Source organism: Hyperolius riggenbachi, chromosome 8 (genome assembly GCF_040937935.1).
Source record: "Hyperolius riggenbachi isolate aHypRig1 chromosome 8, aHypRig1.pri, whole genome shotgun sequence".
Lineage (NCBI taxonomy): Eukaryota > Metazoa > Chordata > Amphibia > Anura > Hyperoliidae > Hyperolius > Hyperolius riggenbachi.
In genome coordinates this window covers 217,541,471-217,613,559 of record NC_090653.1, presented here as the reverse complement: position 1 = coordinate 217,613,559, position 72,089 = coordinate 217,541,471, and the positions used below count along the sequence as shown (strand labels likewise).

The 72,089-nt window shown below is 43.9% G+C and overlaps 1 long non-coding RNA gene across 1 annotated transcript; it reads left to right on the top strand.

Moving 5' to 3' along the window:
• Positions 1 to 13,530: 13,530 nt before the first annotated feature.
• Positions 13,531 to 66,521, top strand: LOC137528455 (uncharacterized). The gene is made up of 4 exons (XR_011023400.1): positions 13,531 to 13,553; positions 44,744 to 44,991; positions 49,211 to 49,409; positions 65,056 to 66,521. It is a non-coding gene; the product is annotated as an uncharacterized lncRNA (long non-coding RNA).
• The last annotated feature ends 5,568 nt before the right edge of the window (positions 66,522 to 72,089 follow it).

Genomic DNA, 72,089 nt, shown 5'->3' with positions numbered 1-72,089 from the left:
GCAATTTAATAGCAGTATTCATACAGCATACAACCAAACGTTCAGGCCAAAATCCAGCATGAAATCAGACAAGTGCACTGTGTGAATTGCCACTTATCTGTGTGTACAAGATGCTGCTGTGCTGGGATCGTGGAGGGTGCTGTGGGCGCCTGTGGTGCACGGCCTAACCACCATTTCCCAGAGGGATTCCTAGCTTCTTCTGAGGCTGGTGCACAAGGGAGCCTTGTTGAATTGTGGGAAATAACAGCTGTTTCCAACTGCAAAAAAAGCAAGCAGCATCTCCTTCCACTGACATCACCTGCCAGCAGTAAAAATGTTGCCATATGATACATTTCAGAATGTAAATCAGAGAGAGCAACGTTTTTACAATGGGCAAACATTGACTAAATCATTTATACATAATTATTGTAAAAATTAAGCACTTTTTTTTCATAACGTTATTTTCACTGGAGTTCCTCTTTAATTTGCTAAATTTCTAGACTAGCTAGAATTACATGTGGGCCAGATTTATCAAGAGTGTCTGAGACAAAATATTAGTAGGTTTTTAGAAATCCGTGCAGAACGGTCTCAGGCATCTTAAGAAATCATTAGATAGTGCAGATTCCTTCTAAAACTGTTGTAAAATAGGAGGAGCTAGGAAGGTCTTTCAGACAGTGCAGTGTGTGAGGGGAATTTCTGTTGCTGAGGTAACCAACATGCCTGCTGTATTGATAGCAGCAGGTTCTGAGGAGGAATTCAGCAGGGGGAGGAGCACCACACAAATCATGTCTAGCCTGCAATCTGCAATCATGTCTAGCCTGCAGTTCTACATCTGTAGAACTGCTATCAAGCACTTCTTAATCTGTGTCAGTTTAGGGATGGATTTGCACTTCTCTTAACTGTAGTGCAGCTCTGGAAATCCATGCTAAACTGTTACTATTACCTAGGATTTGAGAAGGTTCTCATTATCATGCAGAACTGTGCTCCCTGCTGGTTAGAACAGATTAAGAAGAAAAAACTGTCGGTATTGCGTTGATAAATCTCCCCTACAGTATATTCTGTGGAGTTTTGCCCACTGGTTACACTATGGATCCATCCATTCTTACATTCCATCATTTGTACATCTGTGTAATAATTCCATAAAAAAAGGTGTATGATTCTTTGGCACCCACTCCATCAGGTGGCACCCTAAGCAACTGCTTTGCTGTCTTGCCTATGTTTAAAAGCTGCTCTGTAGCCACCATAACAGGTCTTCTGTGCATTGTACGTTGCCATTATAAATGATATGTTATTTGGCATCTATACATTTTTCCCTTCCTGCTATAATGTCACACCGTACACATAAAGAGCGCCTGCAATGGGTTGTGCGGTGAAAGCTAAACGCCCTCTGGCTACTGTCACATAGCCATATGTCTGCCTGCATGCTTGGTAATAGGGACTGACTGTGATCCCATTTGCTTGCAGTGCACATGTACAGCAAGGGTCCAGAGTTGTTTTTTCCAATCAATATCCTGAGTCTGTACACACTAAAAAACAAACTGGCAGCTTGCTTATTGCCTCATTAAGAGGCCACCAAGATGGCCTGACCTTTGTCTACCTTGTATTGAATGTAGGACAGCTGGGAGTGATGTATTGAAGTCATCGAACGGCACGGGCTGTGCTTAGATGTAACCTTTCAGAAGGTTAGTTACGCACTAAATTTCTGGACCTATTGCTGTACTTTTACTTTATCTGTACCGGGTGGATATTAAGATCCTATTGATTGCTGGCACAACACAGGCTAAGATTAATGGCATATATTAGACAGAAGCAGCCACTGTTAGGATACAGCTAGATAGTATCTGTAAGTAAACTTACAACTCTCAGTCTAGGCAAAAACATTATGGAATCTTTTATGGTTTCTGTTTTAACTATATTTTCAATTTTATAAGAACGTTAGAGAGTGTTCTGCAAATACACATTTTCCAGTATTATTTTAAATGTTATCTAAAAGTGATATTTTAAATAACTGATCTTCCCCCCCCCCCCCCCCCCCACCCCCTGCTAGCAGTTATATAACTAAAAAAAAAAGGCATTTGTCGCAATCAGAAGTTTTACCTCCCTGGAACATGTATGTATGTATGTATTGTCATTCCGTTACATTGAATTGCCACACTGAGCATGTTAGTCCTGTGTAATGGTAGAACGACCCTCACAGCAGATATTCCTTCTACTGCCTGACATATTCAGGGATGCTTTCTTCCTTTGCTGATAACTGTTTCATAAAACGTTTTTACTTCTCCTGTGTTCCTGACCAAGTCGTTCGAAAAAACTATTAAAAAACTGTCTGAAATAAAAAAAAAAATCAATCAAAATTCAGAACGGACATGTTGGAAAAGATCACTCTGGCAGGTAAATCTAACAGAAAATTGTATAGTGTATACCTAGCATCATATGTTGCATTTTTATAACTGCTTGCTATCATTAATTAGGCATAAGGCTCCCTCAGCATGACACATTCAATGTGATCAGACCATCCTTTGTATTCCTCTTTAATTGTTCTTTTGCAGTGCACCTGACTGATGTAACCCACATTATCATACATGCCAAGATGGCTCAGTGGCAGTGCAGTCATATTCATCTTTACTATTTGCTTCCGGTGGCAAAAGTGGCCATAATGATGGGCCAGGGGGCTAAGGGGCCTGCTTCTGTGCTGACTTGTTGCAGAGCAGTGGCCGTGGAGCAGCAGGTCACATGACATGCAGAGATGGGAGCCACAAGAAGATAGGCAGCACGGTGTGGCTGCACTGAAGAAAGAAGTAAAGAGAACCTGTCCCGCCCCTGGAAATAGGCAACGTATCACACCCCGCTGCTCTGCTATATCAGGGGTGGAAGTGCACATACGCTGGAGTGCGTAAGGGAACGCTAAGACGTGGAGACCTCACCGTAAGAAGGCTGGGACGCCAGCCAGCAGTAGGTCCACATAGTCCCCCCGCATCCCCGAGGACATCAAACTGCGCAGTAACAAGTTATGGCTCTAGTTATGCAAACTGGACAATCCGGAGCAGGGCATGCACAGACCGATAGAAGATGGTGGTGAGACCTAATCCTGTAATTGCTTATTTTCCGTGCTCTCGCTTTTGCAATTGCTTGCTTTTGGAAGTAACAGCATGAAGGCTTTAACCGCTTACTACTAACTTTGATGTGCAATGTAACTATATGCAAGAAATTGATCGTGCAATATTACTACAGCGGAACATTTATTGCGGAAATGTATGCAATGGACAGAACATCCATCCACTAGTAAAGGAATGTATTTCCATGTAGCAACATAGGAGGTGGTACCACCATTTCATTTGCCCAGTGAGTGCATGTAGTGCGTGTGAAGCAAATGGGATGTGTGCATGTGAATATTAATTTCGCAAAGGTATGCAAATTTCGGGCCCCGCAACTTGCCCTTGCTTTAAACTTTGTTTGTCTTTTATCAATTTTCTGCAACTAATAAAATTTACTACATTTACAAATTGATATGCACGTCATACCGACTTAATTATATTTAGTACTAGCAGTTTGAAAAACTGGTTGTGTATGCAGCTACAATATTATAAGATATCCCTTGTGTGACGATTATACTATTCGCTCACTATGGGTAAACAATTGTAGCCTAACGGATTTTTAAAGGGGTAATACTCTATTCTTTCATAACTAGTGGAAGTGCACATAGCCTACCTTTTGTGTGTGTGTGTGGGGGGGGGGGGGGGCAGCAGTGCATATACGCTTCCTGATCAATTCTGTCGAGGGGGCAACCTGCACGGTCTTGCTGGGGGCCAAGCATACTTAAGTTACACCCCTGTTATCTTCCATGGAGGTCACCTACCATAGAAATTAATCATTGGTAGGAATGGTCATTGAGATGCAAATAATTCTGAGTTGAAGAAGGATTAAGGAAATGTTTGAATCCAAATGTGTGTAGCTTAAAAATGGACTAATTAAATGAAGCCAAAGTGGTATTTAAATGGAAATGACATCACAGCTCCGAAACTGCAGTTAACCGTGTGTGCACTGAGCTGCTGTTAGTAAGAGCACCATCATGATTCTACAAGACACATATATAGCCTTCTTGTTCATGCCTGCACCACTAAAGTATGATATGTCTCAGGGCTCAATTCAGTCCTCTTCATTAATTACAAATATAAGTTCTACTACTTTGCAAACACATCTGAAAACACATTCAGATGCATCATTGCTAAACTAATGGCACCCAGGTTTACCTGCTACCAAATTCATTATTGGAGGTCAGCACCAGGCAGCAAAACAATCATCATCTCTGGACTTGGGTGAAACAAATCTACAAAGCTCAGGCAACGGGCACAGCTCAGGTATATTAGCTGATGGGGAATTAGACTCCAGAAATTACCATAAATCTCAGCAATTTTGAAATCACTCTCCTACCTTTGCCTAAGGAACATTGCAAAAATCAAACATATTCATTACATAATGCCTGGACTATTTCAATGCCCTCTACACAATCATTCCACAAAAAACTGCATCACCTACAGATACAAGGCAAGCTAAAATCTGCCATTACCACATAACACCTATTCTTCACTAATTCCACAGGTCATGAATAAAATGAACCACTTACTGACGAGCCGCCACATTAAAATGTCCTGTTGGAGCCTCTTAATGGCTCCAGGATGTTTTAATGTGTAGCTTGCCCCCGCCGCTCATACCGTCAGGACACAGAGATCTGTGATTAGGGAAGGGGAACAAATATTCCCCTAACCAATTGCAGTGCCTAAAATTAATAGACATGACCCCAATCTGTGGCCATGTCCATTCATGGCAATAGGAAGTAGTAAAATCATGTACAAAAAAAGGAACACTTCCTGTTAAATCAGGAAAGTGTTTGCAGCATCATCAAGTGGCGACAAGCAAAATTACACACACACACACACACACACACACACACACCACACATTATAATTAAAAAAATGCTATCATTAACTGTCACAGGAGCCCTAGTGGTCGGAACGCAAATTGCCTTCAAATCGGTTTCATCACACGGATCATGCAAGCTGTGGTCGCACTCGGTGCACAGAAATCGACAGAACTTGGGCAGCAGCCCGACCAGAATGGAGCCTGTGAGGTACGGTAATTACAAAATACACACTAATTCAGGGTATAACTGCCACCACCTCTGTTTCCTGAGACAGAGGAACTCACTAACTGGCTATTCCTCGACCTGCAAATAAAAACGGTTAAACACACTCTATTCTGTCTGGCTAGTAACAACAGTAGCGTCTCTTCAGAAGTCTGGTTCAGTTTGTGCGGCTGAGAAGCAGGGTAGCGGAACAGTGAATGACTTTGGTAAAGTCTTTTATTCACGGGCAATATAAATAATTAATATATACAGACAATCATTAAAGTCAACAATTACTGAAACACTAATAGCCAGTATGAAATTAAAAAAAAGGGAGAAAATACTTAGGGTTTGTGGAAATATGTCCGTTCTGGGAAAATCAGAAAGTTCTTGGTTCAGTAGCAAAGTCCAAATAAACCGGATGCTAGCATGTCCTCAGGCTGGCAAGGATGCAATTCAGTAAGACGTTCAAAGTGGAGGACACTGAGTTTGGCTCCTCTGCCATTCTTATGCCCCTGATCCAGTAGGAGGGAGTGAGGGCGGGAGCCACACACCCCCTTAGAATAAGAGACGAGTCCTCCCCTTGTCCTGGGGACCAGAAATCATATCTAACCATATATGGGCTCTATCTCACAGAACCGTACAGGTCAGGGCAGATTTACTAACATTTTCAGATCTGTCTCGATTTACATTAGGGGTGGGACCCCTGTGGTATCATCAGGGCACTTTCGAACGGCCTAACTGGCAGTCTTTACCTCAGAATGTTCTGAAACTTCCTCAGAACCAGCGCCAGACAGGGCCCATCATGCTCTGTTAGTTTGGAGGGTCTGCCAGCCTGGCAACACAGAAAATATGACACATATAGCAGTTTATGGAAAATGATATACATCTGGGATTTACAGCAGGTCATTCCCAGGCAAAGGCTCTTTTGAAGTTTGGGGGCAGCAAGCTACGTGTCAGCTCCCCTGCTGGGATTGTAGCCAGAATGTCTAACTTTTTCCAACTAGATTGGTTCTGCCATCCTGCTTATCAGCTTCATCTGATGGATGGGCCATCAGCACAGCTTGATGCCAGGGACAGCTGCAGCAGGCTCCTGCCTTTGTGGGGGGAAGGAGGGAAAGGACTATCTTTATTAAAAAAAAGAAAAACCAGGGATGTCTGTTTCTGATTACTGCAATGGCTGCACAAATTTAGCCAGAGAGCGATCAGAAATTGGACTGTGCGGGTCCTACCAATTCGCCCGCGTTTCTCACGGCTTTTCCGTGACAATTAATCCCTTCCTGTTATGATCATGTCTGCAGCGTTTACTGATGGCTGCAGTGGTATTGTAACCCAAGCAGTTCTGATGTCATTACATGCATTTTCTTGCATAGTTTGGTTTGCACTTAAACTAGTTGCTGATTCCATCTGCAGTCACTCTGAAATTAATGACAGTTTAACATGCTCTTGTGTAAACAAACATTGTCTGCTGCAGTGGAGGGGCAGTCCCTTTCCTGCAGGCTGCATATTATTGTCTGCCTTTTCCTGCTATCAGCCTGTGATTAATTACCATTCACTTGTGTGGGAATCTGCAGGTCTGCTCCCATTGGATGACCTCAGTATAAAGAACTGCTTCCTGCAATGTCTCATGGGCTACCATAGTCTCAGATTCTATCTGTTACTCTGCTCGTGCCCCACCTCGTTCCTGGTCCGTGTGGACTGCGCTGACTCCTGCGAAGGGGTCAGCGAGTCCTCCTAGTTCTGCTCTTGTTCTAGAAGTTGCTACTTGCTTGTCTTGTGTCATATATTGGTTCATCGCCAATATATACGCATACTTGCGCATTTTGTTATTTTCCTTGTATTCGTGTTACGTTGATATATCAGTGTCGCTGATATATACGTACACGAACTGTTTATTTCCTGTGTTCAGTTAGTCAGTTTTCCAGCACGTTTTGGTAGTTTGCGCGTACCGTGAACACCCGTGCTGAGCTAGTTATCCTGTTCCTGGTCCTGTTTGTGGATTGCGTTCATCTCTGCAAAGAGATAACGAATCCTTCTGAATCCTGTTCTGTTACTGTTTGTGGATTGCGTTCATCTCTGCGAAGAGATAGCGAATCCTTCTGAGTCCTGTTCCCTGTATTACTCCAGTCCTAGTCAGCGTTCCTGCTTATGTCATACATCGGTTCATTGCCGATATATACATATGTTAGTCAGACCTTACAAAGAGTTTCATTGATAGCTGTAATTGTAATACGCTAGGAAAACATACTTATTGTATATTTATCTGTGTTACGTTCATCTATCTCGATCCTGCTATTTTCTGACTATCCTGTCCTGTCTTTGTGAGGCACGCCATCGCCGCAACGCATTGGCTGCCTCATTCCAGTCTGTCTGGTTTTGGACGCTTGCTGTCGCTAAGTAGCCGCTAGCTAGCAAGCGTTCATTCTGTCTACTTGTTCTGATCTCCTCAGTCCTGGTTTATGCGCTCAGCGCTACTTTGCGCTGAGACGTTATTACGAAAGTGTTGTTTGTGGCTGTTCGGATCTGCACCGGCTCTGTGCACCACAATCTCCTATTGGAGTCAGTCCTCTCCTCCACTAAACTGGGGATATCCTGATCCCTTGTGCTGGTGTGTGTACCTCCTTCACGTCAGCTTATGTGTTGTATGCTGACTGTGGAGATTACACCTCCAAGCTTAACACTTCCACTACCAAAATTTTAGTTCCTGGATGCGAGATCGTTCGCATCCAGGACTTTTTTCACTGTGGCCATCTTGTGGTCAAATAGTAAACTGCACCCACATACATTTTTAATAGAAAAAAATATTATTTTACATTTAAAATTAGCAGTTCCCTCCCACACCAAAAATTACCCACATATACAACATAAATAGTTACCCAAGGGTCTGAACTTTTTAAATATGCATGTCAAGAGAATATGTTATTATATTATTTAAAATTATAAGCTTATAAATAGTGATGGATGCAAATTGAAAAAATGCACCTTTATTTCTAAATGAAATATTGGCACCATAAATTGTGATAGGGACATGGTTTAAACGGTGTAATAACCGGGACAGATGGGCAAATAAAATACATGAGTTTTAATTAAGGTAGCATATATAAATTTCAAACTATAATGGCCAAAAACTGAGAAATAATGAATTTTTTTTTCATTTCTTTCTTAATCTTCCTGTTAAAATAGATTTAGAAAAAAATAATTCTTAGCAAAATGTACTACCCAAAGAAAGCCTAATTAGTGGCGGAAAAAACAAGATATAGATCAATTAATTGTGATAAGTAGCAATAAAGTTATAGGCGAATGAATGGGAGGTGAACGTTGCTCAGATGCATGATATTTTTGGACTGCGGTGCTGAACCGGTTATCTTTGTAAGGACTTGTACTTATGGACCAGACAAAAAAAAAAACAGAAAAATTACACCTATATTTCCAAATAAAATATTGTCGCCATAGATTGTGATAGGAACATAATTTAAACAGTGTAATCCCCTGGACGAATGGGCAAATAAAATATGTGGGTTTTAACTATGGTAGCATGTTTTATTTGAAAACTACATTGGCCGAAAACTGAGAAAGAATTATTTTTTTTCAATTTTGGGGTATTACTCCAATTAAAATGTGTTTAGAATAAAATAATTCTTAGCAGAACATACTACCCAAAGAAAGCCTAATTGGTAGAGAAAAAAAGCAAGGTATAGATCATTTTGCTGTGACAAGTAGTGATAATGTAATTGGCAAATAAAAGGGAGGAGTGCTGACAGGTGAAAATTGTTCTGGTTCCTTAGGGTAAAAACCCCTTGGGGAGGATGTGGTCAAGAATTTTTTCAAGATTGTCAAAATTTAGGCACTGTTTTTTTTGAAGGACTAATTGCAGCCGTTATTGCACCACCCACACCTTTAAATCATCAGGATCTAATAATCTAGATATCCCAAGAGTCTGCCTCAGAATCTTTGGAACCATAGTCATGCAGCTCCTACCCTATGGAACTCCTTCCCACATTCAATCCAAACAGCTCCATCCCTGGAGATGTTTCAATCCAGATTGAAAACCTATCTGTTCGTTCTGGCATTTACTGACATGCAGCTCTACTCTCTTTGAAGAAATCCATCCATCCGGTTCAGCTGACACATGCTAAGCACCACAAGTCCTATGGGAATAGAAGCTTTACAAATATCATTGTTTGCTATGACCTAGGGAAGGGGTGAAATCTTTTGCTGTTGTCAGACAGCTTTTAATAAATCCAAGCCAGGAATGCTAAATTACTTTGCTACAGCCCTGAAGATTATCAGTAAATCAGGCTCAGAGTACACTAGTACTGTACTGTACATTGGGCTCACCCCCTTTCCCTCTTATGCAGGGGCGCTCCTACCATGAGGCAAACCAGGCAGGGGCTTGGAGCGGCAAGATGGGGGGGAAGCACCGCCGCGGGGGGGGGGGGGGGGAGGGGAAGATTCGCCGCTACACACTCTGTACTGTCTGTGAGAACTTGGACGGAGCCCGTGGTTTGTTTACATCCACGAGCTCCGCCGCTGCTGCCGCCTCTATGCACTCCCCCAGGCCCCAGCAGCCAATGGGCATAACGCTAGGCAGCTCTGGTCCCACCCTTTATTTCCTCCTCCTCTAGTGGCCAGCCCCCTGCTCATAGCAGCAGCCGCACGGGTTCTTGGACTCCCTTGTGCGCGGCGCCGCCTCTAACTCTGCCCCCCGCAACGTGACTTGCCGCCGGACACTATTGCCCTGCTCATCTGCGCAGCATGGTCCTTGGTTCCCCCTGGCCGGCCCCTCGAACACCTGCTGTGACCCAGCCAGGAGTCAGTCAGGAAAGCAAGCAGCCTGGATTCTAGTGAGAGGAGGTAAGCCTACTCACTGATGGCTGTCTTGCGAGTTGCAACGAAGTTGCAGCTCATATATCATCCTCTGTCTGCTGTCACTCACTGTGCTGTCTGCTCTGCTCTAAAATACACAAGCATCATCATCACAGGCTCACAGCATAAACGTCTAGTTGCAGGGCAGCAGCCAGAGCAGCAGCAGCTGATAAAAGTCCTAAATATGCAGTTTCTACTCCCTGAAAGCAGACTGCAAACATATACTGTTACACAGTCAGCCTGTGTGCTTTTCAAATGAGCTTATCTGCTATGTCAGGTGACCCAGTCCCAGGGGACCAAATTGCAACTTGCTAAACTCAGATACATACAGGGTGCATTGATTTCTTTTCCGGTTTTGTCTTCTTTCTGTCCTGTGCGTTCAGGTCCACTTTAACCTCTTGACAACTGGCTATAAAACCCCCTTAAGGAGTTATCAGGCTTCTAGATGTAAAATAAGTGCTACTTACCCGGGGCTTCGTCCAGCCCCAAGCTCCCAGCATGTTCCTCACTGCTGCTCTGCACGCAGCCGTTTACCGCCTCTCCCTCTTGATCCGCGGTGAGTCAGGCCGACCTGGAGGTCGGCCTGTACTGCGCCTGTGTGAGCGGCACTGTCAATCACCGCCATGTGGACCGGAGTGTACTGCACAGACGCAGTAGTTCTGCGTCTGCGCAGTACGATTCGGTCCACGTGGCGGTGATTGACAGCGCAACTCACGCATGCGCAGTACAGGCCGACCTCCAGGTCGGCCTGACGTCATCACCATGGACCGGGAAACAGAGGAGGCGAACGGCTGCTGCACGAGCTGCGGCGAGGGACATGCTGGGAGATCGAGGCTGGACGAAGCCCCGGGTAAGTAGCACTTATTTTACATCTAGAAGCCTGATAACTCCTTTCAAAGGGAAGGTCAGAGCAGGGAAATAAAAACAAATTCTACTTGCCTGGGGCTTCCTCCAGCCCCCAGCAGCCTCCCTGTGCCCTAGCCACAGCTCCCCTTCCAGACGGTGGCCCGTGGTGTGTGCTTGTGTGTGAGTGTATGTGGTGGGGGGCAGGGATGAAGGTGGGGGGGGGGGCACCGGGGAGGGAGGCGCCACAGGTTTTCTCGCCTGGAGTGACAAAATGGCTAGAGGCGCCCCTGCTCTTATGTCTTTCCATTATCTCCATAGACCAGTAGAGTGCCCATTGTGTAGATCGCGATCTACTGGTCAACTGCAAAGGACTTCTGCATAGATTACACACGCCACATGCCTGAGTCTCACATACATTGCATGTTATCTCTTCTGACTCTGACAAGCTTAGTGCAGTATGTTATACTGGTGAAGCAGTGTAGAGGATTATGATGTTGCAAGGTGGTGAGCCATACATGTACAAGCATTATGTGCTACTGCTAATTATAACTTTGCTGAAAACTGAGTATGATGTTGTCAGCATAATATTTGGTGAAGTATTATTCTATTTGGCTTGATTAAGGGAATGCTAAATGTATCTAATTGACTGTTGGCTTCTGGTAATCAATGTTCTGTTGGACCACCCCTGTGCATGTGCTTTAAAGTGTACCTGAGATGGTACACTGTGCCTAATTTATACTTACATGGGGCTTCCTCCAGACCCACAAGGTTCATGGGCTCCCTCGCCATCCTCTCTGGCCTCTGTGTTGTCCCAGGATTGCTTCTGGTATCTTCTACAGTCGGGCCAGTCATGGTGTTTTGCGCCTGTGGGGCCCTGCCACGCTCAAGCCCCTGTCAGGCTCCCAGAGCCGGGAACGATACCAGCCGTGGGAGTGCAACGGGGGTGCGCAGCCAGGCCGTACATGCACAGAACACCACAATGAAGGTGATACCGGAGGCAATCCTGGGACAATGAAGCGGCCGGAGAGGATGGCGAGGGAGCCCACAATTCCCATGGTGCTGGTGGAAGCCTCAGGTAAGTATAAATACAGCAATATTTGATATTTCAGGTTTCCTATAATTGTGGTTAGCATTTGTAGGTAGAAACTACCTGGTAGATCTGGTAGTTTTCGAAGGAGCCAAAAACAGGTAGCTAGCAAAATGCTTTGAACTTTTACAAAATTCTACTTTGCAAAATCACAGGCAAATGTTGGCCTTTTGAGCAAACTTAGATTTTGCTTTCAAAAAATTAAACTTGTAAAAAAATTACCTTTGAATTAACGTATAGAAGTGACCATCTTTGTCATCTTTATGAGTTAATTGTAAAGTCCTCACATATTCTATTGTCTCTAACCTTTCTATGGAGGTGTGGAATACTTATAGGAACATTATGTAAAGGCAGCAGGCCTACATCAAAGACAAAAGACAAAGACAAACACTTATATCGCGCTTTTCTCCTGGCGGACTTAAAGTGCCAGAGCTGCAGCCACTAGGACGTGCTCTATAGGCAGTAGGAGTGTTAGGTAGACTTGCCTAAGGTCTCCTGCTGAATATGTGCTGGCTTACTGAACAGGAAGAGCCAAGATTTGAACCCTGGTCTCCCGTGTCAGAGGCAGAGCCCTTAACCATTACACTATCACATACATTTACATCACAGGAGCCTATAGGCACAGACAAACCCCCTGTCGAACCGCACTGCAAGTGTGCTGCCTGGCCCCGCTGTCACCTCTTTGCTACTTCCCCTGCCACAGGTAGCCACAGGTGTCCCGTGGTATTGGAAGCCATAGTAACCTACCATTTACACTCCACTTGGGACTCTGCATATGGAAGGAGGGAGGGAGGCGCTCAGGGACAGGATTGAGACACCTCTCCATCATCAGGCGTCTGTAGGCACGCCCCTATAGTGCCTTATGGAAAATCCGGCCCTGAAAGGCAGGTAATGTTTAAAAATTAAACTGCAGTAGCATTTTCAAGAAAGCAAGGTGGAGGTAGCTGTACACACTTGTGGAGGTGGATCCTGGTTGTGAAAAGAAAGACTTTTTTAATTCTAAGATTTTGCATATCAGGACACAATAAAGGTCATCTGATCCTTAGCAGGTCTTAAAATTAGATAAATAAAGCCTCAGGTGCATGGGCAAAACAATAGCCCTCCTGTGGGGGCACCCAGGGGCCATGAAGGGTCAGCTTTTTTGTCCCAGTTTCCAAAATACAGTGTTGGAAGCAGTATACATTACCTGCACTGGGTCAAATCTGCTCCTCTCAGCAAAGCCCGGTGAGCAGTTGCATAGCTGCGTATAGTTCCCTGTGGTGTTCTGTCATGTGACATGCAGGACCAATCAGGACAGAAGCCATACTGTGATATGCTGCTGCATTCTGACTGAGCTATGCTGGGAAGAAAGACGGGTGGATCTAAAGGTGCGTACACACACACTACTGCCGCCAACGACAGGTCCGTCAGACCCTCCCGCTGGGCGGACTTTCAGGCGACTGTAGCGCGTGTGTGCGCGCTGTCGGCAGACTGATAAGGCTGTTACTGAACGATCCGCTGAGCGGATCGCTCAGAAACAGCCTTATCAGTCCGCCGACAGCACGTGCACATGCGCTACTGTCGCCTGAAAGTCCGCCCTGTGGGTCTGACGGACCCGTCGTTGGCGGCCGTAGTGCGTGTGTACGCACCTTAACTCAGTGTTGGAAGAAGCAGGTAACCCATACCCCTCCCTGCATTAACCTGCTATCTGATGGGCTCAAAAGCTACCTCATTTGGGTGGGGGACAGGGCTGGGAGTAGGAGGATAGAAACACAAGGGTAACATAATACTAGAGCCTGTCTGGGTAAGAGGGAAATGTGGCCCATCCACAACTTTGCTGGGAATTGAGAGGGGGGGAGGAATGGTTTCTGTAGGTATCTGGTTCTGCCCGTACTCAGGTATGAAGTCAAAATGCAACAGCAGGGTGTGAGAAAAAAGATGATTTTTTTATGTACAGAAAACCTTAGACCTGAAAGACGGTGTATTTTCTTTTTTTCAAACTGTGTTCCACTGTACTTTTTATTTATCCTGGACCTTCCTTTAAGAACACAATTTGCATAATAATGTGAATTCCACATTATTATGCAAATTGTGTTCTTAAAGGAAGGTCCAGGATAAATAAAAAGTACAAATCTACTTACCTGGGGCTTCCTCCAGCCCTTGGCAGCCATCCTGTGCCCTTGCTGCTGCTCTGGTGGCTCCTGGTCCCCTCCAGTGCAGATGCCGACCTCGCCAGGTCGGCATCTGCTTGCGCTTCCCCATGCGGCTCACTGAGTCGCACTGACATCTTCCAGACTGTACTGCGCAGGAGCAGAACTACTTCAGTAACTATAACCTCCTAAAGCTGCAAATTCAACAAATGACCATTTTCAGTTATTATTAGGAGGTATGTTTAATTACATTCTATACTCTATATACATTCTATATTCTAATGGTTTATGACTCAAATTTATGCTGGCTGCCACTTCCACTTGAATTAACTATTTAGGGAGATCAGAGAAAAATATAAAATATTGACATAATTTGGAACGTGGTATGTAATGTGTATGTATATATATGTATATATATATATATATATATATATATATATATATATATATATATATATATATATATGTGTGTGTGTGTGTGTGTGTGGTATAACGGTATCTGTACGCTAAATTTGTTTGTAAGTCAAGTCAGATGTTATACATAGGAAAACGGGGATACATGATTAACTTTCAGACAACTCTGGATTTGGACATGTAGAAAAAACTATATATTTCCGTTGTTTTCAACGTGCTTTTAATTTGTTTTAATCTACTCTATAGTTTATACAATTCTGTCATTTGCAACAACTACAAAATAAAAAAAAAATCAGTAATACAAAAATAGCAATGAAAATTTTGTACATGGAGAAAATTTTGTATTATCTATAAAAAAAAAATTGTACTCGAGTTGTTTGTAAGTAGGGGGACTGCCTGTTTATAGATATTGCCATTTAAAATTAAAAAAGTTCTATAGAGAAGTCTTGGACAGTGATGAATGAAGAGCAGACTCGGTATCAGAGCTTTGGTGAACACAATAGTTTGGTCCATCACTCATTCTGTAGACGTACTGTGTTTTCCTCCACATGCTGATATGATCACGTCTGCCGATAAACACCGTCTTAACATCTCAAGCTTACATCCCCCAGGAAAATTACATTCAGTCCACGACCAGCAGAATATTATTGCATTTTTTTTCTGTGGCTGGATGAAAGTGCCTGGCAGAAGCTGTATCTGATGAAAGATAAAGGAGACCACAAGCCAGGAATCTGGCATTAGTTTATTTTCACAGCTCGCTACAACTGCTTGTTACTATCCTACAATCTGATTTTAACCCATGTGCGTCAATGAACACTGTTATCGGGCGCTTGGAAAATGTCATTCTCTCTGTGAATGTAATGGATTTCTAAAGGGTGGATGAGAATGGCTCAGTGATGAGAATGCAAATAATGGACAAGATGTTATGAGAGGCCTGTCTGATTCTAGAAGCATAACAAACATCAGGGTCATGGGGTGGAGGGCAGTCTCATAGTAGATGATAGGTCGTAAGTTATTTACAGACTAAATAATGAGGGAGCCCATACATAATTCGATTTTCAGCATTGATATCCAGCTGATTCGATCATAATGACCAAACCTGGTAGAGACTAGTGCCGCAACTTGACCACAGATTGATCATTTCAATCGATCTCCAGCCCAATTGATCGAAATGATTGATCTGGCATGCTGGTAAAAAAAAAAATTGGTGGAAAGGACTTGATTGGGTGAACGGTGGTAACAGTGTTTGATTTCGAACCACGGACACAATGGACCCCGGTCCAGTCTCCCCCAAGTGTATGTGTCCCGGCTGTGCCTTCTGTGTCTGGCATCATTCTGAATTGCCACCGCATGACACCACCGCATGTAGCGATGTCACGATCGATCACGATCCTGATGGTGGGGCTGCCACCTAAAGCTTCCAGGAACACTGTTTTTTCCATTGGATTTCCTTCCCCTTCGGATTTAACTTCCACCGTAAGGCAGCAGTGCTAGTTTTGGTTGACCGTGGGTTACCCCAGTACTTGCTATATCAAGCCAGAGTTCCTTGTTCTGCCACCCAAAGAAGCTACTGATATGAGACCAGCAACTCCACACAGTCTTCACTTTGCTTTACCAATCCTTTTTGAGGTTGCTGTCCAGAGGCGTATCTAGAGGGGTGCAGGAATGGCTCATGCCATGGGCACCATAGTACCATGAGCGCCATGCCTGTTCCTGTTCTGCACCACCATGCCTGTCCTGTGCTGCGCACCATGCCTGCCCCGTGCCTCCCCGTTACTCAGACCTCAAATCAGATATAGTCTGTTATTTGGGGAACATGGCTACTTAATTTATGTATATAGGGCGCACTTGGCTTAGTGTTAGAAAACAGGACAGAGTGGAAATAAGAAGAGATATTTTCAAAAAAGTGACTTCAGCAATATCCCAATCCAAAAAACAAAGGCAACCATAACACATGTATGAGCGAGAGGACACTGTTTTTAGAGGGTAATGGTACTCTGACTGGGTCAAGGGGGGCGCAATTTCAGTGTTTGCCGTAGGCTCTATATTACCCAGATACACCCCTGTTCCTGTCAGACCTTCATAATGGCACGAGGCCTACAAAGTCCCCCCCCCCCATACTTCATCCTAAAGGGAAATCCCTTACTTGAGGTTGCCCAGATCTCATCATGAGGAGGTAGTGAGCTTAGAACCTAAACTCTCTCATTAACCACTTCTTAATTATGATAACAGAAATAGGACTGATTCCAACATCACAACAAGGGGTACTCCATGAGTTCTGGTAGCTTAAATGGAGCTTAAAGGGGGCCTGAGCAGTGCCAAAAAAAGAAATCTTGACTTTCCTGGGGCTTCCTCCAGTCCCCCGTAGCCCACGAGGTCCCAAGGCATCCTGTTGGTCCCTTCCATGGTCCCGCTGGTGGCTCTGGTAATCTGGCAACTTTGGCTGAAGTCGCACAGACGGGCACCCGGCGCATCACGCCGGTCGCTGTAAGCATCCTGCGCATGCACAGTTCAGAGAACCGTGCATGCTCAGGACGCTTTCGGTGACTGGCATAATGATACGGCGGTTCACCCATGCGTGACTTCATCCGAAGTCGGCGGATTACCGGAGCCACCAGCGGGACCATGGAAGGGACCAATTGGATGAAGGGGTATGGGGGGGGGGCTGAAGGAAGCCACAGGCAAGTCCAGATTTATTTTGTGGGGGGCACTGCTCAGGGTCCCTTTAACTACTGATATTTACTTTATTTGTTCCAATGTGCATATATCTTAAAGTGGATTTGAGATAAACTTTTACTCATTGCACGATTGTTCCCCTTACATATAGTTTATAGGGGATTTCTCAAGCCAAATACTTTTTTGTTTGTTTTAATACCCTAATTATCTAAACAAGCCTTGCCCAAAGCTCCTCCAGCGCCTAGGCATTCTGAGTCCCATGTAGCAAGTGCTTATGGGAGCTCAGTCTGGGGAGGAGGAGGTTTTTCCCAAAGGAGGAGTAGGTGTTACCAGGCAGAGATTTCAGAGGCAAGGAGGCAGAGAGGGGAGGAGAGTGAAGTTTTCACAGGCTGATGGGTTGAGATGCAATGAAGCTTGCCTATGTGTAATGATGACAAGCAGAATATGGCTGCTCTCATTGGGCTCGATTCACAAAGCGGTGCAAAGTGTTAGCACCATGGTGAAAAGGCCCTTATCACGCCTAAAGTCACTTTAGGCATGATAAGAAGAAACTCGCGCGAAGTTGCCGCGCGTACGCGCGTACGCGCGTAAGTGCGCGCGCAACACCCGACGCTTCGCGCGAAGCTCCCATTAAGCTCTATGGGACTTTGCGCGCGGTAACTTCGCGCGAAGAGCAGGAAAAAGCGGTGATAACTCAGTGGTGAAAAGGTCATCACGCCTAAAGTCTTTTAGGCGTGATAACTGGGTTATCACCGCTTTGTGAATCGAGGCCATTGTATCACAGGAAGAAATAATCATGTACCGTTGAAGCTATTTGCAGCTAGATTTGCTGTGTAAACTACAGTATCTCACCTTTAGATAAGATATATAGATACATTACTTGTTATAGTTTTTTAGTTAGTTTTCATTTAAAGAGTAACTGTCAGGCTGCAAAAGCTAATTTAAACCTCTATTCTCCTGTGTTAAACAGTTTAGAAGGAAGCCGAAAAAGAAATAATGAAGTTAAAAATCTCTCTTACATTTGATGTGTGCTGAACAGCAAGGCTGTTATCCCCAAGCCCTTAAAAAGGAGGAGAGGCCGCATACCATACTGCAAAGCATTTTGGGGCCCTCCCCTCGGCTGCTAGTGAAAAGTTACAGGCTCAAGTTACAGCAGCTTGTAATGCAGTCCAGCTCACAGCACTGAAAAGTCACAGGGCAGAGTATACTGCATGAGTCCGCTATTGTTCCTAGCCACATGGCTAATTAATATTCACTGTACAGTAGTGTTGTCCATTAGGACATTTTTTGTGAGTCGATTCATCAGGAAGCAGGGAGGACATGACGACACAATTGGCTTCATAGGAGACAGACAAACATGGAACCTGCCATGAGCTGTCAGGAGCATCATTCTCTGCAAATACTATATAAAAATTCAGTGAAATCCAAACGTGGACAGTGAAATGCATATGTAATGTAAGTAGAGCCAATATTTAGCTACTGATATATGTGTTTTTTTTCTCGGAGACCCTATACCTAACAGCTCCTCTTTAAAGAGAATCTGTATTGTTAAAATCGCACAAAAGTAAACATACCAGTGCGTTAGGGGACATCTCCTATTACCCTCTGTCACAATTTCGCCGCTCCTCGCCGCATTAAAAGTGGTTAAAAACAGTTTTTAAAAGTTTGTTTATAAACAAACAAAATGGCCACCAAAACAGGAAGTAGGTTGATGTACAGTATGTCCACACATAGAAAATACATCCATACACAAGCAGGCTGTATACACCCTTCCTTTTGAATCTCAAGAGATCATTTGTGTGTTTCTTTCCCCCTGCAGCTATCTTCCACTGAAGTGTCAGGCTGTTTCTTCCTGCAGAGTGCAGACAGCTCTGCCTGTATGTAATTCCTCAGTATGTGAAAGCCCAGCCAGCTCAGAGGAGGATTTATCCAGCTTGTAAAAGATAAGAGAGAAGAGAGAAGCTGTCCTAATCTAAATAATACACAGGCAGTGTGCAGAGAGGGGCCTGGAGGGGGGAGATGCATCACAGAACCACAACACTGAAGAACTTGGCAGCCTTCCAGACACAGGCCTGACAAGTCTGACAAGAGAGAGATAAGTTGATTTATTACAGAGATGGTGATAGTAGAACGTGCTGCAGTAAGCCAGAACACATTAGAATAGCTTTTGGAACTTGTAGGATGATAAAAAACAGGATGCAATTTTTGTTACGGAGTCTCTTTAAGGAAAATGTTTACTTTTACTAAGGTTTTGAATTTAACTAACCCTCTTTGGCCAATAGGTTTCTCTGCAACTCTCTTTAGTTTTTTCTCCTTTATAAATAAACAAATAAATACAGAATCCTAAAAATGCCTAAGTTATCTCAGCCAACTTCCTCAAGGTATTATAAGTGATCCAGCACATCTAGATTCGATCAATTAAAAATCTTCTCCTACTAAGTGATTAGTATTTTCCACCCTCAGTCATAGCTGAGTTGTGGTTGCTGAGAAGCATATGAATTAGGAACTTTTTACACTACATTGGGATCTGATTGTCAGAACACGTGTTTGACCAATTGAACCGCCTCCATCGGAAAACCGTTCACCATTCCACTATGCCATTCCATTTATAGGGAGCATAGGGAGCAAAAGTGCTGCTATGCAATTTTATTGCAATTTCCTTGTTTAAATGTATTTATTTTTGCTGGGAAAACTAGTTAAAATTTGAAAAGATCGCACTAGCATTGCAATGCTCCCATTGGGAGTGAGCGTCCCCGCTAACATGTATTGCAATATGTAGAACTGACATCTCTTTTGCATTCAGTTTTCGACTTCTGTGTTTGTGTGCTGGGGCGGCGTGAGCTTAGTCTGTGCATTTAAATGAGTCGTGGGCCTTTTGTGCAGCCATATATAAGACAGGTGCTGCTCGATTTAAAGAGACACTGAAGCGAGAATAATTCTCGCTTCAGAGCTCATAGTTAGCAGGGGCACGTGTGCCCCTGCTAAAATGCCGCTATCCTGCGGGTAAACGGGGGTCCCTTCACCCCCAACCCCCCCCCCCCGCAAAATCAACGACCAAATTGGTCGTAGATCTTGCTGCTGCTGGAGGCAGGGTTAACGGCTGCAGCCCTGCCTCACAGCGCGTTTACCAGCGGCGCATCGCCGCCTCTCCCCCGCCCCTCTCAGTGAAGGAAGACTGAGAGGGGTGGGGGAGAGGCGGAGATACGCGCTGACAGACATGCATGGGGCAGGGCTGCGGCGGTTAGCCCTGCCTCAATCCGGAAGAGATCCCCGGCTAAACGGAGGGGATTTGTGAGGTAAGGGACCCCCGTTTAGCGGCGCGATAGCGGCGGTTTAGCAGGGGCACACATGCCCCTGCTAATTATGAGCTCTGAAGCGAGATTTATTCTCGCTTCAGAGTCTCTTTAAGAGCATTTGCTCTTTCTCCTGCAATGTGAGCATCGCAATGCATTTGAGATTTGCAGTGGGAAAAACAATTAGTGGTGGTTTGATTGCACTTGCACGCAACATCACCATCAAGAAGGGTTTTTTTTAAGTGTTTTTTTTTTAATACCGTGTTTCCCCGAAAATAAGACACTGTCTTATATTAATTTTCCCCCTAAAAGATGTGCTAGGGCTTATTTTCAGTGAGGGCTTATAATTATGAGGGGTGACACTACTGTATGTGCTCCCTCTTGTAAAATGTGCCCCCCATGTAGTCAGATGTGCCACCCCCCTTGTAGTCAGATGTGGCCCCCCCCCCCCCCCGGTAGTCAGATGTGTCCCCCGTGTAGTCAGCGGCAGCCCCCAGCATCCTCTACAGAGTGGCGAGTGGAGCCCAAAGTCCCCCATTTGCTCCCGTCCTCCCTATGCAGAGTGGCGAGCGGAGCGCAACCTATAAAGCAAACAAGAAACTCACGGGGTTCCGAGGGGTCAGTGTTAACACCTCTCTTCAGCAACGCGCAGCTTCCTCTCCTTGACAACGGCTCTTGTCATGTGATGCACGCACGTCCAGGCGCATCATGTAACGTGCCGGGAAGTGCGTGCATCACATGACAAGAGCCGTTGTCAAGGAGAGGAAGCCGCGCGCTGCTGAAGAGAGGTGTTAACGCTGGCCCCTCGGAACCCCGTGAGTTTCTTGTTTGCCTTATAGGTTGCACTCCGCTCGCCACTCTGCATAGGGAGGGCGGGAGCAAATGGGGCACTTTGGGTGGCCAACTAGGCCTTATATTCCGGGGATGGCTTATATTTCAAGCTTGCTTGAAATATAAGCTAGGTCTTATTTTTGGAGTAGGTACTATTTTCAGGGAAAGACGGTAAATCCAGGACATCTTTCTCACTGTTGGTTTCTGCCTGAGGCTATTTATGCACTTGCTGATTGTCTATCCTTCCAGAAGCCCCCACTATTGGCTCAAAGGCTGTGCTACACTGTTTAGCCACAAGGGGAACAAATGTTTAAAAGTGTTTCAGAGGGGTACCCATTATGTCTATCTTTTTTCCAACATTTAGCACTGCTCTTGTTTGAACATTTATGAAAAACGTTTGGAGGTGTGTAGTCCAGAGGAGTCTCAAGACTTCCTACGGATACCAGAAAAACACAGTGACAGAAACAGACCAGGAGCCCCTTATGGTGAAATATATTAATGTCAAGTTCTGGATAAATACAAAGTGATGAGGTACTCACAAAGGTGGGTTGGAAGACCAGAAACCACAGCATAAAAACAAGTGATGAAATCCTGCCCCCACTCAGGCTTTGTCTTCAAATATGTGGATCGCACTCCAGAAAAAACGATTGTTTGGGTACACAAAACAAACAATTGACAACAATTGGGGGGGGGATAGTATTTAACATGGCTGGGAACTTGTGCAGCAGCAGGATCAGCCATATACCGGCTGTATCCTGCTCCCAAGTCTACCGGCGCCGATATTTCTTGTACTCACCCAGACACTACTTTATTTGATTTGAGAAAACAGACTGTGCTCCGAGAAACACATTATCGTTTTTGTGTCTGGTTATTAAAATATATTTCCTAAATTGGCATTGACCCTTCTTCTTAGAGGTAAGCCATTTTATATTTATTACATCCATGGTTATTTTTTGGGGTGCCTTCTCCCTCCCAGTGATTTATGAAAAACAGACAGGTTGCCCTCCCAAGCATCTTTACCTTCTTGTTTCCCATGCAGGCTGGTATTCATAAGGGAATTCTGAGCCTACGAGCAATACTGACAGGAATGGTACATCAAGATAAGGGATTCTCTGTGGGGGGGACAGTGACACATCCCTATTTCAAGGTTATCCAAGGTTATGGAAAAGAGGACCAAATCCCCCACCACCACCACCACCACCACCAATGAAATGAGTATAGGGGTAGATTAGTACCTGTCACCTATTACCACAAAGGTACATCTTAGAAATATTTTAGTATTCTTAATTAATAATAAATACTTACCTTGAATAAATATTTCCAAGCCATCATCTGATGTGATCTTAATTGGAGACTCCCCCGATGAATGTTCACACTCAAAACATTTTAGCCATAATATGCCAATAAACATCCCTTCTTCATAACCTTCTTTACTGCCCCCACCCCTACAGGGTACTCCCCGTCTGATCTATCATGTGGATGAGTGTAGCTCAGAGGTCATAACCTTATGCTCACAGGCTCCAAATCCCCAGGGAATTACCAGTATGCATCAGGACAAGAGGTTAAAGTCCTTGGCAGGGGGCAGCACATACTGTCTGTTTTTAGGTGTATTTTTAATCTAGTCTGTCACTTAAAATTTTACAAGTATTGTAGAATGAAGAATATTGCTGCTAATGGTCTGATGATTGCCACAATCCGACCAATATTGAGTTTAAAAACACATTTTGCCCGAAAAAAAAAAATTGCCAATTAAGCCTTTTGGACGTAACTGCTATGTCCAAAAGGCTGCTGCCAAGCTGCTGCTCCTACGAGCCGATCGAGCACGCTCCCGTGCCGCCACTACCCGTTAGCCTGGAGATCAATGAATAGTTGTACATTGTGATAGGGGCATAATTTAAATGGTGTAATAACTAGGACAAATGAGCACATAAAATACATGGGTTTTAATTATGGTAGCATGTATTATTTTAAAGCTATAATGGCAAACAAATGAGAAATAATGCATTTTTTTCTTAATATTTCTATTAAAATGCATTTAGAAAAAAAATAATTCTTAGCAAAATGTACCACCCAAAGAAAACCTAATTGGTGGTGGAAAAAACAAGATATAGATCATTTCATTGTGATAAGCAGTGAAAACGTTATTGACAAATGAATGGAAGGTGAAAATTGCTCGGATGCATAAGGTGAATAACACTGAAAGCTTAAGTGGTTAACTTCAATTTCCTTAAAAACTGCTATCTTTTTTATTTATTTTCGTGATGTGTACCTACTAATGACCTTGTAATACAGCAGAAATGTGGTAAAGATAGCATATTTGGGGGCATTGCAATCTAAGTTGACACAATGCTTCACATTTTTCATATTTCAATGTGGAAATGCCAAATTTCAAGTGGAAACGTGTCATTCAGAATTTTCCAGAACTTAGATCATCTCTAGTGACAACACACACACACACACACACACACACACACACACACACACACACACGTACACACACACACGTACACACACACACACACACACACACACACGTACACACACGTACACACACGTACACACACACACGTACACACACACACGTACACGTACACACACACACGTACACACACGTACACACACACACACACACACACACACGTACACACACACACACACACACACGTACACACACACACACACACGTACACACACACACGTACACACACACACACACACACACACACACACACACACACACACACACACACACACACACACACACACATGTACACACACACACACACACACACACACACTACCCCCCCACCACAACAACAATCAACAACACTGTCACATTTCCACTTAGGACATTTATGCTGTATGCTGTTCACAATTAGAATGACTTTGATCAATTATCTATACCAGGAGTGTTGCAATGCGCCAATATTGAGAATTTTGCAGATTGAAATCTTCAGACTTATTGACTTACGAATGCTTCTTCATTTAGTAAATTCATTTTACTGGCAAATCACCGATGCCTAAGAGTTCTCATATCTAATAGCCCTATCAGTCCCTGCCCTGACTTTGCCAAAATTCTGATTTCCCGAAAAGTTTTGCACATGCATATTAAGTCTAATGCAATATTTGGCCTTTTGCTGGTGGGCATCGCTACATGGGATAAGGCGGATGGTTGGAATTTGGTAAACATTTGAACCAGGTCAGGTTCAGTATATGTGGATTTTCATGAGGCATCAGATTTGGGTTGAATTTAGATGGGTCCAAAAAGGCTGCGGTACAATAAAATGATACAATTTTATGGCAATTCCATAAATATGATCGGATCTCCTGAAAAAATCGAAAGCTTTTTTTTTCATTAGACTGAAATATCCAATCGGATTTCCCGTTTTTTTTTTACTTTTATCGATCCGGAATGCTGGAAATTTTTCTTCAATTTTTCGAAAGACTGTATGGTGTGTGTTAGATTGTCCATTTATTGATATACACATCCTAGCAATTTTCTCAGAGTTTCCAATCATTTTTATCATAACTGGGGAAAAATTGAACATATGTCTGTGGTACTTTGGTCATATTTTTGAAATGCTGCAATCAGTCAGAAAAATGTATTGCAATTCTTGAATTAAACAGATGTTCAAAAAATTGTATGGTGTGTGGCCACCTTTAGTGTTCACACAGCAAGTTCACTACTACCTATTGCACAGACCTAGTCAACTATCTGCAAGGAAGGCTTGGTTTAAATATGGGACTTACCAGCAATGCAGGAAGTGGGTTGTGGATAGGTAACCATCTGATTGGTGCAGATCAGAAAAAGTATTCCACACAGGACCAGCCTATAATATTCAGATGAGAGTGCTTGCTGAGTTATATTTTGGGGAGTATTGTTGTACCCGGTTTCTAGTCACTGGCCATTGCTGTCCTAAACATAAACTTAGCTTATAAAACTTAGAGACATTACACATTCAATTAAACCTCATAATAAGCTGTGTTCTAATCCACTTCTAACGACGTTCACCTTTGTTGCCTCTATAATAATATTTTATAAAGAGAGGGTATGGAAGAATGTAGAGAGAGCTTATTTTCCTCCTATGAGATACAATGACTCTTCTGAAGTTATTGAATGTTGCAAAACACTACATACATTATTTCCTAGCAAGATAGGCCGATAAGTAGCAGACACCTGTGAGGGGAGGAGGGAAGATTAGATTTCATTTTAACAATTGTAAATCCAAGGTGTTGACAGTCACTGCAAGCACCTGCGCTTATGTAACCATCAAACCGTATTCCTTCCTAACATTCCTTCATTGCCCTAAAATACCAGCCTCTGAATAGCCGGCTTCTTACACAGCCAGATGAAAAATCGCAGACAGGTGTCTCACCCTTACCTGTGCCCTGCTACAGACAGCGTGCTGCGTCTTTCTTCATACAGCTAAGCAAGCCCAAGAATCCCTTGGATTGCTATCAAAAGAGGTTGCCATTTCCAACAAATAATTTAACAGCTAAAAGGTCAGCCTACTTAAAAGCAATATTCACGCCAAAGGTGGGGTCTGGTGGCCCAAGTTACTCGCTGGATTCTTATTTTTGTTATATATACACAAGAGGCGCTCACAGGCCCCAAATATTTCACCTTAAAGGACAATGGAGTTGATATGTGACATGATGAGATAGACATGTGTATGTATAGTGCCAAGCACACAAATAACTATGCTGTGTTCCTTTTCTTTTTTCTGCTTAAAAAAGTGAAACATCAGTTATGCAAGTGACAGCTTGTGCCCGGGTCGTGACTGAGTCAGACTGGATTAGACTCACTAAAGCATAACCCTCACTGATAGGTAAATACAGCCATAAAACACTTTCCCAGCAGTAATGGCTTCTGAGAACAGGAAAGAGATAAAAAGGGTCAAGAATTCATGGATTTAAGCTCTGACATAATTCAATGAAGGTGTCATTGAGCACAGACAATGAAACAGTAAAAACTTAACAACTAGATTTAGATATAAAATAAAACTGTGGTCTATCTAAAAAAGTCATTTTTAGGAGACTGAGGATAGATACAATTGTTTTTCTCATCAGTTTATTTTCACCTTGGATTTCCTTTAAAGCGATGATGTCAGGCCGACCTCCAGGTCGGCCTGTTCTGCGCCTGCACGAGCGGCGCTGTCAATCACCGCCACGTGGAATGGAGCAAACTACGCAGTAGTTCTGTGCCTGCGGAGTATGCTCTGGTCCACATGGCGGTGATTGACAGTGCCGCTCGCGCAGGCGCAGTACAGGGCGACCTGGAGGTCGGCCTGACGTCATCGCCGGGGACCGGGAGGCAGCGGCGGCGAACGGCTGACGGCGGAGCGGCGGTGTGGGACATGCTGGAAGCTTGGGGCTGGAGGAAGCCCTGGGGAAGTAGCACTTGTTTTGATTCAAATTGCCTGATAACTCCTTTACACATCCTCTTGTGTATATATATATTTTTGTGGTGAAAGAGGAGGCGAACCAGAGGGCTGACATCACACGATACCAGCACGCAGGTGTGTTATTGCTCTTATTTTTGTTATGTTTCAGGGAAAAAAAATTTGCGGTGAGTTAGTTGGCAAAACCCTGCATATCCTGGCATGCGAAAGTGAATGCAGATTTGCTTGAGCCATGTCTCATGAATAAGCTAATTGGACCTTATCTGCAAGGCCAGGTATATAAGGGTTCACTTGGTGTTTGATGCACACACCCTTTTTGCTAAATGATTTTTGTTATGTTTGGCAGCCAAATGTTTCTGTCATAGTACCCAAATCTAATTATACCCCCACATGTTTCTGAGGTCCCATCCAGTGAGAGGGATATGGAGGCTGCCATATTGATTTCCTTCTAAACAATACTAGCTGCCTGGCAGTCCTGCTGATCATTCTGTCACCAGTAGTGTCAGAATCATACACCTGAAACAAGCAGGTGGCTAATCTTGTAAGATTTTTGTCATAAACATCCAATCTGCATACTTGTTCAGGGTGTATGGATAATTGTATTAGAGCAAGGTAGAGGATCAGCAGAACAGTCAGGCAATTTGTACTGTTTAAAATTAAATAAATATGTCAGCCTCCATATTCCTCTTTCTCCAGTTTCCCTTTAATTATTTCCACTCTTCCTTTTGCATTTTCCTACTAATGTGATAAAATAAAAATGATAAAGGGAGCGAGGATATCTATGGTATTGGGCGTGATAGGTGTGCAGGCATTGGCTTTGTCATAAAGAGATATTAATTAGTGTTGGGCGAACATCTGGATGTTCGGGTTCGGTGTGGTTCGGCCGAACATGCCCCTGATGTTCGGCATGTTCGAGCCGAACCCCGAACCCAACACGAACATGTCCCTTTGGGGCCCCTATAGGGTCCCAGCATAAAGGGAGAGCATGCCCCGAGCGTGCGGGGGGGGGGGGGTCGGAAATGCCCCCCACCCCTCCCCGCTAAGCTCTCCCTTTTGCCGGTTCCCTATAATGTTAAATTTAAGCCCCCCAAAAGTACCTGAGGAGGAGGGCAGGAAGCGGGCAGCCGGAGATGCTAGGCGCTAGTACTATCTGGTACTTCTGCCCTCTCTTGACGCACTTCCTGTTTACATTTGAAGTCGCGTCAAGAGAGCGCAGAAGTACCGCGATGACGCGAACGAGGGTACGCGTCATCTACATGATGCCCCCCCCCGCGCTCGGGGCATGCTCTCCCTTTATGCTGGGACCCTATAGGGGGCTATGTACGGCCGGACACGGCTGTGTTCGGCCGAACAAAGAAGGCCTGTTCGGGTTCGGGCAGCGTGCCCGAACACCCTCCCGAACACCATGAGGTGTTCGGGGGGTGCCGAACCGAACCCGAACAGGCCAAAATCCGGGCGAACCCGAACAGTGGTGAACACTGTTCGCCCATCACTAATATTAATGCTAGTGACCCAAAAAAAGAAGTAATAAGTGACCTACATGAAAAAGCAATTATACTGAAAAGTATACTTTTTGTTTACTCTGCAGAACCCTAAAAATCAGAGAAACTCCCAGGGCAAATTTCAGACTTTTTGCTGCATGAAGCAAACATTGTGCGGATGCACATTTCCCTCTCCCAGTATAAGTAGCCAGAGGAGCCCCATCATAGGTAGCCAGAGGAGCCCCAGTATTAGGTAATCAGAACACCCAACATGCAGAGTGCACAGCGGAGCTGTGTGTAAAGCGATTCTCTTCTCTAGGATCCAGCACACCTAGACATCCCTGTATCCATGGCTGCAGCAGCAGCATCTCCTAATCTGCTGGTGTTGGTGGGTCATGTGATAACAGATGCCGCTGTAGCCAGGGAAACTGAGACAACTAGACAGAAAGTAGATCACGAGCACCCGGTGCTGGATCTTGTAGAGATGAGTCCCTTTACCCCTCAGCTCTGCTGTGTGCCCTGCAAGGGCCCACTTCACTGGCACCTCCCATCATTTGCATGCTCTCTTCTGTGAAGCCGTTTGAGGTGCGGGGAGCTTGCAACAGCACTGACATAGTGATCACTACCTGCTCCCACATCCGCGATACAGCAGTGTCTTATTTACATCTAGTGATAGTGAATAAGTAGCCAATAATTTTCAGCTTGCCCCCCAAACTACAGTAGTGCAAACTATATGCATCTAGGGTTGCCAGGTCGGCTGATGGAGAAAACCGGACGGGGGTGGAGTTAGGGGTGGAGTTAGGGGCGGAGTCAGAAGCGCACTTTTATGTAGAGTGGGGCTAAGCAATGGGCTTTTTAAAAAAAAAATTTATAGTATTTATATCGCACTGACATCTTCTGCAGCACATTACAGAGTACATAGCCATGTCACTAACTGTCCTCACCAGTAGTACTGGTCCAGTGCACATAAGAGACAGTTTTTCACCAGTAACTGCACATAAGAGACAGCTTTTCACCAGTAAATGCACATTATAAGAGACACCTTTTCGCCAGTAAATGCACATAATAAGAGACAGCTTTTCCCCAGTAAATGCACAAGAGACAGCTTTTCACCAGTAAATGCACATAATAAGACACAGCTTTTCACCAGTAAATGCACATAATAAGACACAGCTTTTCACCAGTAAATGCACATAATAAGAGACAGCTTTTCACCAGTAAATGCACAAAAGAGACAGCTTTTCACCACTAAATGCACATAATGACAAACAGCCAGTGTTCCCAGTATATGTAGCCAGGGATATATGTGCCCAGTATATGTAGCCAGGGAGTATATATGTCCCAGTATATGTAGGCAGGGGTGTAAATGTCCCAGTATACGTAGGCAGGGGTATATATGTCCCAGTATATGTAGCCAGGGGGTGTATGTGCCCAGAATAGGTAGCCAGGGGGTATATGTGCCCAGAATAGGTAGCCAGGGGCTATATGTGCCCAGAATAGGTAGCCAGGGGCTATATGTGCCCAAAATAGGTAGCCAGGGGCTATATGTGCCCGGAATAGGTAGCCAGGGGGTATATGTGCCCGGAATAGGTAGCCAGGGGGTATATGTGCCCGGAATAGGTAGCCAGGGGCTATATGTGCCCAGAATAGGTAGACAGGGGCTATATGTGCCCAGAATAGGTAGCCAGGGGCTATATGTGCCCAGAATAGGTAGCCAGGGGGTATATGTGCCCGGAATAGGTAGCCAGGGGCTATATGTGCCCAGAAAAGGTAGCCAGGGGCGGGGGGAAGGGGGGCAATCCCCCCCCCCTTCTTCCCTCACCTTAGGGTGCTGTCTCTCTCCCCCGCTGTCTCCTCCAATATTGATGTGCAGGCTGGCGGGTGGCTGCGGGCGGAACTTACCTCTGTGTCGCAGGCGCCGGAAGTTCGGGTCCCGCAGCCGCTGAGTTTCGACTCAAAAAAGATCCGGATCAAAGATCCGAATCATTCATGAGCCGGACAACACTATTCAGACTGATAGTGTTGTCCGGCTCATGAATGAGATTCTCAGCGGCTGCGGGACCCGAACTTCCGGCGCTGGAGCGACACAGAGGTAAGTTCCGCCTGCAGCCACTCGCCAGCCCTGCACATCATATTGGAGGAGACAGCGGGGGAGAGAGAGCACCCTAAGGGAGATTGCCCCCCTTCTCCACCGCTGCTCCCAGCTCTCTCTCTGCTGCGCTGTTCTCCTGCGCTACGGGGGGGCTCTAAAACCGGACAACTTAATTGTCCGGTTTAGCATGTTTTTTTACACTGGACACAGCGCACAAAAACCGGACTGTCCGGTGTAAAACCGGACACCTGGCAACCCTATATGCATCTTGGAACTGGGCTAATTATAATTGACAGGAAGTGCATGTGATTGGACATTGTACTTTGCTTACAGCCAGAATTATTTGCATCTCACTAACCATCTATATTGACATAGTGAACAAGTAGCAGGGCCAAGAAGACCTTACAAAGGGATATTGTAAAAATAGCACATAAAATGTATTGATACTTTATTTTTAGGAGCACACTGATATTTTCACCATATTAAAATAAAATTAAAAAAAAGAAAGGGAAAAAAACATTCGGAGGACATACCCTCTATAAATGTATCCAAAAATGTTTTAAACTGATAACATGGATAATACCTGTAACATAATTTCTTGGAAGATATGATTGATTTCTTTGCTTTTGAAAATAAATTTATTGAGAGTATAAAAGAAAAAAACATGAAAACAGCTATGTTTGGTTCTTTCAGTATATACCAGAGATGATCTGGCAGTTGTGCTGTGAAGCTGTTGTTTCGGCTAAAGTGAAACTCCGACCAAGAATTGAACTATATCCCAATCAGTAGTGATACCCCCTTTTACATGAGAACTCTATTCCTTTTCACAAACAGACCATCAGGGGGCGCTGTATGACTGATATTGTGGTAAAACCCCTCCCACAAGAAACTCTGAGGACTGTGGTACTCCTGGCAGTTTCCTGTCTGTGAACCTTGTTGCATTGTGGGAAACAGCTGTTTACAGCTGTTTCCAATTGCTAAAAAAGCATACAGCATCTACATCACCTGCCAGCAGTAAAAAAAATGTCACTATGTAAAAAATGTCAGAATGTAAATCAGGGATTTAAAAGATTTTACAATGGGCAAACACTGACTAAATCATTTATACATAATTATTGTAAAAATGAAGCACTTTTTTATTACATTATTTTCACTGGAGTTCCTCTTTAAAGCGACTCTGCACTTTATCTGTTAGTTTTTTGTGTGTGTGTGTGTTTGTTTTGTTTTTGTTTCAAACATTAAAGGACCACTACAGTAAAAAAAGTAATCAGTTAAAATCTGACAGAACTGACAGGTTTTGGACTAGGCCAGCTGCTCACGGGTGATTCTCAGGGTTTTCTTTGTTTTCAAAAGCATTCGCTGATCAGCATTTGCTCAGTCCAACTGCCAAAATTATGTGCAAGTGAGTAGGGAGGCTGGCTGGCATCTTACTATTATGGCAGTTAGACTTAGCAACTGCCTTTTAGAAAATGCTTTTGAAAACAAAGAAAACCCTAAGAATCCCCCATGAGGTAGAAGACTAATCCAAAACCTGTCGGCTCTGTCAAATTTTAACTGCTTACTCTTTTTACTATAGTGGTAATTAAAGGGCCAGTTTCCACTACGCCAGCGTGCATCTTGTGCTGATGTGAGTACGCACCTGAATCCTTGTAGCCATGCCACCATCTATTGCTTTAGGGATTTGGATGTGTGCTACAGAAAACTGCAACATGCCATCCAGAATTGCACCGGCAATTGATTGGGATGGCATGCTGGTGTCTGAATAGGCACTGTTTCGCCTTCCAGCTCATAGGCAGGGAAACACTGCATATAATTATCATTATCCCCATAAATATTTTTTTGTTTTCATTTGGCGTCCAATATACAATGGTATTTATCATTCACACTTATTTTAGCTACACCCCAGACCTTTAATACTATTATTTTACCATTCTAAAAATCAATAAAAAAAATTGATATAAACAATTTTTTTTAATCTTGACTTCACCCTGTGCCTTTTTTTCTCGGTGCTTGAAAAAAAAGGCGCCGGAAAAAAAGGGCCTGGCTGGATAACAAACTGGTGCCGGTGGATATCAAAATCTCAATAACGAAAAACATTGTTAACAAAATTGGTTAACGATAAATACCTTTTTTAGAACAGTCGGGAGAGGAAAATGAAAAGATATTAACTTTCAAAATTGCTACATAATTTAACAATACAGCTTAACCTAACCCTACTCTCACACAGAACCCTCCCTTGGTGGTGCCTAACCCAACCTCCCCACCGGGGATGCCAAACCCTAACCACTTCCCCCGGTGGTGCCGAACATTAACCACCCACCCTCTCATGGGCGTAACAATAGGGGCTGCAGCCCATATGCGCGCGGGGGGGCCCTGCCCAGGGCCGTTTTGGGGGGCTGATGGCGTCACAGCATGAGAGGAAAGCTATAGCCACACTCGGCGGGGAGGAGGGACGTCCCTCCCTCACCTCGGGCTCTCCCCTCTGCGCTCCCCTCCAGCTTCAATAACCATACGTGTGCAGCAGCAGACAAACATACCTTCCGTGCGCTCCATCGTGGACGCTTCTCTCTCTAGCCTCTGACGTGACTTCCTGTATAAACAGGAAGTCGCCTCAGACACTAGAGAGGGAAGCGTCCATGCTGGAGCGCACGGAAGGTATGTAGCTGCCGCTGCCCGCCGCTGCACACATATGGTTATTGAAGCTGGAGGGGAGCGCAGAGGGGAGAGCCCGAGGTGAGGGAGGGGTGGACCGTCCCCCCTCCCCGCCGAGTGTGGCCATAGCTTTCCCCTCATGCTGCGACCCCTCCAGCCCCCCAAAATGGCCCTGACCGGGTCTGGGGGGGGGGGTTAGGGGGCCCGCTCAAAATTTCTGCAGTGGGGCCCGGTGGGTCTTAGTTACGCCCCTGCATCCTCTGGTGGTGCCTAACCTTAACCACCCCCCCTGGTGGTGTCTAACCCTAACCACCTTCCCTGCACAAACACCTTTACACACATATAAACGATAACATTTTTGAAAACATAAAACTGTACATACAAACAATATAATATGTCAAAAACTATAACGTTGCAAGTTTTATAAAACAACAACATATTTTTAAAACTTTAATTTCTTAACAAGGGCGTAGGGCCTGTGGTCGCAGCGGTCGCCTTGGCGACCGGGCCCGGCTCCTGAGGAGGCGGGGGAGGGGCCCGGGGGGCCCATCTCCGTTTGGAGGGCCATGCGCCCGTGCGCGCTGGTAGGAGGGAGCCACAGCCGCAGAGAGGGCAGCCCGACCTCTCCCTCCCTTCCTCTCCCCGGGGCCCCCCCTCAGATGCAGAGTGAGCGGCTCACGGAAGCGCTGTAGGCAGAACTCACCTCCCTGCGTTCCACTCGCCGCTGATCTCCTCTCTGGCTGGCACTGCATAGATGTTGTTACACACGCAGCTTCCGGCTAAACAGGAAGCTGCGTGTGTAACAGCATCTATGCAGAGCCAGCCAGAGAGGAGATCAGCGGCGATTGGAACCAGGGACGGAGGTGAGTTCTGCCTACAGCGCTTCCATGAGCCGCTCACTCTGCATCTGAGGGGGGGGGGCCCCGGGGAGGGGAAGGGAGGGAGAGGTCGGGCTGCCCTCCCCGCGGCTGCGGCCCCCCCCTCCATTATGGGGACGGGGCAGCTACCTAATCTATCCTGGGGGGCAGCTACCTAATCTATCCTGGGGGGCACCTACCTAATCTATCCTGGGGGGCAGCTACCTAATCTATCCTGGGGGGCAGCTACCTAATCTAACCTAATCCTGGGGGGCAGCTACCTAATCTATCCTGGGGGGCAGCTACCTAATCTATCCTGGGGGGCACCTACCTAATCTAACCTATACTGGGGGGCACCTACCTAATCTATCCTGGGGGCAGCTACCTAATCTATCCTGGGGGGCACCTACCTAATCTAACCTATACTGGGGGGCACCTACCTAATCTATCCTGGGGGGCAGCTACCTAATCTATTCTGGGGGGCAGCTACCTAATCTAACCTATACTGGGGGGCACCTACCTAATCTATCCTGGGGGCAGCTACCTAATCTATCCTGGGGGGCAGCTACCTAATCTAACCTAATCCTGGGGGGCAGCTACCTAATCTATCCTGGGGGGCACCTACCTAATCTATCCTGGGGGGCACCTACCTATTCTAACCTAATCCTGGGGGGCAGCTATCTAATCTATCCTGGGGGGCAGCTACCTAATCTATCCTGGGGGGCAGCTACCTAATCTAACCTATACTGGGGGGCACCTACCTAATCTAACCTCTACTGGGGGGCACCTACCTAATCTATCCTGGGGGGCAGCTACCTAATCTATCCTGGGGGGCAGCTACCTAATCTATCCTGGGGGGCAGCTACCTAATCTAACCTATACTGGGGGGCACCTACCTAATCTATCCTGGGGGGCAGCTACCTAATCTATCCTGGGGGGCAGCTACCTAATCTAGCCTGGGGGGCAGCTACCTAATCTATCCTGGGGGCAGCTACCTAATCTATCCTGGGGGGCAGCTACCTAATCTATCCTGGGGGGCAGCTACCTAATCTATCCTGGAGGGAAGCTACCTAATCTATCCTGGGGGGCAGCTACCTCATCTAACCTATACTGGGGGGCACCTACCTAATCTATCCTGGGGGCAGCTACCTAATCTATCCTGGGGGGCAGCTACCTAATCTAACCTATACTGGGGGGCAGCTATCTAATCTAACCTATACTAGGGGGCACCGACCTAATCTAATTTATACTGGGGGCACCTACCTATCAAACCTATACTGGGGGCACTTACTTATCTAATCTGTATTGGGGGCACCTAGCTAGCCTATACAGGTGGCAACTAAACTGGCTACCTATATTGGAGGCACCTACCTAACTAACCTATACTGGGGGCACCTACCTATCTAACCTACGCTGGGGGCAACTATTCTGGCTACCTATATTAGAGGCACCCACCTAGCTAACCTGTACTGGGGGCACCTATCTATCTAACTTATACCGGCGGCGCCTGCCTATCTCACCTATACCGGGGGCAACTATACTGGCTTACCTATGCCTGACTACCTATACCGGGGGCAACTATACTGGCTTACCTATGCCTGACTACCTATACTGGGGGTACCTATAGCTGGCTATAGGGATTTTGATATGTGTGTGCATCCGTCGGGTGTTGCCGGGGGAGGGGGGGCTGTTGTTGCCGGGGGGGCCCACATCCAGATTCCGCATCGGGGCCCAGAGGTTTGTAGCTACGCCACTGTTTCTTAATGTTGTTAATGCTATTTATTGGGCGCCCTTTTATCTGCTTTGGGCGCCGTATTAATGATAAATACATTAGAGTCTATGGCAGCGCCCTTTTCGTACACTAGCCGCCGGGACCCTTTTTTCCTGCTACCTTTTTTCCTTGCAGGGGGGTTGAAATTCTAAACCAACTTATGGAACACTTTGATGTTATATTCCCATAAATATTACACTTATAGCTCAGTTCCAAGTTTATCTGATCTCTCTCCTAAACAAAGCTCCATCTTCTGGTCAGCCACCGAGAGCTGAAGTTACAGAGAGGACCATGGAAAATATTTGGCATTTTTAATAACACAAAGTTAAAGGCGGTTTCATTACTGTCTAATACAAGGATTATTGTTGGATACTTTTAATCTGATAACATCTCGTATTTTTCCATCCCTACAAGTACTGGAGGTTCATGGAAACTGTTTTTATTGTACTCAAACAAGTGTTGTTAGTTTAATGTTAATACTGGTCTGTCATGTACTACATTGAACAAAAGTATATAAAAACATTTATTTTAAGTGTGTGTGTGTGTGTGTGTGTGTGTGTGTGTGCGTGTGTGTGCGTGTGTGTGCGCGTGTGTGTGCGTGTGTGTGCGTGTGTGTGCGCGTGTGTGTGTGTGTGTGTGTGTGTGTGTGCGCGCGCGTGCATGCATATAAGCTTGCATGACAAATGATAGCATTGGACAAAAGAATTTATCATTTGAGCACAAAAGTTATGATGGTTCTAAATGAACAAAAAGTGAAGGATACAAGAAGTTTAGTATTTCTACAGCAACCAATCAAAAGTCAGCTTTCATAAACAGGATGTACAGTATAAATTGGTGCTGAACTTCCAAACAAAATTTCTCACTAAGTATAGCTGAGTCCCTCTTATCCGGCACAGGCTGTGATTATTTCCGGTTGCTTTGAGTTCAAACAGTTGGGGTCCCAGCTTAACACTTTTTTTTCCCTCCGGAACCCTCTGTCTCACTAATGCAGAGCAGTATACAGCAGAAAAGACACCCCAGTGCTCCAGGTGCCGTCCTTTTCTCTTCCTTCAGATGTAGGTTATCTGCTGCATCCGCCATACAGCTCCCGATGCGACACGTGACCCAATGCATGTCAGGTGACAAATCGGGAGCCTATGAAGGATACAGCATAACAGCCAGCAGCGGGAAACACCCGGAGCTCAGGTGTGTCTTTCTTGCCGCATGTACTGTACTGTACTTTAATCAGTTCTATAACAACAGAAAATTCCAACACCAAAACATTATTATTATCTTTATTTATAAAGCGCCAACATATTACGCAGCACTGGACAATAAATAGAATAACAGATCAGGGATGAGCAGAAACTACGCCAGTGCGAATTTACGCATCGTAGTTCGCATCTACATATCGTAGTTCATAGGTGAAGTTTGAAAACTACGCTTACGAATTTACTCGTAGCTTACGCCCACTATGCGTAGTTAGCATGTGTATTGCGTAGTGAACTACGAATGTGTTACTCGCATCTGTTTTTCTGCGTGCGATTGTATGCTTACAAATGTACGCAATGGAAAGGGGAACGTACGCATAGAATAGTTCCCGGTATAAGCATTTACGTATGAATTAATGCGTAACATTTTCTGCATACGGCCATAAGCATTCGCATACACTACGCTTCGCAATACGCGTAATTGCGTATTTTAATGTGTAGTCTACGAAATGCATACAAAGCGAATATTTGATTTCGAAGCCGTAGTTTGGCGAAGCGTAATTGCGTAAAACTACGCGTAGTTCCAGTGTAGCGAAGTTGGCTGACTACGACCATCCCTATAAACAGAGATCAAAAAACTATTAAGTAAAAGGTCACGCAGTACAGGAGAATAGCATAAGTCCGGGGCGATGGTTGAGCAGTCAGGGGATTGAATCGCTTGGTAATTCAAATCAGTCCATGAGATTATTAAAATTATGAGGATGAATAGGCAAGAAGACAACACAAGGGGAGCAGGGATATGTACAATGTACATATCCTCAGTGCACTGAAATCACAATTTGTATTCAAAAGAAGTAGGGAAGTGTGCATTACAATCAATAGCTGTCCAGAGATATTAGTTGGGAAGAATTAAAAATTCATACCCTTTGATTTGCTAAGCAGAAGGACTGCACATCCTATTCCCTCAATCCATCAAGCAGTAGGGGAGTGCACCAGCGCACCTTTGGAGTGAATAGGGAAGCATTGCACACACATGCACGTTCCTCAATATATCACAGGTTTGCACATTTATTAAACAAATATGTAAATATTGAAAACTAGTGTGAGGGACAATAAGGCTAGGTCTTCATATCCGAAGGGAGCAATAGGAATGCTCCATGACATAATCAGACATTGAATTTCTTAATGGTTTGCTTGATTTTTTTTTTGCCGAATAGTATTAGACTACCGGTGTTGGAATCCGAGTTTCTTCATTCAGAATCCCGGCTTATAGCGTACACTGTAGTTTAGCACCAAAGCTAGAGGAGAGAGTCACGGTGCTGTGGTCCACGTCGCATTTCACATGACTCCAAGGCTTCCTCCCAGCTTGGAAGGAGGAAGCATTGGAGTCACGTGAAGCACGACGTGAACTGCAAAGCTGGATTGTCAGGCTGGATGGGCTGTTCCATCCATCCCACCTATCCAATTTTCCATGCTCAAGTCACCTCCGATAGACAACAGAGAGCTGGATGCCGGGCAGGCTGGATGGGACTGACTATACAGGCCACCCATCCTATACTCTGCGGTAGTAAAATCAGCACGGCTCCAGGACCGTGAGAAAGGAAAGGGGTAGGAGACATGATGGCTAGGCCAGCTGAAGTTAGTGAAGTCAGCTCAGCTCCAGCATGGTGAGCCAGGGGATGGAGGGCAGAGGCTGGCAGCCAGCACAGTTGCAATGCAGCTCAATTTAGTGGTGGACTTGTGTTTTGTGTCGGGATTTGCAGGTTGACAAGAAATGCTAGATTATGGGTTTGCACAAATTTGCATCATCATAATTCTTCTAAAACTGAACATCAAACTGTAAGCAGTGGCATAGATAAAGAGCATCACCCCTCCCCAAGCAGAATTGATATGGTTCTTAAATCCTGCCAAGGTCAGCCACAGTATTAGAGATGCAAGCAGTGGATGGGAACAGTTTGCTAATGATTATCACCATTAAAATCACCTATAGAAGTGATCATTACCAGCACATGGCCAATAAAGAGCTAATACTGTCAGGAGGGAGGGCCCCTTGGGGCCCCTCTGGCTTAAGGGCCCTGGTGCGGTTGCAAACTCTGCATTCCCTATTGCTACACCACTGACTGAAAGAATGAGTAAAAGGAGTAACAGTGTTACAGGATTCCCTTTTCTCTTCTTTATTATAGTGACATAAAAGTAATGGAATAACAGTAGGTGCTGTCTTTGGTGCTGAATTTGTAATTCCCATGCTGGGGCATTTAGCACAGAAATCCAGCATATAATAATCCTAGATATCTGTATATGTGGGATTGGAATTGTGAATTCATCAGCTCTTGATGCGTTCAATAGGACTTTAGGTCAGTTTAGAGAATCCCCATATTTATGCCCACAGACACTTATATCTCTGAGAAATTAGAAAACCATTTTTAATCCTTCTGACACCAAAGATGCTGCAACACCTGGAAGGATTTCCACAGTGTCAACTCCTGAAATAATCAATCTTATTTATGACCTCATTTTGGCAGACCATTGAATGAATCTTGGCCAAAACTACACAGGTGGTGTAATCTCAATGTCTGCTGTTCCAGTACCAAGATACAAATGAATGGAGCCTTGCAGCATTGGTTCCTTGGTTTAGATCTGGGCAAGGGTGCTATCTGCATGGATTTTGCATGTTCTCCCCTCTCTTTGCATGGGTTTCTTTTGAGCACTCTGGTTTCCTCCCACATACCAAAAAAGTTCAGATATGTTATTTGGCTTCCCCTAAATTGGCCTGAAACGATGGTAGGGAGTCTAAGGACTAGATTGTGAGCCACTCAGAGGGACATCTAGTGACATGACTATATACTGTGTGAGGTGCTGCAGAAGATGTCATTCCTTTATTTATTTATATTAAATACAATAAATTATGTGGCCATAACAGTCCAAGGGCTCTATTCACAAAGCGGTGCTAAGTTAGAGACTTTAGGCGTGATAACCATTGCACCACGGCAGGGCCGGAGCTACCATAGGAAAAAATAGGCAGTTGCCCCAGAGCCTGTAGGGGCCCCCGAGGTGTCCCTCCCCATCTTAACTGTTGCTCCCCAGGGACTCTGCAAAGTCTGTTAAGTTGGGAGGTGATTGGGGGAGGGTCAGCAGCCAGCTCAGGGGCCCAGGAGGGAGATTTGGCTGCAACAAAGGGCCTCTAATGACGCTTTTTGGTTCGGGGATTGTCTGTTGGGGGGCCCCCAGGCTAATCTTGCCCTAGGGCCCAATTGTTACTTGAACCGGCCCTGCACCACGGTGGTGAAAAGCCAGTTTAGGCGTGATAAGTTTAGACGTGATACGTTTAGGTGTGATAAGTTTAGGCGTGATAAGTTTAGGCATGATAAGTTTAGATAAGTTTAGATCGCGCGCAAAGTCCCGCATGCAAAGCAGCGGCATTAAACTCTATGCGAAGTGCACCAGACTTTGCTGGCGCAAAACTTTTGATCAGCTGTGCACTGCGGTGCTAACCCAGTTGGTGCTATCGTTATCACGCCTAAACTTATCACGCCTAAAAGTATCACGCCTAAACTGAGTTTAGGCATGATAAAGGGCTTTTCACCAGCGTGCTAACTATTAGCACCGCTTTGTGAATCAAGCCCCAAATCTGCAACAAGATATGTTTGTGTGCATACCTTCTTATACTGGCAGCTTTGTAGAATACATCAAAGCATGATACACCGAGAAACCTCTCAGTCTGACTCTGACTTTCAGAGTCATAACTATAGTCATTAGCTGCTATAGTGCTCATCAGGAAGACAGGGGTCAGGTTTACTGTCCTATCCCTTTTTTCTGTCTCCCCTCCCTGTATTTCATGGCTGATTTTGCTTAAAGGGGAACTTCAGCCTAAACAAACATACTGTCATTAAGTTACATTAGTTATGTTAATTACAATAGATAGGTAATATAATTTTTTACCCACCCGGTTTTAAAAGAACAGGCAAATGTTTGTAATTCATGGGGGCTGCCATCTTTGTCATGGGGGCAGCCATCTTTTTGGTTGAAAGGAGGTGACAAGGAGCATAAGACACAGTTCCAACTGTCCTTTGTCCTGATAACCCCTCCCAGCTGCATTCGCTAGGCTTCAAATGTCAAATTCAAAATGTAAAAAAAAAAAAAAAAAAATTGCACCAAAACAGCAGAACGAGAACAACATCATCAGAAATCCCAGCACGCTTTGCACAGCATCAGGGGAAAAAAGCCTGGGCAGTTTTCTTCTGTGCAGCTAAAAATGAGGCTTGTATAAGAGAAACAAAGTTCTGATGCTGTGAAACTGTTAAAGAAACACCAGGCCTTTTCAGTGCTGCCGAGTCGATTTTTAGTCTGGAGGTTCACTTTAAATCCACTAGCAGAAGATGGAGAAGAGTATCTGACTTTAGGTTTAATTAAACATCTCTCATGTTAGCAGGCTAGGTGCACACATAGCAGAAACGCTAGCGTTACGGAAAACACTGCGTTTTTGCCGCTAACGGAAGTCTATGGGCCGCAGGAAAAAATGCATATTAAAAAGGCATATGCATTTTATATGCATACGCTTTCAAAAACGCTGGTTTTGCTGCGTCATATGCAAAAACACATTAAAACAGCACATGAAAGTCAATGGGAACGCAATGGTATGCGTTTTCATGCATTTTACATGTGTTTTTATATGCATTTTTCCTCCAAAAAAATAGTTTTGTGATGTATTTCCGCTTCCTACTGTCTTCCTAGTGATTTGCATAAATGGAAATATAAAAACGCATGAAAAACGCATATGCATATGCGTTTTGTATATGCGAACCGCAAACGCATTAAAATGCACGCAAAACGCTTGAAAAACGCATCTGCGGTAAAAAAACTCAAACGCACCAAAAACGCAGTAAAAACACACAAAAACGCACACAGCATAAAATGAAAACATGCCATAAAACACAGCCTTTCATGTTATGTTATGCGTGTACCCAGCCTTACACTAATCTTATTCTAGCCCACCCTTAACTGATATGTGACCGCAATATATCGTAACACTAACCTTAAGCAGCACCTGAGGCGACATGTGACATAATAAGATAGATAAACAGGTGTATGTAGAGGGCAAAACATATTCATAACCAGGCTGTTTTACTTGTTTTATTTTGCTGTCTGAAAGAGTTCATTTTTGGGCATGGAAGTGACAGCTTCTGTCTTGTCGGGAATATAGTAAACATCACTGATAAGCAAATTACAGCCATAAACGTTTTCCTGGCAGAATTCAATTTCTGAGCGCAGAGGAGAAAAGGGTTAATAGTTCATGCATTTTCACTCAGCGCATTTTCACAGGCTTCCACTGAGCAGAGACAACAAAACGTTCAATCTACAGCAGAGTCCGTTATTCGGAATTTAGGCAACCGGAAGTCTCATCTAACCGGCATGATAGATAACGGGGACTATAGTTGGGGGGGTTTTGGAGGCATTTCAAATACTTACAGATCCTCCAGTGTCATCTGGCAGCCTCTCTGTACCTCGTAGGAGGCTCCTAGGGGCTTTTTCCAGTGCAGTGCATGGAAGCTGGTGTGTCACCTGACCCGATGCGGGTCAGGTGACACTCCGACTTGCATGCAAGTAGGAAGTTGGAAAGCCATTAATAGCCCACTAGAAGGTACAGGGAGGCTGCCAGATGTCACTGGAGGCTCTGTGAGTATTTGTAGAGGAAGGCCTGTGCTTTTTAGCCAGTTGCTCAAGCAACCAACAAGTACAAGAACCCGGAATCAGGCGATCCCTGTCGGTGCCAGATATTGGGGACTGTGCTGTATTTTGTAAATGTTTAAATATAAAATAAAACCATGTGATATCTAAATAAAAGTCATTTTTAGGAGTAGGAGGATAAATACAATTGTTTATCTTATCAGTTATTTTCAACTTGGGCTCACTTTAGCATGCTTCTGCACAAACAGAGTGTGCTGTCCCCTCCATACACACATGATTATTTTACTATTGTTAATGAGAAATGCATAATTTTATTTCCAACACAAGAATAGGTAGTCACGTGACCAAGCTCGGCTTCTGGCATTGGCAACACTAACTACAGAGATTTTTTTACAAGGAATCTCATTGACATGGATGTGTGACAGATATTTGAGGATTGTTTAAAAAAAAAAAAAACGTTTTGGGCAATGCTTTCCTCTACTGTGAAAATGTAGATCCAGAGTCCAGGGGTATAACAATGGCCCCCATGTTCTCACCATGACCCCCATCATAGCAGGTGGCAGGTCCAGGACTGGGGTGGCTCTGCGCCGATGAAAATGCAGAGCAGCAGTGGCAGCAGAGCCATACATCACTGGCTTCTGGCGGCGGTACATCTCCTCCGCCCTCCTCTTACAGCACCACGCAGTACAACACCACGTGGCTCCCGCCCCTGTATGTCTTGTGTCATGAAAGGGAGATTTGCATACATGAGGAGACACAGAGACCGGTAATGTATGGCTCTGCTGCTACTACTCTGTATTTACACAGGAGCTCACCCCAGCCCTGCGGGGTTGTCTGGATCCATGTAGTTATGCCCCTATGCAGAGTCTTCGGTGGTAGAGTAGTGACTCACCTGTCCTGGCCCGCATGCTCCTCCATTGGCCCGGGTGTTGCTGTCTCACAAGGTCCCCCTACTCCCTGACCCGGCACATGAATAACCGGATGAAGATGGGAGCCCACAGAGCCACAGACAAATAAATAAGCATGCCGGCCGGAACCATGGCACAATTGCCCAGGTTTCCCATATAGCAGCGCCAGCTCTGGTTAAGCCTATCCTGAAAAATATTTGATGAAGCTCCAAAGAACAACATTCTGTCAAATTGTGCACTGAGCCATGCCCTTTGCTGATCCCCACCAGGCACGTGCAGAGGGTGCCCAAGCATCCCCCCTCTTTAAATTCCCATAAAAAGGCCCCTTTGGCTGTAAAAATGAAGCTCCATCCCGGCTGCGATACGCTCCACCCCTTTTCAGCGTTAAGCCCCACACCTGCAGGAAGCTCCTCGCCATCTGGGACACTTTGGAGTAAAGAGGTTCCATAAAGGAATCCTAGTGTAACCATCCCCACAGCTGTATGGCAGCAGGTAAGATAGTGTGACCTCTCCCTCCCCCAGCATCCACAGGGACCTCTCCCTCAACCTTGCACCCACAGAGACCTCTCCCTCCACCTAGGACCCATACTGACTTCTCCCTCCCGAGCATTAGCACTGCTGTGATCCTGCCTCCCCCAGCACCCACACTGACCCCTCCCTCCCCCAGAACCTACATTGACTTTTCCTTCCCCCAACAGCACCCTTCCTGTCCCAAGCACTACCATTCTTGTCCTCAGCAGCACCCATAGTGACCTCCTCCTGCACCTAAACTGACCTCTCCCTCTCCCAGCACCCCCAATGACTTCCCCTTCCTGCAGTACCCACACTGAGCTCTACTTCTCCCAACATCTACCCCTCCCCCCCAAAGCTGGCACCCAGTACTCACGCTCACATGACCTCAAGTACCTGCACCCATGCCTGTCATTGCACCCAGTACTCACACTTGCACACAGCCTCCACATGGCTCCCACTATCTGCACCAAGTACCCACTTAACCAGTACCTGCACTCAAAACCCATGTGACACCCAAAGCCCACCCAAAGCCAGCACCCAGTACAGACATGGTGCCAACTATTCACACCCATGTCACACCCAGTACCTGCACCCACATGACATCCAGTACATGCACCTAGATTTCACATGATACTTGCAATCAACACCCTCATGCGGGTGTTGATTGCAAGTATCATGTGAAATCTAGGTACCCACCCATAGCCAGAACCCACATGACACTCTGTACCTACTCACACCCAGATCCCACATGGTACCCAGCATCTGCATTCAGCACCCACATGACAACCAATACCCCCTAGCCAGAAACTGGGGGGGGGGGGGGGGCGTTGCGAGGCCCCTTTTTCAAATTTGAGCACCCCCCACTTAAGGACCCTCAGAAAGGCCCTGATCCCCACTATTTCTGATATTGTCTTGTGTGTAGATTAACTGTATTCAACCTCATTTATAGGACCCACAGTGCTCCATTCCATCAGAGGAATTGTCCCGTATTTATCTACACTGTCCGGAGACGCAGGAGTAATGGACCATCAGTTATCTGGAATGATGCTCATTCAGATCAATGCTCTGCCTTGCAGTGTGTTGAAAGAAGTCCTGTTTTCATGCAATATTAATTCTATAGCATTTACGTGTGTTCACTTTCCATGAGAAGATAATGAGTTAAAGCTGAAAGGATTCCTCTTTCTCTCTCTGGCAGAGGTAAATTAGATTTTTTTTCTCCTCCTGTTGTTGTTAAATTAAACATGGTTTGAGGAGGCGCGGGACAGCAGACAGTGTGTTATCTGTAAGGGGTGATAGGGATCTCAGATCTTGCTCAATGCCCCTTTGTTCTAACATATTAATATCACAGCTCTCCATAGACCTAGTGGTTTCATAGCCTCCGAGGCAGAATCCTTTATTTATCATCTGCTCTCTCCTAGGAAACTTAAAATGTACTGAGAATGCCTCTCCTGGAGCAAGATCACTGCATACCAGTATAAAAAAAATTGGAGGATAAGCCTCATCCCCATAACTGTTATTGGTTAGGAATTAAAGTTGAAGTCCAGTTACCAAATTCTCCTGCAGATGCGATTAAAAAGTGTCTGAAGTCATTAACCAAGACCCCCCCCCCCCCCACGAAAAAAAACAGATACATACATAAGGAAAGGGAATGCTATGGGTCCTAATGAGTTTTCCCGTTCAGCGCTGGATCCCCCATTGGTAGTCTCTGATCGATGGTTTGGAGACTTCTCTCTGCTGCTGCGGGACGCTTCAAAAGTCTTTGTGAGCCTGAGTGCTCCCTGAAGATGGGCCACTCTATACTGCGCATGCACAAACACACTGGCTCACGCCTGCGCAGTGCGGAGCTGCCCGTCTTCGGGAACACGCAGAGGAATGAGAGGAATGGGAAGACTTATTAGGACCCAGAGTCTTCCTTTTCGTTATGTAAGTATCTGTTTTTTTGTTTTGTTTTTTAAAGACTTCAGATTCTCTTTAATGCTGACACAGCAAGAAGGCATTCTTTATACACCTACTTTGGCAAAGCAATTGTTTTTGGTGCACCAATACCAGTCGTTTCATGATGCCCTCATGGACAGCAAAGCAAATTTGCAGCTATGGGGTTCAGGAGAGCCCTTATTCTGGAGCTGTTGCTCAGCTGTAAGTTAGCCAATGGCATATATGAGATAGCTATAGTGTAGCCAAACACATATAGCGGTGGGATGGGCGCACAGGTTAGTAATGAGTTTGGCTGCACTCTAGCCAAATTTACATAGCAGCTGGATTGCAAGTTAGTGTGAGGAACAGGGATCAGCTACAATATAACCCTGAGGGTTAGTGTTTTGAAGTTAAAGTGAACCTCCGGACTAAAAATCTACTCAGCAGAACTGAAAAGGCTTGGTGTTACTTTAACAGTTTTACAGCATCAGAACTTTGTTTTTCTTACCAAAGCATCATTTTTAGCTGCATTTATAGCTAAGCTCCACCCAACAAAGAAAAAAATCCTGGGCTTTTTTTCCCTGATGCTGTGCAGAGCATGATGGGATTTCCTATGTTGTTATTCACGTTGCCTAGAAACTGGGAGAGGTGCTCAGGACACAGGACAGTTGGAACTGTGTCTCATGCTCCTTGTCGCCTCCTTTCAACCAAAAAGATGGCTGCCCTCATCAAATCAAACATTTGCCTGTTCTTTTAAAACAGTGTGGGTAAGAGATTATATTACCTATCTATTTTAATTAACATAACTAATGTAACGTATTATTATTATTATTATTATTATTTAGTATTTATATAGCGCCGACATATTACGCAACGCTGTACAGTATATATATATCTTGTCACTAACTGTCCCTCAAAGGAGCTCACAATCTAATCCCTACCATTGCCATATGTCTATAGAGAGGGAAGTTAATGTAGGTATAGGAGAGGAAAGTTTATATAGATACTGACAATATTATCATTATCTGCAACATTGTCCACCAAAGTTCAAAGCGGCAATATCCACAGTACACCAACTATGGTCCTGTCTCTCATTGGTTATGCGCTTTGAGTCCTATGGGAGAAAAGCGCTTTACAAATGTTATTGTATTGTATTATTGTATTGGTGGACTATTGTATACAGGTGGTACCTTTCTCCCTTACTGCAGACACCACATGTCCAGAGGGCATGGGTCTGTCTGTCTGCAGGGAGGGGAAGTGAGCAGCCTGCGCTGTATTGCTGAGGAAGAGCTAAAGGGCAATTATTCCGTTTTGAAGTCATTTACATTTTCAAAATTTGAAAAATATATTTATTTTAAATACAGTCATTTTTTAACAAATAATTAATTTATTAATGAATTTACACAGAGACTTGGTGATAATTGGACCTGAGGAATAGAAACTACCAGCATCTATTTTTATTCCACTTCCTGTCAGGGCATGAAATAAGGGACATATCCCACTTTCCATACTATCCAAAACTAATATATTGGGCTTGGTCTTTAATGCTTCCTCTACAGATGCCTATGCACTACAAATGCATTGCTTAACCACCTGTGCCCATGCTACAGTATAATCACATCCTCTCTGCCAGCAGTTGTAGCAGAAAGGAGTGGTCTGCAGCATATGATGAGCACATGTGCTGTCACACACTAACCAGGACTAACTAGTGCATTTACCCTGGTGTCCAATTCCACTCACTTACTTCTCTCTCCCATTTCACCTTAATCCATCTCTGGCTGGTGAGGCAAATGGGAAGTACTACTAACAACTACAATGATAACATGGTACTTCTCATCACCATGTGCATCTATAGCCCTGCTAGCAATAAGCAAGAATGTTTTCTTGTGAGTAAAGCTGTCCAACTTATTCGATGGAAATTCTCCTGAAGAAGAATTTATGGAGAAGCATGTGACTAGTTTGATCAAATGATTGCTTTGTACTGTAAGTCTCCAGTTGGCTAGTTACAAACACGTCTCACTTCTCTTTCCTGTGTAGGCTACTACGGGGAATACAGATAGCTCAGCACTACAACCCTATATATTTTCAGCACCAGGGAGTCAACCAGTCAAAACCCTCATCCACCACAAGGTTATTTAGACATGTGAAAAGACAAAACTGGGTCTCTACCTGGATTTTAAAGGTCAATTGGCCGGTTTATTGCAATACCACAATGCAGAGCACAACGTTTTGACCATGAGGTCTTTTTCAAGAGCTTACAGAACAAAGTGCAGAAACCTCTTAAAAGGACATACAATTTACATAAAACACGCCCAAATGTGGGCGAGCACAATACTTAAAGAGACAGGTCACAATGTACAACAAGTACTTGCTTATAAGAAACATCTCAAACGGAAAGCTTCGTTCATTCCATTTGGGGTTAAAGTTCCCAATTCACTTATCCATTTGCTTTCCCTGCGCAGCAGCGAGGTTTGGGGATCAACACCTTCAACATACTGAACCTTTTCCAATACACACCATCTTAGATCTCCCACAGTATGCCTGCATTGATGGAAATGTCTGCCTACAGGAGAATCAAATTGATCATTAGACTTCTTTGGTTTGTCAGCTTTATACGTTCTAATGTTACTTCTGTGTTCATTCAACCTCGTCCTGATGTCTCGAGAGGTCTGCCCGACATACCCCATCCCGCAAGGGCACTTTAACAGATAGACAACATTAGTTGTCTGGCACGAAAAATAACCGCAAATTTTTAATACTACAGGGATCAAAAGTGCCACAAAGTCAGATGATTGTGAGCAGCCAATCAGAGACTTATACATCATTACACTGATTTAATCAATCACATGCTTCTCCGTGGATTTTCCTCAAGGAGAATTTTTGTAGACTATATAGATCAAACAGATCGTCTCTATGAAGTCTTTCCCACGGCAGTGATATCCTCTGAAAAACTCAGATCTTATTTTGAATTCAAGAGGCCTCCCTATCTGGCTTTGGGTACAACACAAGATGCATTTTACACAAAGGGACCCCCCCCCACCCCCACCACACACACCATAACTGTATATGAGGGTCAGCAATGCCTCAGGGCCAAACCAGACAACTGCCTGGGGCACCAAAGCCTCTTAGGGGCTCCCAAGTCAGTGGATAATATGACTTTACTGTCAGTACAATGTTAGAATGTAAGGTGCACTGCATTTCCCTCAGTGCCCCATGTTACCTAAAGCTGTGCTATATATGAACCATTAGTCACAATTTTATTAAAAAAAGACAAACTTAACAGCAAATATTGTTACCATTACAATTTGTTTCCATTGCCCTAAATTAACACGATTATTTACTTTATGTATTTCTAGAAGGAGCTAAATTCTTTGGTTTTTGCTTTTAACTATAATATCCATTTTGGGTGCCATTTACAGTCCATAACTGTGTAAAAACAAAATAGAGATACGCTTGTAAATAAGGTTTATCCTGTGTTTTGTCCCCCCAACCCCAAAACCAGCGACCTGCATCACAAGAGCACGAATGTTTACACTTCTTGAAGGCCAGGAATAAAGAAGACAATGGTGACAGTGATCCCAAGGGGATGAAGATAAACCTTTCCTTCCACTATTACCTACAGACAAATCTAAATAGTCATTTTGTACAAAACCGATGATAAGTCAGCGAACTGCAAATTCCTAGGTGTAAAAGATCTCTTTGTAAGTCTCTGCAAGAGTTAATGGTTAGTAGCAATCCACGTATATTGAGGTTTAAAGAGCAGCTATTGACTGGTGAAAGGCATACCGATGCTCTCCGAGCTGCCCCTCTCGACTTTATTGAACTTATAAAATAAACATTGTTTTTATTGAATTTGCCAGCTGATGAAATCTGCAAAACTCTTATTGCATTTTTTTTCCTGGCTTGCTTTCCAGGAGAGAGAGAGAGATGTCTCGTGATAATGGATATTGTGCAGAGAGAAATCGATTGAAAAATATCTCTTGAATGCTGTGATGGGTCAGACTTATTTCATATCTCTGCGTGGTTGTTTGTAATATGAATATGTACATGCTCACATACATGGGTATATGCTGTATTTAACGCTGGCTTCATCATGTATAAATCTTTATTCAATTTGATGACCATTTTTATGACAATCTTGTGTCTTGACTTTTGACAACTAGCACAATTGGTTTTGGCATGGGAAAATTGTACACATATGCAATTTACTTATTCCGTATGTAGTTGTAATGCCTAAACCATCGCCTGAACCTAACACTTTATCCAATGATAAAATTATACATAACAACTAAATCTAAGTTAGAGGCACTGTACTGCCATACAGTAGAATGTTGTAAGTTATTGAGGTACCGTAATACTTTACGGTATTTTTTTCTGGTATCAGCAGTGTTGTCTGTGAATTTTTTTCATATCAAAAATGCTATTTTTGATTTTGAGAAAATATTTGCGAAAATACATTGTAGTTTTGCAAAATGGTCACAGGAAACAAATTTGTGAAAATTCTCGAAAAACTGGAAAAATTGATATTTTACTGAGAAAATTCATGAAAAGCGTAAAATCATTTAATTTTGACTTGAAGATTTTCAAAAAATTCAAAAAAAAATCACAAACTTATTACAAAATGATTTCAATGGCATTTTTGTTCCAAAGTAGAATTTAACATTATTTTTGCGAAAATTAATGTGAAAAGAATATTGGCATTTTTGCGCATCAATGGGATTCAGCATACATTTCAGAAACAGCTCCTATATCTATGTATTGCTGTATACTGTATGTAGCCCTGCCCTCCCAGTGATATTTACTTGAGGCTGTTAAAGAAAACCTGTAATGACAAAAAGTTCCCCTAGGGGGTACTCACCTCGGTAGGGGGAAGCCTCCAGCTCCTATCCAGGCTTCGCCCGTCCTCCTGTGTCCCATGGCGGTCTCGCTCTGGCCCTCCAAACGGCGGGGATGTAAATATTTACCTTCCCAGCTCCAGTGCAGGTGCAGGATTGGCTCTCCGCTCAGAGATAGGCAGAAATAGCCGATCGCTGTCGGGCCACTCTACTGCGCAGGCACAAGTCTCCTACACCTGCGTAGTAGAGCGGACCCGATGAAGATCGGCTATTTTCGCCTATCTCCGTGCAGAGAGCAGCAACAGCGCCACCCGTTGGAGCCAGGGAAGGTAAATAAATTTTGCTTGTCAGGCTTGTCGAGCCTGGATTGCCGGAGACTTCGGGGGAGCCAGCGCTGGATTGACTACAGCTACAGCGGAGGGGGGAGGCTCATTGGGACCCTGAGGCTTCCCCCTACCGAGGTGAGTACCCCCCTGGAGAACTTTTTTTGTTACAGGTTCTCTTTAAGCTATGCAGAATTTCCCCTCACAGAGCATTCTGGGAGACCAGGTTTATTTTGCATTGGCTTAGGAAAAAAACAGAGTTTGCAGAGTTGCACCTGACAGGATGTCACCACCTGTGGTAAATTTCAGAATGTAAATGGCCACATCCTATCTTTTGCCAAGGAGACCCATGATTTATAGTTACACCTTAGTAATCAGTAGAACTAATGAAGGTGTTTTACAAAATTCTTATCTGCTAATCAAATAACAATTATTATTATTGTTGTTGTTGTTGTTATTGATTTATTTAGTGCCAGCATCTTCCGTGGCGCAGTACAACAGCATACAGGGCATAATAATACAAAATAAACAATACAGCAATTAATACAAGAGAAGAGTGGATAACAGCTAATGCAGTGAAATTAACTACATATTTTTACATGGGGTGGGAGGTATGTACACACATTACACAGCATTGTGAGCATGGGCGTCACTAGCCCTATTTTAGGGGGGCCCGTGCCCCAACATGTCCTAGGGTGCCCCCAATCTATTTACAGGGGTGCCCCGCTAGGACCTGGAGGGGTCGCAGCATGAGAGGAGAGCTTGGTGGCACAGAGGCGGGGAGGGGGGACGGTCCCTGCTCCACCGTCCCCCCTCCCCCAGCTTGGGCTCTCCCCTCTGCGCTCCCCTCCGGCATTAAATAGTCCATATGCAGGCATCGGGCAGCGGCAGATACATACCTTCCATGCGTTCTAACGCAGACGTTTCTCCCTCTAGTGTCTGACGCTACTTCCTGTTTATACAGGAAGTCGCGTCAGAAGCTAGAGAGAGGAAAATCCGTGGAGCACAAGGAAGGTATGTATCTGTCGCCGCCTGCATACGGACTATTCAATGCTGGAGGGGAGAGCCCAAGGTGAGGGAGGGGGGAGACCGTCCCCCCTCCCCGCCGACGTGCTACCAAGCTCTCCCCTCATGCTGAGACCCCTCCAGCCCCCAAAAATGTCCCTAAGCGGGCCCGGGGGGAGAGGGAGGGGGAGGGATGCTGGATGTCAAGGTAAGGGGGCGCCTGTCACTACCTAACTGGGGGTCCCTGTCACTACCTAACTTGGGGGGCGCCTGTCACTCACTACCTAACCTGGGGTCACCTGTCACTACCTAACCTGGGGGTCCCTGTCACTCACTACCTAACCTGGGGGTCCATGTCACTCACTACCTAACCTGGGGGTCCCTGTCACTCACTACCTAAACTGGGGGGCTCCTGTCTCTACCTAAACAGGGGGCTCCTGTGTCACTACATACACTGGGGGAACCTGTCACTACCTGAACTGGGGGGCACCTGTCACTACTTACACTGGGGGTTCCTGTATCCAAATGAGCTGGGGGCTCCTGTCACTACCTGAACTGGAGGGCTCCTGTCACTACCTAAACTGGGGGACTCCTGGCGCTACCTTAACTAGGGGGCACCTGTCACTACCTAAACTATCCATGCCAGCCAGCCCAGCATCACCACCAGCCAACCAGCCCAGAATCACTGTCAAAAAGTCCACAGCATCACCACCAGTCAGGCCAGGATTTACTTCAACCAGCCAAGCACAGCCCAGCATTACCGCCAGCCAGGTTACAGCATCACCACCAGCCAACCCAGCCACAGCATCGGCCACAGCATCACCACCAGCCAGGCCACAACATCACTGCCAGGCCTTTCAGCCCACACATAATCCCCAATCCAGCCAAAAACAGTATTTCCAGGAGCAGCCAGTAGAGGAGAATTCAGAAGCCAGGTGAGAGTTGTCTACCATATTAAGGGGGCATTCTGCCTATTTATGTGAAATGCTGTCTATTTGTGTGCCTCATGACTGCTGAATTTGTCTTGTTGGGGGCCTCATGATTGCTGAATTTGTCTTGTTGGGGGCCTCATGATTTGTTGGGAGGCCTCAAGATAGCTGAATTTGTCTTGTTGGGGGCCTCATGATTTGTTGGGGGCCTCATGATTGCTGAATTTGTCTTGTTGGGGGCCTCACGATGGCTGAATTTGTCTTGTTGGGGGCCTCATGATGGCTGAATTTGTCTTGTTGGGGGCCTCATGATTGCTGAATTTGTCTTTTTGGGGGTCACATGATTGCTAACTGCGAGACTATGGGAAAAGCCGAATCATCATCATATGAGACAATAGCATTAAACCTACTTTTTTAGCTTTTTAAAACAGAAAATAAAACTGGGAGGTTCTAAAAAAATGAATACATTTTTTCAGGAGTAGGATGGATGAAATTGTTTATCTTCACAGTTTATTTTCAACTTGGATTTTCCATAATGTTCAGGTATGCGTTAAAACGTTTGTACAGTATTTAGTTTAAATTGCTGTTGCCACTTTGCGATAGATAAGTGACTTTTGGGTTGCAGTTTGGGCACTCGGCCTCCAAAAGGTTCGCCACCACTGTCCTAATCTAAAGTCCCACCATTGCTAAGTTCATGTAAATTTGTCTCCACCCGTGACCACACCCACATTCTGGTCCATGGCCACACTCATTTTTCGGCAATGTAACCCTCATGTTTTTCGGAGCGCTAGCTGCAGTGTGCTGATCTCTGCTGCCTACAGTATGTACAGTATAAGCTGTTCTCTAGTGCCTGCACTGTGTGCTGATCTACCTCAAGTGTGTACAGTATAAGGTGTTGCTCTGTGCCTTTACTGATTTTAAACCAGCTGTATTGTATGCTGATCCCTGCTACTTTCAGTGTGTACTGTATTAGCTGTAAAGCCTGGTACACACATACAAATTTGATTAGCCAATTTTAGCTCTGTTCATCAAATGCATTGTCTGTTGACCCATTTATTGCATGGGGGTGGTAAAATTGGTCAGTGATTGACCAATCAAAATTGTATGTGCGTATACATCTTTGATCTTTGCCTATACTGATTGTAAATTATCTAAATAAAGGACGGGGGCTCCATCCAATATTTTGATGGGCAGGCCCGTTATCTGTAGCTTAAACCGCTGCTAAGTTCATGTACATTTGACCCCACCCATGGCCACTCCCACTCACTGTATGACCACGCCCATTTGTTGGCCGATACGACCCTCGATCTAGTGTCCACAGGTGCCCCCGGTCTCCAAGGACTCTAGGAACGCCCCTTTGTGAGACAAAAGGGGAATAGAGCCCTGGCCAAAGGCCTTACAGTCTAAACGTTTAAGGTATAGGACAGTAGCTAAAGGGTTGTCCCACCCTAACATTATTGAGTCCAAGCCTGGGCCTTCTTGACTTATATTAAACATTTAACTCCAGATTGCCCCAGAATGTCCTAAAAAAAGAGACAATATATTAGTGCAGACTGGTATAACAAGATGAAACACCGCCCCCATTTTATAATTAGATAAGGCAACTGTGTCAATACAGGGTCACCGTCCAACGTCTTGTGCAGCCACCATTGGAAGGAAATGCACTCACCTAGCACAATGGCTGCCCAGAAGTCACAGACAGCATAACAGCATTGGCTCTACCCCTCTCTGCATGCAGTTCTGCATAGCTCCCAACTGTCCCTCTTTTGGAGGGACAGTCCCTCTTTGGAAACCAAATCCCTCTGTCCCTCTTTCTTCCTCGTGTGTCCCTCTTTCAGCACTGATGTACAGATCTGTGTAAATTATGTATTTTTCAACTGAAAAATGTGTTTGCTTGACTTGCTAAATTGTTATGTTTCTTATTTTTAAATGCCAATATGAAGGACAATAACCCAAGAAAGAGTGGACCAGTAAGGTTTGAATTATAACAACATATTGTTCTTGTGAAATCTTTATGGTATGCGTGACTAGGGGTGTTCCAGGGGCGTGGTTAGAGATGAGAGGGGGTGTGGCTTACGTGTCCCTCTTTCTTATCTCAAAAATTTGGGAGGTATGAGTTCTGTCTCCACACTTCACAGTTTCAAACAATCCTTAAAGTGAACCTCCGGACTAAAAATCGACTCAGCAGCACTGAAAAGGCCTGGTGTTTCTTTAACAGTTTCACAGCATCAGAACTTTGTTTCTCTTATCCAAGCCTCATTTTTAGCTGCACAGAAGAAAACTGCCCGGGCTTTTTTCCCCTGATGCTGTGCAAAGCATGATGGGATTTCTGATGTTGTTGCTCTTGTTCTGCTGTTTTGGTGCAAATATTTTTTTTTTACATTTTGAATTTGACATTTGAAGCCTAGCGTGTGCAGCTGGGAGGGTTTGTCAGGACAGTTGGAACTGTGTCTCCTGCTCCTTGTCACCTCCTTTCAACCAAAACGATGGCTGCCCCCATGACAAAGATGGCAGCCCCCATGAATCACAAACATTTGCCTGTTCTTTTAAAACAGGGTGGGTAAAAAATTATATTACCTATCTATTCTAATTAATATAACTAATGTAACTTAATGACAGTATGTTTGTTTAGGCTGAAGTTCCCCTTTAAGCCAAAGCTTATGGCAGTTTTTAATCACCTAGAGGCTGAAAACACTCCTACTAGTGTAAAATCTTCAGCATTTACTAAAATAAAAGTAGTACTACTTACAAATGGATTTTTAAAAACAGGCAAATCAAAGGAGGACGTCTCCTTTGTGGTAAAACAGCTGGCTACCCCTTGCCCGCAAGCCACGGGTTTGATAACGTGAAATAAATTTGATAACTAATTTTATACCCCTTTGGGGTTTTGATAGTGTATTTCATTTTGTACCTATTCTGCTGATCACCTTTATCAGGTGTATGCCACTGGCCTTACAATAATACCCTTTCAGTGCCTGTGTTTACATATCTCTCTTTTGGTTGAACTGATACTGATGGCTGTATGTCATCCTATATTTATATATGGTTTTGCACGTGCATGCTTATGATATTTATACTCACACAAGCCTATATTATTATAGACACACAGATGGGGGTAGAGGGTGGGTTAGAGGTTAAGAAGGAAGGAATTCTCTGGCTAATGTGCAGCGGCCAGTGTGACAAAGACACATGTGAGAGGGGATTAGTTTAGGGACAGCGGACCCTTTGAGAGGCAAGTTGTCTGACTGGTTATCAGAGTCTGGAGCGGCTGCTCGAGGTCTGGATAAACCGTCGTGTGTAATTGCTCAGTGTGACGGGGTTGGAAAGAGGAGAGGGAAACAGAAAGAGATTGTTTTACAGAAGCACGCGTAACCACAACCCCTTTGTGCGGGTCAGACCCACCTGCGGAGGGAATATTAGGGGCAGGTATTCCTATGTTAACCCTCATGTGTCTTACACACACACTCACTCATTTTTTTGTCACTTCAACCTTTGATTAAAAGTGTGGAAAAACATAAGTAATCTTTGTTCAAAAATATCTTTATGACAGGTTGCAGCCATGTTACTCAGTTTGCAAAGCCGCATACGTGTTTATACAACAAAGTAACGAATAATGTATGTCAAATATTTGTGTAAATATGTTTACAGTGTCTGTAATGGTACACGATCAAGAGTACCAACATAACTGAATTTAGCTCCATTTTATAAGATTGGCATATCATTCTTCAGTATGTATAATATACACTCCTAGGCCTGGAACCCACTAGCAGCACTTTTCTAAGCCTTTTCTGAGCACTTGTGGTTTGAAAAGTTCTTGCTAATGTAATGCTATGTGTGTGATCCCACTTGAGGGATGTGATTTTATAAAAAATACCCCATAGCATTGCATTAGCAAGAGCTTAGAAGGTGCTTAGAAGGTGCTGCTAGTGGGTTCCAGGCCTCTGTGCTTATATCAATAGCAAACTAGCTACAACATGTGCTAATACCTATTTTTTAAAAAGGTCCTTCTAAAATAAGTTCATGTTGACTTGCAGTTTTCTCTTGATCTGGCCTCTGATTATTTTTTTACATCCTTAACTCTGGTTATTAAAAGTGCACTTTAAGTCCTTTGAGGCATGTATCTTAACTTTGCTGCAGTTTTATTATTATATTTAATATTATTTGGTATTTTTATATCCCTGATATCTTCCATACCACTTTACAAAATATTTATAGTCATGTCACTAACTGTCCCTCAGAGGGGAGCACAATAAAATCCCTACCATAGCCCTATGTCTATGATCGCCACTTTTTTTTTTGGGGGGGGGGGGGGGGAGGGGGGGAGGGCAGCTAATTAACTTATCTGTATGGTTTTTGGCATATGGGAAGAAACCCATGCAGACATGAGTAGAACAAACAATCTCATCCTACTCCACCGGGCCTGTTCCAGTGATGGGACCCCCTGGAGCATGCGCAGTACCGTGGGCCCACTTGGGGTCCAATGGAAAGAGTCAAGCTCGATCAGTTCGGTGTTACTGCAGATGTTCAAGCTGTCTGCGCCTGCACAGTAGGACAGACCTAGCTGGGAGCCGAAGTAGGTCCATGCTACTGCAAATGCGCAGAGGGGCTGTGCTTCGAGGGTCTCATCGCTGGATCGACCTGGCTGAGGAGGATGGGTAAGCCTCTGTAGGATCCAGATGCTTCCCCCTTTTGAGGTAAAGCACTCCAGTTTTGCTGTAGTAAACCTCACAAGTTTGCAACTCTGAGGTAAACTTCAAACAAGGTCTACTAAAGGTAAGTGAAAATGGTCCAAGATTGAACTTTAAACATTGCCTGCTCATCTCTAGCGTAAAGTGAAAATGAAAAGACAAAATTGGCTACTTAACTCAGTAGTAGAAAGCCTCTGGATCGTACAGAGGCTTCCTGAATCCTCCTGCAGCCCACAATTACTGTACCGAGTCCATCTAAACCCAATAGATTTTGTTGAATAGGATTCTTGAGGCTGTACTCCCACCATGTAGGAGTGTATCCAGACTGAGCATGTGCAAGTGAGGTTCATGCATGCCCAAAAGAACAAAGTGCTTGCACATAGAGGAAAAAAGCTATGCACGAGTGCTTTGTTCTGCTGGGCATGTGCAGACTTTACTCACACATGTACAGTCTAAATGTACTTATACACACCGGGAACAAGGCCAGAAGATGAACAGGGTTCTGTGCAGGAGTGGTGGGCTCAAAGAGAACCTGGAAAGCCTTGGAACCATCCATAGGCTTCCCTCTACTGAGGTATGTATCTAAATTTTACTCACCTCCCCATCGCAGGTCTCATTTAATATAAAAGAAAAAGAGGATGTAAAGAGAAAAAAACCAAAATGCCTGGAGGAAACCCACACTGGCACAAGGAGAACATATGAAGTCTATGCAGATATTGTCCTGGTCAAAATTTGAACCTGGGACCCAGCTCTGGAAGGCAAGAGTGCTATTCAGTACACCACCAACTACCCCCAATTATATGGAAAACCATGTTGTCTATTACTATGTACATATTTAAGAACATATACGGCAGTTTTGCACATTTTTTTAAGACAATAGCTTTATTTTGATCTATAAATGATTTAAAAAAGTGATCTTTGTAGTAAGGGGTCTACTTATAAGGTTGATCAACAACGTTTAACTCATCTCACATTGATTTGATTTATAATAGTTCACTGACTTTTTCCAGAGCCTAAAACAGTGGTGACCACTTCATCCTTTAGTCATGTTGGATTATACTGCAGCTAATTGGATTGCCAGTTCCCTATAGTGGTTGTCGTTCTTGGCTTTATGATGTATTTATTTCGCTTGTCCAGTGTCCACTTTAACTGTGAATCAGATACACTTGTATTTATAAGGCCTGAAGAAGAGTGTTGTACATGAAATAAGCTGTCACTGTCACCTAAAGACAAAATAGAAATATAAAGGTATTACTGTAAGCTATTGGAGGGCTTAGTTTGTCTAATCGCCATTATTGGATGGAAATAATTGGCATCACTCTTGTGAACTCTTTTACACTTTCGGATTATTAAAGCTAAAAAAAAAACTCAATTTATTTGGGTTTTCTGAATTTCTTGCTCTACTTCATATCCTTGTAATATTTTGATGTTGTTATTGGTGTAGTGGAACACCTTGAAGGAAGTATTTTTGTATTAAACCTCCCAACATTTTCTGGATCATGTAAATGTAATGGCCCAGGGTTGGTGGTTGACGACAAGGTTGGAAGAGAGTCAGGCCCCTGGAGCTTGCATTCTCAAATAATGGCAAGCTCCTCTGCCACACCAAGACCAGAACCTAAAAGGTGACAAACGCTGCTGTCGCAAGAAGATGCAATGCAGCATTAGCAATGTGTATGTGTTTTATGTTACACAGTAAATAGCCCCCTAACATTGCAAGAATACAGAGATGTGCGTAGCTTGAGGGGTGGTTCACAATAGACCTAAAAACACTACAATTCAGCAGGATGGAAGCACATCTGTAAATGGATCCTATGTTAGGCATAGGATCCATTCACACTTGCTACTTAAAATGCAGCAGAACAGGAGTAGGAGGGGGAGTGGAGTGTATGTTCAGAGAGGCACGATTATTACGGATACCACAAACACTGCAAGTGCACATGGAATAAGTGCAAGCCTATGGGAATGGACAGTGTCTCTTTTACCCTGCTGTTCCTGCTCTACTCACTTGTCTTCTGTGTCTTCTGCCACTGCTGGTACCACCGCTGGGCTTGGTGAACAAGCACCTGACCTGTATATATCTATCAGAGTCCTGGCAGAAGCATAGGGTTTCCATTGGATTGCTAAAGACCAAAAAAAATCCTCCTTTGCACCAGAGAGGACTTTCATTGGTTCACTGAGTGGTGGGCCAATGCCACATGTCACATATCCCCCAAGTGTCACTTTTTTGAGGGAAAATTCCTCTTGTGGAACCGAATACCTCTGTCCCACCCTAGTACAATGTATGGCGACAATATGTTATTTGGAAATAAAGCTGTATTTTATTAATTTTTTTTGTAACATACCCTCATGGCAAACATATATAAAAAATCTGAGTCTCTAACATAACAATTTATTTATTCTCGTTTAAAGAGAATCTGTATTGTTAAAATCGCACAAAAGTAAACATACCAGTGCGTTAGGGGACATCTCCTATTCCCCTTTGTCACAATTTCGCCGCTCCCTGCCGCATTAAAAGTAGTCAAAAACTGTTTTTAAAGGTTTGTTTATAAACAAACAAAATGGCCACCAAAACCGGAAGTAGGTTGATGTACAGTATGTTCATACATAGAAAATACATCCATACACAAGCAGGCTGTATACAGCCTTCCTTTTGAATCTCAATAGATCATTTGTGTGTTTACCCCCTGCAGCTCTCACCCACTGAAGAGTGACAGGCTGATTGTTCTTCCTGCAGGCAGCTCTGCCCTGTGTCTGTAATTCCTCAGCATGTGACAGCTCAGGCAGCCAGCTCCTTTCACAGCCTAACAGAGGACGATTTATCCAGCTTGTAAAAGATAAGAGAGCAGAGAGGCTGCCTAATGTAAATAACACACACGGTAGTGTGCATAGAGGGGGCTTGGAGGGGGGGGCGTGCATAACAGATCAACAACACTGAAGAGTTGTCAGCCTTCCAGACACAGGGCGACAAATCCGACAGGGGAAAGATAAGTTGATTTATTGCAGAGACGGTGATAGTAGAAAGTGGTGCAGTAAGCCAGAGCACATTAGAATAGGTTTAGGAACTTGTAGGATGGTAGAAAACAGGATGAAATTTTTGTTACAGAGTCTCTTTAAATTCCGTCACTTTGGCAATTTTTTTTACATGCAAAAATTGGGGTTTTTTTTACATTCAATGAATAATCTCTGCTGTTCGTTATAGCAAAGATTATTCATATATCCAGCACTTAGATTGATGAATAGGAACATGTTCCCGTCACCAACCTGTCCTGTAACTGCCGGTCACAGGGGCTTGCACGGGTGCGCGCACACCACGCATCAAACCTAGAGACGAGTATCTACGCCACTAGAACATGAACAGTACTCCAGTGGGGCATAGATATACTGCTGCGATTGTGGCTACTGGTTAAAGCACCTACAGTGAAATTCCCGCTTTGTACGTATAGAGTGCTTTCATGGCACAATATACACATGATTTTTTCACGTTTTATTAATAAAATGCATGCCTACAGCTTCCACCAGGAGACCCTTTCTAGGCAAAATTTGCAAGGTCTGCCACCCAGAAGCATTGCAGGGGAGTGATATCATTGGCAACAGTAGCATGTCAGGGAGCATAGGCCCATACACAGGTACATGGCATGATAATACTAAAGATGCTATCCCAAGCACTAGCGGATAAACTAGTATGTCTGTCCCTATTATGAAATACTACAGGAGAATTCATTATGGTAGACACGTTTGTTGCTATATATACCTTTACTTGCTAACTATTCTTGAATGTATATGAAAGAGGTGCAAATCTCAGGAGCGGATTTCTACTTTGTGTGCCCCTAGGGTCAAGTATGTTGGGGCTCCCCTTTCATGTGCTGACCTTTCTTTCATGTGTATTCATGTACTTGGTTTGAATCTCGACCCTTCCTGTTCAGTAAGCCATCACCTATTCAGTAAGGAGTCCTTGGGCTAGACTCTCTAACACTGCTACTGCATACTGAGTGCCTAGTGGCTGCAGCTCAAATGCTTTGAGCCCACCAGGAGAAAAGCGCAATATAAATGTAAATGTTTTTGCCTTGTCAATTGTAGCCCCTCTCATTTGCCTTTTCCTGTGTTATTCCCCCTTTCATGTTCAGATGCTCCCTTAGGCTGCAGCTGCTCAAGGCCTGGGTCTTTGCGGCCCTTCCAGAAATCACAAAGATGCTCACAGGCATTTCGAAAGTAGTGAAAAGCTGATTGTGTATATATAAGGGGGGGGGGGGGGGGTGATGTATAAATATTGAACAGTGCTGTCAGTTACATAAATATAAGCTTTTTGGAGTGCTGCTAACCTGCAACATCCAATCAGTGGGCTGGGGGTGGGGCCTTGCCCATGCAGGATATCTGAGAAAAGTGAGAGCTACACATGGTCATGCTGTGGTCAAGAATAATAAATATTTTGAAGGAGAAGACATTTTACATAAATTGAGCATGTAGCTGTCTGCCTAGATGCAATGAGATATGCTATTTTTAGACTCTTTTATTTCTAACCTACTTTTTTTGTACTTTCCAGTTAGACATATTTAAAGATGTGTAAAGGCCAGTGTGCATGGGCATCTTCATTGGTAAACACAGCCTGATCTTCCCTGGCTACATGTGAATTTAAAACCTGTAATAAAGTAAATAATACTCGCCCCACAGAGCACTGTTTACAATGACCTGGAGAAGGCATCTCCTAGGTCTGGCAGTACAATCACGGAGTCTGGCTCTCATACTGATATGCGCTTCTCCCTCCTGTGCCTCCAATGACAGACAAATTGCATCTCAGTCAATTTAAACCGATTTACTTTTCAACGTTCTCTCCCTGCCAATTAATGGCTTTAATTTGCTGCGTTACGACCCTGTAAATTGCTGCCACAGAAAAGATAATTGACAACGACTCGATCTCCTAGAGGAGACACAGCCCTGAACTGTTCAAGTAATCTTACTTTTTATTTATCAGTATCAGCAGTGCAATTAGTGGAGAATTAATGCACGCAGACACACACTGACACAATTTATTGGGTTATATTTAAAGGGGAAATGTGTTTTAATGTTTGTTTGTTTTTTAGTTGTCCATGTGAGAGTGCTTAGCTTAGAGAAATCTCAGTAATTTATGTAAAGACTGGTATACACCTTATAAGATAAGTTATTACATTTGGAAAATATAAGCGAAGCAGGTCATTTCGGTGCTCGCTCTTCCCCGCACTGCGCATTACCCGGGTGCCGCCATAGACATAATGTTATTAGGTCTACAGTCGCTCAGCAGTGTAATTTGGGTACCGGCAGTCGCCAGACCCTAAATTATTAGGGTCTGCCGGTAATTTGGGTACCGGCAGTCCCAAGACCCTAAATTATTTCACCCTCCAAGTTGCTACGGCTCTAAGAAGGAATAGTAACTAACACCATCCGGAATTTGGCTTACCCTACACAAAATAATCCATGTACGCAATATAAGAGTTCCAGCAAGCTTGGACTGAACTCAGCTGAGACAAACCAGCACTCGGAATCGCTATGTTATACAATGGGACCAGCCATACAATTGCTAGATTCCCAGCAAAAACGGCCACAACTGGCTGCCTCAACCAAGACAAAAATGGATAAAACTAGGTTAAAAACAAATAAAATATGAAAAACAAGAGAAGACACAAGGTAAAATACAAAAAGTGTTTATTTAGACAGTGGCAATGTTTCTTTTGGTCCATTGCCCACTTTTTCAGGCCAATAATCATGCCAAAGTAGTAACAAAGCTGAGTATGATAGGCACGCAGAGCTCAGCTTTGTTATTACTTTGGTATAGTTATTTGCCTGAAGAAGTGGGTAAGAGTCCACAAAATGGAGTTTAAATAAACACTTTTTGTATTTTACATAGTGTCATCCTTTGGGGTAAGCCAACTCCTCGTTTTCATATTTTATTAATTTTTTAACCTACTTTTATCCATTTTGGGCACCTTTTTCCCCCATTGTGTTTCCCACCCTCTATTGGAGGGACATTGGTCCCCAGCTCCATATGTTTATAGCTAGTGCCCATACATTTTCCAAGACAGTGACCACATTAAAAGGGGTCACCTGAGTGGAGACAGGTTTGTAATCTCCACTTACCTTACTGGTTGGCTGCTCCCATCAGCAAACTCACTTTTTTATTTGTTATTTGTCTTGTTTGTCCAATTTTTTTTTTTTTAATTGGACCATTCGGGCTCCCATTGTCTCGGTGCTTTTTTAACCACTGCAGGACCACAGGCTTACACCCCACTAGTGACCAGGCCATTTTTCACAATAGAGGGCTGTGCAGCTTTGTCAGCGTGCTGCACAGCCCTACAACTCAGCACACAAATGGATTTTTCCTCCTTATATTGTCCTTAATAGGACACTCTTTTGGAGGACTCTGATCGCTGATGCGATTCTGTTTTTTTTTATTATTAAAAAAAGGGAGGCTTTTCCCTCCCTCCTTCCTCCCTCTCCCTCCCGCCCTCCTCTGCCATCCTAAATCGCCATAGGACGGTGATCGGCACTCATTCCCGCCTCTCATAGGCATCAGCCTATGAGAGGACAAACAATCGGAGCCGCTCTGAGGGACAGCCGAGTGTACCTCGTACGGCGCTGCAGGAGATCACATCGCTGTACAAATGTAAACAGAGGGAAATACTTTCCCCTTTCAGCTCTAAACAGACTGCTAGCTGCGATCATGGCTAGCAGGCTGATCAACCGGAAGGGAACGATCACGCATGCATGCACGCGTTCCCTGGTAAACTGCAGCTCCAGGACTTGACGCCAATCGGCATTAGGTGGTCCTGGGGCTGCCGCCGTGGTCATACCCATCGGCGTGATGCGGTCGTTAGGTAGTTAAAGTATCGTGTCATCTTGTTTTACTCTAATAGATCCCCTGCCACAAAATGCTTAACCCTAACCAACTTCCCAGCCAATGCCTAACCCAAACTGATCCTCCACTGCAAAATGACTAACTCTAACCAAACTCCCAACCGATGCCCAAGTTTACCCAATCCCCTGTCGCAAAGTTCCTAACCCTAACTGACCATTCATATGATGTCTAACCTTTACCATCCCTCACTTCTGAATTTCAACTTCTAGCTGCTAATCGCAGCTATTAATATGGGCGCATGTGGTGACGCTCAAACCACTGCGGTGTCTCCGGTGCCCAAATTACCTGATTTGAGCAGAAGGGATGGAGCAGTGCACCGTGTAAACAAAGATATACTGTGGAAACAGGAGGGCATGTCTATAACGCCAATGACTAGCACTGATGTGAAACAGCACGCAGAGGTCATTCAATGATTTACATCCACTGTCTTAAGTAAAAATGAATTTGAATATATTTGGTATTGGGCAAATGTCATTTTAGAATGTAGGACTGTAAACATTGATGTGTCTGTGACTTTTCTATGTTGGGCTTCTTTCTTTACCTGAATGTGACAAGTCTGTGTTAAATGTAAGAAGCTGGAATGGTTAGGTGCATCATCATCATCCGCTTCGGGGACTAGGCTGGTTCTTTGTAGATAAATATTCATATTAATCTAAACTTCTCATTCTTTATCTGACACAGATGTCACCGACTCACCAGGAGACACATGACTGAGTGACAAGAAGCCTCTACCGTCCCCTCTTATCTGACAACGGTGGTGTCAAGAGGAAATTAAAAAAAATGCTGGAGATATTCAGAGCCTGCAAATCTCACAGGGAGCTGAAATGGTTCTAATGATTACCACCTAGAGCAACTTTCAGTGAGGCTGTTTTGTATTTGTTTTTCACATTTAAAGGGGGTTCCCACTTGAAGGCTTCCATAAATAATTGGAATACTTCCACAGAAAATTAGAATATCCACTTCTCAAAAAAAAATTACAAGTAACAAGACCACCAGTGATTCCATCAATATGTGTGATGATAAATAAGATGTTGAATTCAGCAAAAAAGGATTGTCACTCAGTCAGGCTAATAACATATGAGGAGCTCAGGAGGCTGGACAGAGGCACTGAGCACAATTTAAAGAGATCTTGTCTCAACTCACAGATAGCTAGCAGATTCACACAACACCTCAAAACATGAGACTGTTGGTTCCACATATCCACGGACATATGAGTAAGTCCCTTAACCAGCGGCAAGGCCAATATCTTAGAAGGGTCCCTACACTGACAATGAAACAAAAAATGGAAACTGAGAGCCCTTGATAGTGTAGTATGTTGCAAAATATAGGCAATCGGTTATTGGTCGAGATAATATACTTACAAACAAGGGTGACTACTAAGGAAAACACTGGTAAAGCAGGTGGGGAACTTTGACCTGGCCCCACTCAAGTTTAAGAAGACGCTCTCTGTAGGTTGCAAAGGGGAGAAACACCCACTCCATCAAGGAGGACAATCTTAATATAGGAGCTTGTACAGAGGTGGCAAATGAATAAAACCAAATTTTGCTAAATATAAATATATAAAATGGGAGATAGTGGTTGACTCACCTCCCCGATGGAAGACATGAACATGTTGGTTTCAGTTAAAAAAAAATGTTATTAGCATTGTGGAGTTGTTGAATAAAGTTTTTTGTTTTTTAACTAAAGAACTTGTGTCTCCCATTTTATATACTGTATTTATTTTGAGCAAAATGTTTTTTATTCTTTTGGCACCTCTGTACAAGTTACTGTCCTACGCTGATGGAATTGCATCCTACATACACAATACGATGGATGGAATTGCATCTTACATACACAGTGAGCGCTTCCATGATTGGACACAGATCTGATAGAATAAAAAGACTGAGAGCAGACCTACCTTAGGTAAGAGGCCAAGGGCCCTTAACCTCGTGGTGTGCAGTCAGACATGGGGGTGGGGGACCAGTAGCATAATCTGCACACTGCACTCAATAAATAATACACAACAAAGATAGTAAGAGCTCAGTCAGGCAGAATTCTGACATCCACTGGTACAAAAATAAAAATGTAAATATCTCATCTGATTTACCTGGTTTTGGTTAGATGAGTGATAGCTCATTATGCAACTGTCCATAAAGGTATTGACTCCAGCAGATTGGATTACTTTGATTAATTTTACTGGAAATGTTTTTGTTCACTTGTATCACCCTGGATAACACAACTATAATATGTGTCTGTAAACAGCAATGGTGCTTCCATTAGGGCAAGCTGGACAATTGTTCAGGACCCCCGTGCCCATAGGGACCCCCAAGTCCTGTCCCCTCTCCTTCTTCACTATTGAGGTGCAGCTTGCACCGCTGTCACAGAGGTGTGACACCTGGGGGTTAATGCAGACTAGGGAGCACAGCAAAGTGTAATATCACACCAGTCCCACTGGTACACTTCTTCTCCTTGCTTCCTTGGTCTGTTCTCTGGCCCCTGTGGATCCCCACCTGTCTGATTGCTATCTGAATGCCATTCATTTTTTGTGTGACTTTGTAATTGCACCAAAGTTCAATATGCTTGGTAAACGGGGACATATAGATGGAAAGTTTGCAAATTTTTTTAAATACACAGGAAATGCAAAACTGGAAACACAAATGAACTAAAAAGAAAACCTGAATCAAAATCACAAAGACATAGAGAATAGTGATTTGTCTGTCAGCTAAAGCCATGCCTCCTAATTGACGGACACCCAATCATGGCTTCAGACTGACTGGGAAAAAGGGAGGGAGTGAGCAGAAAATGAATTTATGCAGTAAGTGCTTTCCTATTTTATTTTGCAAAAACGGCAGTGTTTTATGCAAAATTGTGCTTGACTGTGGTTAGTGACAGACTTGTATTCTTAATGCAAAAAGCATATTAGCAGTTTCTCTCATCACTTCTCACAATTACCTTGTCCACTGTCTTTATCCCCATTACCCACACTATTTAATGCTATAACAAATGCTATAAAATAATATTTAATAATGATTAACAATTGTATGACTACACATGGGTTATGAGCCAATTATCTCCATTTACAGCTATTGCTCCGTTGTTATTGCCTGATGAAGTGGGATCAAACCTGTGAAACACGTTGCATTGTCCCCCGGAGTATGTAAATAAACTTGTTGTATTTGACACATTGGCAATATTTGTGTCTGTTTGGAGAAGGTAAGTCCACCACTGCCTCCTCATGTTTTAAGCTTTTTAGATACTTTTATCCTTTTGGCGCCTCTGAATCGATACTACGCTATATCAAGTCCACCCCTGGTGGAGGGGTGGTACCCCCTTTTTTCCTCATCTACGGAGAGCAACTTCTTAATCCTGAGTGGGGTCAGGTCTAATCTCCCCACCTGCCTATACAGTGGTTACCTTTGAGGTAACCCTGCTTTGTGAGTATAGCTTATTACTCTATCATACTTCATTTCAACTACCAGTACATACTACACTATATATGCAAGAGTCCGTACAGTGCTCACTGCCCAACAGTCACAGTATAGAATAAACAGTTCTATTGTCTTCAGCAATTAGATCCAGTCACTGATACAATAAATACTCTCTCCAGCGTTTAGTGGCTGATTTAGTCACAGATCAGCAAAACACACTTTTCAAATAGACCTCTTTCCAGCCGTCTCCCTTCTTCCTAAATGTCACTCGGGAAAAGAACAGATAGGACAAACATAGCGTAATCCAATTTGGGGTACGTCTCCTTCACCAGCACCTCCTTGTGCCACCCTCTGTGTCAGCAGTGCTCAATACACAGATAAAATGCAAGCTCACCAGATACAATGGCTGATTTAACCACAGATCAGCGTGAAAGGCTCAGTACAGTTTGTAGCAGTTTTCACCGTCCAGTCTTGCTTTCATATGGTCCTCAAAGGAAAAGATTGGGAAACAACATAGCGTAAACCTGTATCAGCATTATATTTTCTCCTTTCCTTGAAAGTGCAAAAGTATGTACACCCCTACGCAAAAGTTGTGGACACGCCCGTGCACCCAACTGCCAGTAGTGAGTGTTTCCCCACACATATATTCAGTTTCAGGGGAGGTGATACCTCATTCTGTATAGCGACCCGTCCAGCAGTTTTGGGAGATTGTCATAGTGTGGAGGGGGAGGGGTCAATCCTTTATTTACAACTTGGTGTAATATGGTCCCAGTACTGCATCATGACAGACCCCATTACAAAAATAAACACATACTTAGCTAAGCTTCAGGAGTGGATGAATGACAACTGGCTTAAACTAAATGCTGACAAAACTGACAATTTTGTCATCGGACGTTGGCGTCTAACAGCAAAGCACCTTCAGTCACAATCAGCACCACTGACGCTGATGGTATGGAACTTTGATCTTATCAGCTTTAATACTGTGTGCAGCTTGGATTTAATGATTGATGGAGAATTAAACTGCAGGAATCAGCTGTTGTGAAACATTCCTTTTTTCACATAAGGAACATTGCAAAAATTATGCACCTCATTCCTTCAAAGGATCTTCCAACCCTAGTTTATGTCTTTCTTCTTGTCACGGCTCAACTACTGCAATGCCCTATATGCAGGCCTTCCAAATAAAGACCTACACCACCTACAGCCAGCACAAATTGCTGCCGCAAGGCCACTAACAAGCAGTTAACGAGCCATTGCTGCCATTGCCACATTACACCAATCCATTGCTCACTACACTGGCTACCCTTAAAGAGAAACTCCAACCTAGAATTGAACTTTATCCCAATCAGTAGCTGATACCCCCTTTTACATGAGAAATATAATGATTTTCACAAACAGACCATCAGTGGGCGCTGTATGACTGATTTTGTGCTGAAACCCCTCCCACAAGAAGCTCTGAGTACCGCGGTACTCTGGGCAAACTGCCACAATGTAACAATGTTCACAGACAGGAATTAGCTGTTTACAGCTGTCTCTAACAGCCAAAACAGCTAGGAGCAGCTACATAACCTGCCCAAAGTAAAAATGTCACCATGTAATAAATGTCAGAATGTAAATCGGGGAGAGGAAAGATTTTACAATGAGCAAACACTGACTAAATCATTTATACATAATTATGGTAAAAAATGAAGCACTTTTTTTACTACATTATTTTCACTTGAGTTCCTCTTTAAAATGGATAATCCTCTTCAAAATTAGCATACTAAAATTCAAATCTCTTCATGACCTAAGCTCTGTATAACTGAAGGATTTCTTGCAACTGCACCACACCTTCCACGACCTCAGATAAACAGAATGAAATAACTTGAACACCCCCAGAATCCAACTCAAAACCATTGAAGTCAGAGCCTTCTGTCATGCTGCCCCTACCAATTGAAACAGCTGAAAAGCCTCATATTAAGTCTAGTATTTATGATCACACAACATTTCCCCCTATAACTCAATACAAACTACAACAATGTACTGATCTGAGACAAGCTTATGCGCTTTGGGTGCTACAGAAGAAAAGCACTTTACAAATGTGTTGTTGTTGTAAGCAGTAAATAATGCTATATTGGCCCATATGCAATTAACTTTTTATCCTGAGTTTTCTCCTAAGTGATATTTTTAAACGTGTCAATAAAATGCCTTTTAAGCCACCAGAAAGCAAGAAATACTCAATAAATTTGACAGTAATTTTTCATTTACATTTGGTACTTTTTTAGTTGTGGAAAGTTATTTTAAATATAAAATGAAAAATAATGTCGGAGGAGAAATCTTGGGTGAAAAAGTGAATTGCATATAGCCCATAGTTTTTAACCACTTTAGCCTACGGGTGTTTTCACCTCAAGGACGGAAACAATTTTCCCCTGTCAGCACTCCTCCCATTCATTCGCCAATAACTTTATCGCTACTGATCATACCTAAATGACCTATATCTTTTTTTTTTGCCCCAAATTAGGCTTTTGGGAGGTGATAATTATTTTCAGTAATTACTGTATTTCTATGCATTTTATAGAGAAATACAAGAAAAAAAGAATACACAATTTCTCCAATTCCATCCCCTATAATTAACCAATGCTACTATGAAGAAAACCCACACATTTTTTGCCCGCTATGTTCCTAGTACACTGTATGGCTACAATATATTATTTGGAAACAAAGGTGTATTTTTTTGTGTTTTTTTTTTTTGTATCCCATCAATAATTACAAGCTTTTAGTTGCCAACATAATAGTAATATAGCTTCATGACATACATATAGAGAAAGCTCAGTCTCTAAGGCAACTATTTATGTATTTTTTTGAAAACTGTTTTTTTCCAGTGTTTGTTCAGAAACTATAGGGGAAGGGGGATGAAGGGATCAACTGTATTAATTTCTAATTCAAATGTACCGACTGTATTTGTACTTTTTCACCACTAGAGGGTGCTACAAACACTATCCTCGGTTACCAGTAAATGTTTGATTTTTTTTCTCACTTCCTTTTACTTTCCCTATTATGAATGGGCATGGCCCCTGATCGGGGTCATGTCCATTCATTACAGGCACTGCGATTGGCTTGGGGAACACCAGTTCCTCTTCACCAATTGGCTCCATGTAAATGCCGCCAAGAACTAGTGGCGGGTACGAGAGCATGCGCCCACACCTGCCACGGCAACACTGGACGCGTGTCCAGTTAGACTTGAGCAGGATCTATCTGGACGGCTATAATCGTCCAGATAGAATGAAGTGGTTAAATATTGTTTGGAGCTTCACCTGCATTTATATTTACTGAATAAAAAAATGTAAAATATTTTTTCAATGTATTTTTAGTATGAAAACCAGATAAAACCACACATGCATGTAAAATTTAAACACAGACTGTGCCACAACTCCACAAATGTAGCTGTTTTGACTGGAAATCTATACCAGGCCTGATACTCAGTGCATTAGGGTAGCTTTACGACATCTTCATATGCTGTCTACATTCACAGAGTCTAGATCATGCCCTGTCTGCATAGACTTGCCTATGATTTAAGAGTTGCAGCAACACATCAAAAGGCAGCAGTTCTAAATCCCCTACCACCTTATAAACACACATTTTAAATGTGTTGTAATTTCTCGCTATGGTGTATATCCTGTAGAACATTTCTGGGAGTGCAGGTAAAAATAAAGAAAATATATCATAATGTTACAGTGACCTCATTTACCATGCAAGGTGTAAGATTTCACAGACATAGACGTAAGCTTTCCCTGCAAAGTCCTGCATTGCCATCTCCTGGTAAAATTGAAAATTGCATAAGCATGAAACTGTGCCTATGAAATATAGAAAGAGACCTGCCTCCTATTATTTATTTAGAAAACGCTGTCCGGAGAATTTTACTGACATTAACCTAGCTGGGCCAGCAGTAGTGGAGCACATTTTATTATTTAGCTTTGTATATACATAGGAAATCTGGGCGCCTGCGAGCTGCGGAACTTTGCGGACCTTCACAGGCGCCCATATATAACCCGCTATCTCTAGCCACATTTTGCATTGTGGTCAGCCCTGGTGCCTGCTATTTATTGGGCAATGTGGGCAAAAACATTTTCGTCCATAGATGCTATTTATATGGGTGCCTATGGCAGCTCCCAAACTACTGCAGTGCCTGAAAATTTTTGATTTTGTTGTGGCGGATTGGGGGGGGGGGGGGGCATTTAAGGGTAGGCGTGGGTGGCGGGGGTTTAAGGTTAGGCAATGGCAGGGGAGGTGGCTAGGATTAGGCATCGGCGTGGGGGTGGTTAGGGTTAGGCA